Below are 72,089 nucleotides of genomic sequence, written 5' to 3' on the forward strand. Positions count from 1 at the left end.
CATACCTATATTCATTTTTACAACGCCAAAACGGCTTATCCAACGCTCTTACGACGCTTTGCAAAGTTGTTTATGTGTATATAATATATATATCATATAATATTATATTATACTATATAATATATTATTAAATGACATGATACATTATGTTATATTATATATACACTGGCGACACATTTAATTGCACTGTGGCCAGATCCGCAAGCCGGGAGATTTCCCGGCTTGCTAGTGGCCGCCCCTCGGCGTGCCGCGCGTCATAGACGCGCGGTCACGCGTCTTCGGGAGCGTGCGCCCCCTGCACGCACGTCCAGGGGCTCCCCGAGGGAGCCCTGGTGTCCCGCGATCGCGGGACAGCGGCAGGGGGTTCCGGGGGACCCGGCGGACCCGGCAGCGGGAGGGAGAGCGCCCCGATCGGAGGGCGCTCTTCCGCTGCTTCGGCGCGCGCCCGTCACACTCGGGCGCGCGCCAGGCTACTGCTGCGGCACAGAACGGGCAAATGCTCGAATAAACTGTGCCGCAGCAGTATAATACAGTATATACACTATATAATGTATGTGTGTGCTGCATATCTTATTGACTGAATAAAATATTTTGTGTTTTTTAGCATTAAAAATGCCTTCGGGAACGGACCCTTTCATTTAAACAGTGTTCCTATTGGAAAACGTGTTTCGCTTTAAGACGTTTCGCTATCCAACGCCATTTTGAGTAACGCATTGTGTTGGATAAGCGAGGACTGCCTGTACTGTGTAATAAACCCTGAATAAATAAAACTATGCATTTATTCTACATGTTCAGTATCGTTTCATTATGTGTCTTCCACAGTATACTGTACAGTGGTATACAGTGCCTAACATCTATGGGCAAAAATAATTTTATTCCTAGGTGCCCTAGAACAGAAGTTCCCACGCCAATTGCCCGTGAACTTGACCGCGGCCCTAAGTAGTTCCCACGCCAATTGCGCGAATATAATGTAAAATAACCCGTTCTGTGGGTCTGAGCGGGTTGAAATTTACCTGGTCCTCATGCGGGAGGACCCTTGCCATAGTGGCAAAATATCAGCCTTGCACGACCCCCGGAACCGGAGGTACCAAAAGACAGTTTAAAAGCACATTACCAAAGTGGCTTTTTTTCTGCCATGCAAGTCAATGGCAGAAACCTGAACTTTAACATCACCCTGACTCCGTTCTGTTGCCACGAGAGTGTCGCAATTTGCCATGCAATCCTGCCACAACTAGGACTACATGGTCACCGAATCTGAGCCCTCTAGGTCGAACAGAACCAGAGTTGTGGGTTCCAGGTTTCTGCTCATTCTGACTTAGCCGGTTCAAAGCTTTCTCCGCCATTGCGCTCAATGGTAGGACCCTCCTCGCCGGCGTGACCCTTTCTCGCCGCCATTACTGCTCGGACCCTGTTGGGGTCAAGTGAGGGGGTTCCTATAATAATTTTATTTCTAGGTGCCCTAGAACAGAAGTTCCCACGCCAATTGACCTAGTTCCCACGCCAATTGCCGTAGTTCCTACTGTACGCCAATTGCGCAACCAGGCAGTTAAAAAACAGGGCAGCAAGACTCTACATTTGTTACACTGGCAAAGGAGCAAATGGAAACAATGTGAGGCAATTCAACATGTTCTTTTATTGATGGAGTCAGTACAAAAACATTTATTTACAATGTTGAAACATTTAAAGTGCACAGCAATTCTAACCATCAACACACAATAATACATTCTGCAGCCTTTATTAAATTCTTCTGCCACAAAACATTTTTGGTGCATGGGGCACAGGGAGTTAAAGTGACTTGCTTTTTATGTACTGTATTTGGGGGTTGTCTTTGGGGGTTTATTCATCAAATTATTATGATGAACTGCCTTTTGAAATTACAGTGCTGTTAACTATTTCAGCCACACACCTCCAGAGTTTTTAATCCCTCACTAGCCAAGCGTCAATCGGCTGAGTCACCCTAGCCTACCATCCCCCTCTCTCCACTGGGTCGTTGATCTTCTGCATATTGCCATTGTATTCTTAATCCGCCCATAGCCGAGCTACAAACACTCAGCACGCCTGTGTCTAATCACACCATTCCCCTCCCCCAACCCTTAGAGGCCTGTTGTTTGAACGGTAATGCTTTCGAAAATCCTCTCTCCAATTTGAAATGTAAATCTGATGTGCACAGCACTGTGAGAATTGAGAGTACACTGATACAGTATTTCATCAGGGTGTGAAAATATTTGTCAGTCTCTATGGTTTACAGTCACATGTTTTTAATACAATACAGTACATTCTTTAATATCTTTAAAATAAAAATATATAAATCCTGGTAAAATATTTTATAAATAAATAAATAAATAAAATAATTCATTGGTGCACTGTAGGGGTGGCTGTCAATGATTATGGTTCGCAGGAAAGTGAATAAATATTTATTTTATTTTATAAGGAACCAAAAAATACAAATATATTAATAATCAGGAATAATACATACTGTACAGTAATGCAGTCTTTATTAAGTTATTTTGGCAGCTTGAAATTGGATAACCATTTGGAAAACCTTTGTAAAACATGGGGAAACATGAGTAATGCACATTTATAAGAATATTATTTAATACTACAGTATACAGTATACAGTACAGTACTGTCATGTACTGTATAATATACTGTATATACTGTACAGTAAAATTATTTTTTCTTTAGTCTTTATCTTTTCCTCATTCTGTCTGCAGTACAGTAGTTCATTGAGAGAGGAGAGGTTTTGTGTACATCATTGCTGCTGTTTATATACTGTACATTTGACTGTACAAGCAGATTTGACTGGACACAACGCCCTATCCCCCTAGGCCACCGTTTTTCCTGGAACGACAAGAAAACCAAAAATTAGTGCAGTTACTGTACTGTATTATGGCAGAACTACTGTAGGTGGCTGGTGCAGCTTTCTCTGGAAAGAAAAAAAATGGGGCAGTTAGTAGGCAGTTACTGTAGTACTGTCAAACTAATGTACTGTATACTGTACTGGAACTACTGTATACTCTGACTACTGTTAAATTCTATGTACTGTAACCTGATGGCTGGTGCTGCTCTCTCTGTAAAGAAAAAAACAACTACTGTATACTCTAACTATCTGGAAAGAAAAAATCTGTGCCATACTTACCTGTAACATACTGTACTTACAATACACAGTGCACAGTACTACTTTCCTGATGCTTGCCCATTACGCGCGGTGACAATGGGCAACACAGTGGCAAAATGGTCTATATATTTATTGCAGCGTTCCACGGTGAGTACATCCTTCCAAAAACTCAGTATGCCTTTCAACAACTCGTCCTTTTTGGAGGGTTTCACCACTTTCCGGATATGGTCCTTCAGCTGATGCCAGATCATTTCGATCGGATTGAAGTCTGGCGACGTGTCATTGGAAAGAAAGGACAATTGGTTTAAGAGCTAAAAACAGTGGGGAACAAAAATGGGACACGGTCTACTGCACTTACTCCGCTGGCGTCTTCACCCAGTTGATGCCGCGCTCAAGGATATGCGCCGTTGACGCAGTGTGCTTGGGATCGTTGTCCTGGTAGAAGCGGTGACCATTGGGGAAGTCGCGTGTGATGTATTGCACTATCTCGGGCACAATGTTGTCTTGGAAGAAAGCTTTATTCATGATTCCTATAGCAAGAAAAGAAAAGTGCTCAAAAAACTGTACAATAGTACAGTACAGTGCATACGGTAAGGCAACACTAGTCAAGTACAGTGCATTAGGCGACATTATATTTGATAAATTTTACCTTCAAAGATGACAATGCATCCCGGTCTACGCCTAGAGATGGCACCCCACACATGCAGCTTCACAGGGTGTTTTGGCCGCGGCTTCAAAGATAAGCAGCCTTTTTTGTGGAACGCAAATCGTGCAAATCTCTCCAGCGACACAGTAGACTCATCAGTGAAGATGCAATCCTGGAAAGTCTCCCCGCTGTCGATCCATGCCTGGGCCTGGAGCACTCTTTTGATTTTGTTTGTGTCCCGTATCATGGGGTACACTCTGTAATGACAAGGAATAAAAAAAATTTGCGGCACAGTGCAGTACAGTTTGCGAAACAACACTTTTACCTCCTGTACTGTCCAGTACTAACCTCACACGTCCATATTTCCATCCAATGCTGCGTCTCATCTTCTTTATGCTGCTCTCGGATACAGTCAGATTGTGCTTTTTAACCCTTAATGCACTCCTCTCATCATTCTCCTCACTTATTTTGTCCACCAGAACAGTTGTCTCCCTACAATGTAAAGAAATTATATTGTTTTATTAATATGCAGCAATATAAAATGTATATAAATGCACAACAGTATATTTATTTTGTATATTTATATTTATTGTACAACAGTATATATATTTTGTCTATTTATATTTAATGTATATTACAACATTACAAATATAAATATACAGTACATCCTATTCAGTATATACCGTTGTAAGATTAATTGAAATATACAAAAAATGTATACTGCTGTACTATAAATATAAATAGACAAAATATATATACTGTTGTACAATAAATATAAATATACAAAATAAATATACTGTTGTAATATAAATATAAATATACAGTACATCCTATTCAGTATAAACCGTTGTAAGATTAATTGAAATATACAAAAATGTATACTGCTGTACTATAAATAGAAATAGACAATATATATATACAGTTGTACAATAAATATAAATATACAAAATAAATATACTGTTGTAATATAAATATAAATATACAGTACATCCTATTCAGTATATACCGTTGCAAGATTAATTGAAATATACAAAAAATGTATACTGCTGTACTATAAATATAAATAGACAAACTACTGTACAGTATGTTGTAATATAAATCAACAGAAATAACAACAGTATTACAGTAGATACAGAACTGTACTGTAGATGTATAGTACAGTTTTCTATATTTTTTTTTGTGAAGTTTTATAAATATACTTACGCGTTAGTTACCCTTGGTGCCTTTTTCCGGTCTCTGTTTTTTCCTTGTGCATGATAGCTCACGGTGGTTAATGGCACAACGAGGTCAGAAGTAGCTAACCAGCGTTGGATAGCAGCAATTTGATGTCCGCTCCTGTACATCTCCTTAATTCGCATGCTGAGATCCTTTGAAATCTTTTTAACAGGCATTGCTGCGAGTAGAAAGAAATACAAACACAAGAATGTATATTCGATGTTTAGTCGATGTGTATTCTTTGTGCAGTCAATACACAAAATGGATGGTGTATTTATACGGTAATGACTCACACGCCCACTTTCAACACCTGTACCTGGCCGCCATGCATAAAAGGTCACACACTTTGCATACACTACCGACACACTTTATTGAAGTGTGGTCGGTACCGCAAGCCGGGAAATCTCCCGGCTTGCTAGTGGCCGCCCCTCGGCGTGCCGCGCGTCATAGACGCGCGGTCACGCGTCATCGGGAGCGTGCGCCCGCTGCACGCGTGTCCAGGGGCTCCCCGAGGGAGCCCTGGTGTCCCGCGATCGCGGGACAGCGGCAGGGGGTTCCGGGGGACCCGGCGGACCCGGCAGCGGTAGGGAGAGCGCCCCGATCGGAGGGCGCTCTTCCGCTGCTTCGGCGTGCGCCCGTCACACTCGGGCGCGCGCCAGGCTACTGCTGCGGCACAGAACGGGCAAATGCTCGAATAAACTGTGCCGCAGCAGTAGGCCACCACTCCAGGATCTTTATCTGAACTTGCCCTTGTCCAGATACTGAACTGCATTGTGCCACCTGCTTCCAGACATCCTACCATCGCCCGTCGCCACAAGCACGTCCGCTCCCAAAAGACCTACACCCGCTCGCATCGAAACAGTGCCCGACATCACCCTGCACGATCTGACAGCGGCGCTTAGGGAGAAGTATAGGGTGATGAGTGCTGGTGTACCCCACAAGTATGCCTCGATCATTTTTAAGCACCATGTTCCCTACACGTTGTACTGCGAGTGGGTGTTCAAAGTGAACTACGATGGGAATCGCGTAAAAAAGGCCCTTCCTGCCAATTTAAGGAAAAACATTGTGGAAGAATTGCGGCGCTTTTATACAGTTACAGATCCTGTAATGAAAGGCGTAAGAGACTGCATTAATGGCGTTTTGCGCCATGCAAGGAATCGGCCATCAATGGACAATGTGGAGGACTGTCAGTGAGACCATACTGTTGTGCTGATCTGTATTGTACTGTACATTTTTTGCCCTACAGTACCTGCTGTACTTAAACAAAGGAGATGTTGTTGTGTGTTTTTTTTCACAGGACATGCACAACTCCAGTCCCTGAGGGCCGCAAACAGGCACGGTTTTCAATGTTGCCCTGAAATCCTGCCCTGTTTGCTGCCCTCTAGGACTGAACTGGTGCAGGTCTGACTGACAGTGTTGCGCACCATCCCACTGTACTGTATACAGTACTGGGTTTCTTTAATAAAGGAGATGTTACTTAAAATGCTTCAACATTGTACTGTATTAGTAAATAAATGTTTTTATACTGACCCCACCAATAAAAGACCATGTTGAATTGCCTCACATTGTTTCCATTTGCTCCTTTGCCAGTGTAACAAATGTAGAGGCTTGCTGCACTGTTTTTTTACTGCCTGGTCGCGCAATTGGCGTAGGAACTACGTCAATTAGCGTGGGAACTAGGTCAATTGGAGTGGGAACTTCTGTTCTAGGGCACCTAGAAATAAAATTCATTTTGCCCCTAGATGTTAGGAACCCCCTCACTTGACCCCAACAGGGTACAAACAGTAATGGCGGCGAGAAAGGGTCACGCCGGCGAGGAGGGTCCTACCATTGAGCGCAATGGCGGAGAAAGCTTTGAACCGGCTAAGTCAGAATGAGCAGAAACCTGGAACCCACAACTCCGGTTCTGTTCGACCTAGAGGGCTCAGATTCGGTGACCATGTAGTTCTAATTGCGGCAAGATTGCATGGCAAATTGCGACCCTCTCGTGGCAACAGAATGGAGTCAGGGTGATGTTAAAGTTTAGGTTTCTGCCATTGACTTGCATGGCTGAAAAAAAGCCACTTTGGTAATGTGCTTTTAAACTGTCTTTTGGTACCTCCGGTTCCGTGGGTCGTGCAAGGCTGATATTTTGCCACTATGGCAAGGGTCCTCCCGCATGAGGACCAGGTAAATTTCAACCCGCTCAGACCCACAGAACGGGTTATGTTACATCAGGGCTGCACAACACGCGGCCCGTCTGGCCTTTCTGGGCGGCCCTCGATGAGATTTAAAAAAAAAAAAAAAAAAAAAAACTTTGAAAAAAAATGGCGGCGATTCCCCACGGTCCCGGCGCGCATGCGCAGGGCCCGCATGCGCAGGGCCCGCTCCCGCTCCTTGCTCCCTCCACCCCACCCCCCGATCGCAACGTGGGACGGAGGGGGAAGTCACAGCCAGCTGAGCTCTTCTGCGGCCGCTCCCCCCCCCCTGATCTGAACGTGGATATGTGCAGGGGGGTGAGGTAAGGTGAGGTGCATTGAGGTGAGGTGCAGGGGGGTGATGTGAGGTGCAGGGGGTGAGATGCAGGGGTGATTGGAGGTGCAGGGGGGTGATTGGAGGTGCAGGGGGGTGATTGGAGGTGCAGGGGTGATTGGAGGTGCAGGGGGGTGAGGTGCAGGGGATGTGATGTGCAGGAGGGGGGGTGATGTGCAGGAGGGGTGATGTGAGGTGCAGGGGGTGAGGTGCAGGGGTGATTGGATGTGCAGGGGTGATTGGAGGTGCAGGGGTGATTGGAGGTGCAGGGGTGATTGGAGGTGATTGGAGGTGATTGGAGGTGCAGGGGGGTGATTGGAGGTGCAGGGGATGTGATGTGCAGGAGGGGGGGGTGATGTGCAGGAGGGGTGCTGTGAGGTGCAGAGGTGCAGGGGTGATTGGAGGTGCAGGGGTGATTGGAGGTGCAGGGGTGATTGGAGGTGCAGGGGTGATTGGAGGTGCAGGTGGTGATTGGAGGTGCAGGGGGGTGATTGGGGGTGATTGGAGGTGCAGGGGGTGATTGGAGGTGCAGGGGTGATATGAGGTGCAGGGGTGATATGAGGTGCAGGGGTGATTGGAGGTGCAGGGGTGATTGGAGGTGCAGGGGGTGATTGGAGGTGCAGGGGGTGATTGGAGGTGCAGGGGATGTGATGTGCTGGAGGGGGGGTGATGTGCAGGAGGGGTGATGTGAGGTGCAGGGAGTGAGGTGCAGGGGTGATTGGAGGTGCAGGGGTGATTGGAGGTGCAGGGGTGATTGGAGGTGCAGGGGGTGATTGGAGGCGCAGGGGGGTGATTGGGGGTGCGGGGGTGATTGGAGGTGAAGGGGTGATTGGAGGTGCAGGGGGGTGATTGGAGGTGCAGGGGGGTGATTGGAGGTGCAGGGGGGTTATTGGAGGTGCAGGGGTGATTGGAGGTGCAGGGGTGATTGGAGGTGCAGGGGGTGATTGGAGGTGCAGGGGGGTGATTGGAGGTGCGGGGGTGATTGGAGGTGCAGGGGTGATTGGAGGTGCAGGGGTGATTGGAGGTGCAGGGGTGATTGGAGGTACAGTGGTGATTGGAGGTGCAGGGGTGATTGGAGGTGCAGGGGTGATTGGAGGTACAGGGGTGATTTGAGTTGCAGGGGGTGATTGGAGGTGCAGGGGGTGATTGGGGGTGATTGGAGGTGCAGGGGGGTGATTGGAGGTGCAGGGGATGTGATGTGCAGGAGGGGGGGGGGTGATGTGCAGGAGGGGTGATGTGAGGTGCAGGGAGTGAGGTGCAGGGTGATTGGAGGTGCAGGGGTGATTGGAGGTGCAGGGGGTGATTGGAGGTGCAGGGGGTGATTGGAGGTGCAGGGGTGATTGGGGGTGATTGGAGGTGCAGGGGGTGATTGGAGGTGCAGGGGATGTGATGTGCAGGAGGGGGGAGGTGATGTGCAGGAGGGGTGATGTGAGGTGCAGGGGGTAAGGTGCAGGGTGATTGGAGGTGCAGGGGGTGATTGGAGGTGCAGGGGGGTGAGGTGCAGGGGATGTGATGTGCAGGAGGGGGGGTGATGTGCAGGAGGGGTGATGTGAGGTGCAGGGGGTGAGGTGCAGAGGTGATTGGAGGTGCAGGGGTGATTGGAGGTGCAGGGGGGGTGATTGGGGGTGATTGGAGGTGCAGGGGGGTGATTGGAGGTGCAGGGGGGGTGATTGGAGGTGCAGGGGATGTGATGTGCAGGAGGGGGAGGTGATGTTCAGGAGGGGTGATGTGAGGTGCAGGGGGTGAGGTGCAGGGGGGGGAGAGTGGTGTGAGGTGCAGGGGGGAGAGTGGTGTGAGGTGCAGGGGGGGGAGAGTGGTGTGAGGTGCAGGGTGGGGAGAGTGGTGTGAGGTGCAGGGGGGAGAGTGGTGTGAGGTGCAGGGGGGAGAGTGGTGTGAGGTGCAGGGGGGAGAGTGGTGTGAGGTGCAGGGGGGGAGAAGGATGTGAGGTGCAGAGGGGTGGGATGTGTGTGGTGTGCAGGGGGATATTGTGTGTTTGATGTGGAGAGGGAGTATTATGTGTGTGGGTGAGGGGGAGATGGGGGTATGAGAGATAGATGGGGAGTATCGCAAAGGTTGATAGTGAGGGGTTCTGGGGGAGATATGAGGATGATGATGAGGGATGATGGAGGAGATATATGAGGATGATGATGATGATGATGATGATGAGAGGTGCTGGAGGAGAGATGATGATGATGATGATGATGATGATGATGATGATGATGATGATGATGATGATGATGATGATGATGATGATGATGATGATGATGATGATGATGATGATTTTACCCGTGCGGCCCAATTTTTTTTTCCTTGGAGCAGTTCGGCCCTTCTCGCTTTATGAGTTGTGCAGGCCTGCTGTAAACCGTAGTGACTGACAAATATTTTCACACCCTGATGAAATACTGTATCAGTGTACTCTCAATTCTCACAGTGCTGTGCACATCAGATTTACATTTCAAATTCGAGAGGGGATTTTCGAAAGCATTACCGTTCAAACAACAGGCCTCTAAGGGTTGGGGGAGGGGGATGGTGTGATTAGACGCAGGCGTGCTGAGTGTTTGTACTGTAGCTCGGCTATGGGCAGATTAAGAAAACAATGGCAATATGCTTGGCTAGGGGGGGATTAAAAACTCTGGAGGTGTGTGGCTGAAATAGTTAACAGCACTGTAATTTCAAAAAGCAGTTCATCATAATAATTTGATGAATAAACCCCCAAAGACAACCCCCAAATACAGTACATAAAAAGCAAGTCACTGTAACTCCCTGTGCCCCATGCACCAAAAATGTTTTGTGGCAGAAGAATTTAATAAAGGCTGCAGTATGTATTATTGTGTGTTGATGGTTAGAATTGCTGTGCACTTTAAATGTTACAACATTGTACAGTATTTGTAAATAAATGTTTTTGTACTGACTCCACCAATAAAAGAACATGTTGAATTGCCTCACATTGTTTCCATTTGCTCCTTTGCCAGTGTAACAAATGTAGAGGCTTGCTGCACTGTTTTTTAACTGCCTGGTCGCGCAATTGGCGTAGGAACTACGGCAATTAGCGTGGGAACTAGGTCAATTGGAGTGGGAACTTCTGTTCTAGGGCACCTAGAAATAAAATTCATTTTGCCCCTAGATGTTAGGAACCCCCTCACTTGACCCCAACAGGGTACAAACAGTAATGGCGGCGAGAAAGGGTCACGCCGGCGAGGAGGGTCCTACCATTGAGCGCAATGGCAGAGAAAGCTTTGAACCGGCTAAGTCAGAATGAGCAGAAACCTGGAACCCACAACTCCGGTTCTGTTCGACCTAGAGGGCTCAGATTCGGTGACCATGTAGTCCTAGTTGCGGCAGGATTGCATGGCAAATTGCGACCCTCTCGTGGCAACAGAACGGAGTCAGGGTGATGTTAAAGTTCAGGTTTCTGCCATTGACTTGCATGGCTGAAAAAAAGCCACTTTGGTAATGTGCTTTTAAACTGTCTTTTGGTACCTCCGGTTCCGTGGGTCGTGCAAGGCTGATATTTTGCCACTATGGCAAGGGTCCTCCCGCATGAGGACCAGGTAAATTTCAACCCGCTCAAACCCACAGAACGGGTTATTTTAAATTATATTCGCGCAATTGGCATGGGAGCTACTTAGGGCCGCCGTCAAGTTCACGGGCAATTGGCGTGGGAACTTCTGTTCTAGGGCACCTAGGAATAAAATTATTTTTGCCCATAGATGTTAGGCACTGTATACCACTGTACAGTATACTGTGGAAGACACATAATGAAACGATACTGAATATGTAGAATAAATGCATAGTTTTATTTATTCGGGTTTATTACACAGTATACTGTACGGCCGGAAAACATCAGCATACAGTACAATATTATCCATCGAAATCCCCCCATTAGCCGTTTTCTTTTCTGAGGAAAAAAAAAGAAAAGTTTTAATGTACAGTAATGGTCAGCCCCCTAAAGAAGTACCCAGCCAGCCCCACCAAAATAATACGGCAACAAGACAGTACTCACCATTGAATTTCCCATTCAGCTTGCGCCGGCGCCGGTCCACTTCCAGTCCAGCTTTCTTCATCATCCACGTCGATAGTTGGCAGCGGGACTAGTCCACCTGAAGTCAGCAGGTGAGGATGGAAATCGCTTAGGTACATGCAAGCTTCATCAAAACTGCACGCCAAATCCAGCTCAGCCTCAGGCTCAGGCTCAGGGTTGTCACTGACAGTGGGACTGTCATTGGAAGCCGGTGCTTGTGCTGGGGCTGGTGCATTTCTTGGCAGCGACTGTCACTTCTTAGTTGGTTTTAACATGACCCTTTGCCTTTTGCCGCCTCCATGATCATAGATACGGGAAAAACCCGGTGATACACACCAATACCCTCCAACAAATTGGGGCTCAATACGGTGAAAACAGGGGTCACTACATAACCTTTTCCTTACTGCACGCTTCCATGTATGAGGAGTTGGCGAAAATTTGTAAAAGTCATAGTTTTCGATAAAATACTGATAAATTTGAGCAACTGTTGCCATCTTATCCTCTGTTGCATTAATCGCGACCCATATCAAATACGCGTAACTTCTGTCAGGTTTTTGGAAAGCAGGCTGCACTTGAACACTCATGGCGGGTGGGTCTCTGGAGAATAGTGTAACACAAACTGAAACTGGTCTTTGTCTTTCTTTAACATGAAAAGCCTAAATTGATACATTTTGGCAACTCTTCCTTCAGTCTCAAGGCCAAGGCCAAGTTACAATGGCACACTGTGGTACAGTATCTTTTTTAAACGAAACACCTGCAAGCCGACACATTACTGATTCGGCGCATTACAATTCATGAATTTCTGCCATCTGGCGGACACGCGAAGCATTGCAGCCTATTTAAATCCGGACCATTATCAATAAACCCATCAACCGCGCGTCAGCCGGGCATGACCCTGGCTGGGACGGCAAAAGGAGCACGGCATGCTCCAGGTGAACTGCGTGGCATTCCAGGAACAAGCCAGGTAAAAGCCGGTGATTTGTAAGAATAAAAGCTGCAGCAACAGTATCTGTATAGTTCTGACAATGTATTCACAATGATACACAATGAGTCCCTGCTCCAAAGATCCTATAATCGAATGTTGGTACCTGAGGCACAGGGAGACAAAAGCCCATATTTACCATGCCATAGTCTTCTGCCATAAGACACCTTCTGGCACTGGAAGACATCTCACAGTCTATTCAAGGGCTGAAAACTTCAATCAGAAGGATGCTTACTAAATATTGCAAGTGAAATCCAAGGATTCCTGCGGTGCACAGCCAAGTAGAGTAGCGGACCAGCAAGGTGTAGGTTAAAACAATATTTTATTATTACAACATGTTACAGGGGACACACACTCTGACGCGTTTCGGACTGGTATAGTCCTTAGTCATAGAGCTCTATGACTAAGGACTATACCAGTCCGAAACGCGTCAGAGTGTGTGTCCCCTGTACCATGTTGTACTAATAAAATATTGTTTTAACCTACACCTTGCTGGTCCGCTACTCTACTTGGCTGTGCACCGCAGGAATCCTTGGATTTCACTTGCAATATGAACATTGAGCGTGCTGCACGCTGCAAAGGAACCAGCCTGCTGTGAGTATATCTCTCCCTCATTTGGAGATGTGATGACCTGGAACAGTGCAGCAGCAAAAGGGTTGGGCATGGCAGAGTCCTGCACAACAATGGTATGTTAACCCTTTATAACCCTTTATTTATCATGACACATGGACTGTTGCCATTACATTGAGTGTCTTTGCTGCAATCAAATAGCACTGGGTCAAAATACTCTTTCTTTGGGCTGATATAGTTCCCTGCTATCATGATGTGTGTATCTATTTGAAAGTTCAGACCTGGATTGAGCACTGTTTTTGGGACTTACACCCCAAACTACAGACTATGCTTACTAAATATGGCCCAAACGGTCTTTCCCATATTCACAAGCACAGTTTACATAATATCAAATGTAAGAAACAATTTCTTACAACTTGTACACATTGGTACACTTTTTTTTTTTTTGCAAACATCATGTAACTCCTCCTTAAGTCCTTCTCCCCAAATAATATGATGGTGTACGCATGACAAATTTACCTTCCTAGAAAGTAGTTTCATTGATTGAGACAGGATGAAAATGTCCCAATTTAAAAAAAAAAAAAAAAAATTGGTTAATATTGGAATTCTACTTAGTAAAAATGTGTGAAGTTTGACTCTTTGTTACTTTTTCAAAACTGTGGGTTGTAATAATGTAACTGCTGCAGTGGAGATCAGGGAAACTTTCATTGACAGATTTGAGTTTCTGTGAGATGGTGCCCCAATCTACACTATTGCATTTTTAGTGAATAACACCCCTATGGCTTTTAGGTGCAAATGTTTTTGAAAGCTCTATTTATATTTAATAAAATAATGTGTGAATAATTCATATAAAATCATGCTTCTCCATTTAGTCTACAATAAAAGACATAACTTTCAAGTTTTATACATTTCATGCCAACATATTTATGTATTTATGTATTTACTTTGATGGGCATTTCAAAAATGTACAGCCAGGATACTTCAATAAATAACAGTCATTAAAATAACTATAAGAGAAGTAGGATACATTGCTTTTAGCTTCATACATATTGTAGCACACAAAGTTGTATATGTGGTGATGCTGGACCATATTTAGTTATACATGTACTCCAGTTATTATTATTACCAATCATTCACAACATATAATTTAACAACCATGTGAAAGTAGTTTTTCAAGGTAGAACCTAGCAAGAAGACTACTATGCTATCTTAGCTAAATACGGTAATTTGTTTGTCAAGACTTAACATATACAGTAGCAAGGTGTTAACTGATGTTTACAGAGACAGGAATGTTCTGGCCCCTTACTTAAGCATCACATTAGAGTTTAAGTTGTATTCTTAAAAGTGGATATCGAGTAACTTGGGACATAGTACTTACTGTATATAGGCTAATAGAAAATTAATAATGTAGTGCCAAAATTCAAATGTAACTACATAGCATTACTTGAAATATTGTACACATCTGATGGATGGATCTGAGTGGTCTTGCATCCATAAACATCAGTTAACATATTAAGTTGTCATATTACACAACTATGTGCTGTTTTTCTCTTGGAAACGTACTGCTTTAAAACAGTTCTAGATTTATTCACTTATAGCTGAAAGCTCTGTTGGCTGGAGACTGATCTTCCTGCACTCTGTCAGTTGGACAATTTCTCATGTCAGTTAGTGATGAGTAATTACTGATACATTAATCTTTCATCACTCCTTTACAGGACTGACTGTTTCAGTAAAACGTCTGTTTCAGTAAAAGAAGTAATATAAAATAAAATTAAATGAGTTCTATGAACAGAAAATACAGTATGAATAACCTTATTTGACTACATAACACAATTATCTGTACATCAACAAGATTATTATTTTCCATCAGTAGGCTTGGCCATGTCCCCAAAACCTGCTGCCCCCAAGTAAAACAACAAAGTACCATATAACACTAACATGGAGGAATAAGGCCATGGATATTTTTACAATTTAATTTTAACAGTTAATATCAAAATATCCAATAAATGCCACACTGGCCAGTCACTTACTGTACCACCCTGTGCAGCAGTGGTTTGTGACCCCCCCTGCTGTCTGAAAAAAAACGAAACCTATAGAATGTCAACATACAGGGCCTCATGCAGTAAGCGTTGATAAGGGAAATATGGCCATGTTATAGCCAAAATTGGGTTTGAGATTCAGTAAGCGCCGATAAGTGCTTCATATCGCCAGGTTTCGGAGCCGATAATTTGGTTATGGCCAGTCGCCTGCCGATAAGCCTGTTTTCGACACTGATCGCCACTTTTTTAAATCGGCTGGATTCAACAAAAAAAAACAGCTTATCGGGGCTGATCGGCACTACGAAATTGAGATGTTATGGCCGATTTCTCCCGCCAACTAAAGTTGGCAGTTTGGACGGGAGAACGATCGCTAAGGCTGCCGGAACGGCACTTAGAAAAAAAACATCTTCTGTACATCAATGGAAGTCAATGGAGCGGGGACGTATAACAGTATAGTACTGTTTACGTTTCATTGCTCACAATACAAGGGGGATTTGCATTACAGTGTGGGGGCATTCCCTGCATTGTGTCACAGCTGATGTGTCTTATTTGCATAACATTCGACTTTTACATGTTTGCAGCATTTGTGGGTCACATTACTCATCATGTGATGATGTGGCAAGGGAAAATACTATACTACACTCTTAAAGGAGAACCTCACATCATATCACACATTTTACTCAACTCAGCGACAATTATTTACATGATGTCACACATGTCACACATGTCACTCATACACAGTATATTCATCTTCCTTTACATTACACAATGCTTGTAATGTGACACGCATCTTTAAACGTTCATGTACATCTGTCTTCTCATGTTTACATATACTTTTGGGTCCTCCCTATTTTCATGACGTCACTTATTGGACGCTCAATCACATTGCATGTTTACATTGTAACCGTTGCATTACAAGCACTTCAACCTAACTTATACACACATGTACAGTAATTCAGCATTGGGACACCTTGTAAACTCATTCTATACCAACTATCCTCCTTACACAAATGCATGCATATGCACACGACTATTCATTGTTGCCGACATGTCACAATAACATGGATAATTACACATGTTACACAGAACTTTTCCCACGTCAATCTCAGCCTTTTTGTCTCATTACATGACTGACTCTTGCGTTCACAAGTGTTACATGCATTGCACATGCAACTATTTATTTGCAAGCAATCTTTGTACAAAGCTTCACGTCACATCATTGCCAAATATCATCATTCCCTGCAGAATACACACAACAAATACTTAGAACAACAAGTGCACACAGCTTGCCACAGAAGTACTTTATTATGTTAATGTAACACCTTGCATTTTACTATGTCACCTGACATCATCACATACCTATTTAAAGGACGCACATTACCTGCTCATTCACAGCTACTCATTTCAAAATGTTGCGAATGTTTAGGAGACGGAGGAACATTCTTTTCTATGACATGCTTGATGATGAAGACAATCATATAGGGCAAGGGAGGGACACACCGAGGGACAGTGACAGTGACGCGGATACGACAGGGACAGGGAGAGGGACAGGCCGAGGGACAGGTAGAGGGACAGGAGATCAGAGGAGAAGACAGAGGAGACAACTTGTGCCTCGTCCGCGTCTGTACAGGGAGAGAACCCTGTTAGATGGGATGAGTGAGGAGGAGATTGTAAGTCGCTATCGTTTGAGTTCAGCAGCAATCTTAGCTCTTTATGAGGAGATAAGGGGGGATTTAGATTTTTTCACAGCCAGAGGTCGTGCAGTCCCTGGGCTTGTTAAAATGCTGTGCTCATTACATTATCTTGCTTCCGCGTCATACCAGACAACTGTGGGCATAGTGGGCGGGGTCTCGCAATCTACATTCTCGCGGGCCTTGACCCAGTTTCTCTATGCACTCAATAGACGCGCTAGGAATTATATTCATTTTCCTACAGAGGCGACAGAGTGGCTGGAAGTCAGGACTGGCTTTTATAATATAGCAGGGATACCATGTGTGCTGGGTGCAATCGATTGCACACATGTTGCTTTGATTGCACCTAGTCAGAGTGAGCATGTGTACCGCAATCGGAAGCACTACCATTCACTCAATGTACAGGTGGTATGTGATGCCACGATGAGGATAATGCATGTGGTACCCAAGTTCCCTGGTTCCAGTCACGATTCCTCTATCCTGAGGAACTCTTCAGTCTTCCATGCGTTCGAAGAGGGACATTTTGAACCTGGTTGGCTGCTGGGTGAGTACATATTTACATGTTCTAACACAAAACACATGTTGATTTAGGAATGTTGGCATTGTACAATTTGATCACTAATGTCAGCTTATGTGTGCTCCATTCATTATAGGTGACTCAGGATACGGAATTAGGCCGTGGCTCTTGACTCCGGTGCTAAACCCTCAAACTGAAGCAGAGGACAGGTACAATGCAGCCCATATATCTACAAGATCTGTTATAGAGAGGACATTTGGCCTACTCAAGACCAGGTTTAGGTGTCTGGACAGAACTGGTGGGGCTCTTCTATACAAGCCTCAAAAAGTGTCTGATATTATCCTTGCCTGTTGCATTTTGCACAATGTTGCACTCAGGCACAATGTACAGTCAGACCTAGCTGAGGCTTTGGTAGACGAGCATCCCACCCATGTAGCTGCTGAAAATGAACAAACAGCCAGTGGTGGCCAGACACGACAGAATCTCATCAATTCATTTTTTTCTTGTAAGTACAAACTCATATGTTCCTAGTACTACTTTTATAGTTTAATTATGTTATATTAACAATAATGTTTCTTTATATAACCTTCTGTTAGGACACAGATGAATATGGGTTGCACACCTTTCTTTTCTCTGCTGTGTGCACAAAGGGATGTGGCACCGGTATGTTATTGTTGCAAAGGTTATATAATCCCTCTTCAATTGTACTTTAGTTGTGTGTATGTGAATACAACTTGGGTAACAAAGCAATAATATTTTAGCATTGTGTTATTCCTTATGCTAAGACAAAACACATATTATGCCCATAATCATTCATGCTTCTAGTATGCTTACATACAATGTTATTGGTGCAGTGTAACATGTACATCCAGATGATGTGTACACCAGGCTGATTTACATTTTGAATGTCATGAAATATACATGGTGTTGTACATTTAACACCAAATACACACTTTGCTGTGTTGTTTACGGTACTGAAGATGGCATGTCAATGTTTGCAATTTATATATTGTTCCTTTGCATTATAGGTATATCTCCAGTATGACTGATCATGGTATGTATATTTGCTGACATCTCTCATAAGATGTGGCTACCTCAATCTTCCTATAATTATTGGAACTAAAAACCCAACATATTGGTTTAAACACAAATGTTACATATATGTACTTTCTGTATCATGTATATGCATTTAGCTACTCTTGAGCTTTCATGTGCATTGTATTACAAAATGATTACTCACATTTCATCACATTTTATGTATGTTTCCTTATAATTTCCATTAATGTAATATAGAGGTGGTTGGAGAAAAGGGGATAACTGTACTTATTTGTTTACTTACGGGAGCACATTCATCACTAGCATAGACACACTTTTTAAGACAACTGTTTGTGTCTCTATCAATTGGTGTAGGATCCATGTATAACACCGACAAATGATAACACCAGCTTTATTATGGTAGCTTATATCATCATATTGACTATACTATGTATTTCTAAACGATTAATAAACACAGTAAACTATAGTTAGTTAGGTTAATGAAATATACACAGAAACGTACTTCATAACATGATGGTGATGTCATATTCAGAACATCATGCATTGGAGGGGACCATAACATCTGGCCAGTAACATTATTTGCTACAGTCCCAAACCATTTTATCTACATACCCATGTAACAAGAGATTTTAAATTTAAATGGCTACTTGGTTGTAAGTGTCCTTTACATTGGGAGAAGGAGTGGCTCAGTGAGTAAAGACACACACTGGCACTGATAGTTTGAAGCAGGGGAGTCTGGTTCAATTCCCGGTGTGGGCTCCTTGTGACCTTGGCCAAGTCACTTTATCTCCCTGTGCCTCATGCGGCAAAAAAACATTTGTACGTTCCACGGGCCAGGGACCTCAGGCTGAAACATGTGTCTGTAAATCGCTGCGTACAACTAGCAGCCCTATACATGAACATGCTCATATTATTATTATTATTGTTACATAGTTTCGACAGTCATACGTTCCATTACATATTAGAATACACAAATGTGTTAGCAGAGTGGGAATGGTTGTTATATATAAAACACACCATGTCATAAAATGTTAGTAGTCATTAAAGAACACTCAATAAAAATTCATGAGGCACTCTTTTGCAACATCATTATGTTAATTAAGTGCTTATGCAATATAGGCATAAGGGTATCACATTTTTAATTGTTTGTTAATAAGCGCTGCAAGCAATATAAAATTAGTTCCATATGTAGTATAGTAGTCGGTGGCTCCTCCTCACAATCATCTCATATAAAGGTAGACTCTTCTGAAATCATACATTGATCCGATTGTATCTTCCCCGACATCTCTGAAATACAGCAAACACATGATGGTCAAAGATGGCACCTTACTAGATATGCATCCGTGACAACGCGTTACGCAGCTCTATATGATTGTGTAGATACACACGTCAGTCACTTATATGTTAGAAGTAAAACTGTTCATCAGTATGTAATGTTTCTTTAAATTTGTAGCAGGCATAACTATGTATAAGAAGTGAACGTTGCCTGTATACTGAAAGATGTGCGCGCACATCTTTGTGTGCGCACGCACTTCACGCTTGGCTCCACTAACTGTTAGCGCATGCGCAAAACAAAGCGTACGTTGTGCGTTCAATACATGTTGAAAATACCAGTAAACATAACATCTTTATTTCAAATACAATGAAGACGAAACTACATTCGTTCTAAACGAGTACATCTGTATTCTTTTTAAACAGACGTGTTTGAACAGAAAGCACGGCCGATAACACAATGCGCAAATGCAATACGTGTGACGTCATGTTAAGCCAGCGTGAAACGCACGCTAACACTCCTCCCACTCAATTAACATTCGGCTAACGCCCAGGGTACGCCTACAAACACTGAGCCGCACGCATCACACACTGCAGTTACCGTTACTATAACAAAACATGACAGCCAATAGGCTTTGAGGCGCGCACGTCGCTTGGGGGCGGGACTTACATCACTAATCCTTTTTAAGGACGCCTTGGCCCATGACAAGGGTCCCACGTCATACGTGGTGGACCCGGTTTTCAATGTTGTAGATGTTGCATGATAACAAAACAGGTATGTGTTAGAGTAATGGTAAAATGTTGCTAATATGTTTAAAGGGATAGGAAAGTACGTATATTTATTCCGTCAGCAATGTGTACTACTCTTTCAGGTCCTACTATATTGTATTAGGAAACAATTTGTTTGTGATCGCTACATGTTATGCAGTCTGCAATGTTACGCTGTATCCACGCATTGAAAGTGAAAATGGTGGTTACAAAAAAAAAAAAAATTTAAACGCAGAGTCAACGCATAACGATTGTTATATTTACCATTCTTCTAGAATTAACTCTTCGCCTGGCTGCAACTGGTCGCTCCAGAAATGCAAGCCATTTTCATCCACGCTTAACCCAACCGCTGAATCCAGTATGGCACATATCTCCTCCAGGATGCGCTCATAGGAATCGCCACTGCTTTCTTCAAATAATTGGTCGGGAGGTAGGTTCATTTCTTCCGGTTCCCATTCCAATGCATTTTCAGCTGAAAGGCTTGGTACATAATCATAGTACTTTTGTTCTTGTACAATGTGGGTTTCAGGAATGGAGGCTGCAGATATTGCAGCACGTATCGATTCAAACGGATCAGTAGTAGCGGATACATTGCTATTGCCATTAGGAATAAATATGCCTTTCACGACAATATAAGTGCCGTCTTTCAGGATAAATTGTTTTTCCGGGGCAATCTTCCAGAAACCATAGGTGTGTTGTAGCTTATCCTGGTCACGTTCAAAAAAGTCATTACTTGATAAAGTGAATCTTATTGAGGAATTAAAATTCCGTGCATGCTTACGGTCTTGGTAATAAGGATATTTTGCTCGAATGAAATCATCGATTTGGCGTGTGCTTGCTTTCTGTCCGCGACTGTTCAAGATGGCTTCACAGATCATGTACTTATACCCTAAAAGGGGATTAATATTGTTAACGAATTCATCAGCCATGTCTGAGTAGCACAAAAGCTGTGTGCAGGTCTGTGTTATTTGCTCATCAAAATGAATGTGCTGAATGGCTAACAAACTCCTGTTTTTCCTTGTCAAGGTCAACAAAAGTAACTACTTTGACTCCTTATTTCAAACGCCAATTGGATTTGTTTGTCTAATTGGGTTAACAGTTGTGGTTCGTGATATGGGACTGTGGGAGAAACATTTCTCCTTCTTTTATCTCGTTTGTGAAAAACATCCCTAGACTGTGAATGCGTTCACATAGTGTTTTTTTGAAAACTAACAAAGACCAGTGTGTGAAAATATTTCTTAGCCAGGCATATCAGTAAAAACACACCTGCAAAAAGAAATGTTTTTTCCCCGCTTACATTTCTGTGTGTATGTGAAAGTCTGGTTAACTCCCTGTCTGCATGAGTTTAAATACGTGTGTATATATATATATATATATATATATATATATATATAAATATATCTCTTATAAAAATATATATATATTTATATATAATATTTTTTTTTTTTTTATATTGCAGGAGTACACACAACATTGATGGCATTAAGTATACCTTGTATGAAACCTATTTAAATGGTGAGAAACATGATTGAATTAAGTAATAAACATTTGTTTAAGCACAATACTGTTAGAGTCTCATACTTAGGATATTTCTCAAACATTAGGCCTGTATTATTAAAATAGTGTTTTCACAAGGAAGCATGAAGTGTATTAGTTTGTGTATACCAGTTTATATAGTACTATATATATATATATATATATATATATATATATATATATATATATATATATATATATACACTCACACACTCACACTCACACTCACTCAGTGTGTGTGTGTGTGTGTGTGTGTGTGTATATATATATTATTATACATTCTGAGATGTTATAGAAACGAACACACAACTGATTAAAGGACAAAATTACAATGGCCAAGCAAGGCAAAGGTAAGTAATAATTTACACATAATCCTGCTGTACACGTACAAGAAAGATGTTTGCAGTTACTTAGGTGTTTTAATAATTGCATGTGACTAATATGCATATGCAATTCTTACATCAATTAACACACCCAAATGCAATGTTTTGCTGCAAAGTCAATGGCAGCTTCTCTAAACTTAGCAACTGGCTCCTGGTGGACCATTACTGAACAGACGATTACAACATAAATATTTATAACACAATTAATTATGAGTGTTAACATTTCCAAAACTTCACGTGTACAAGAACATAGTTGAAAGTTTGGAAACAACACAGTCTTCAGCATACATACAATAGTAATTAGATAATCTGAAGTCAACAAAACAAGGCCAAACACATATTTTCTGAATTATAACATTTATTTTTTTTGTTCCTTTTGCGAGCGAGTAACAGGCCTGCTTGTTGTCTCTTGAATTTTCCTTTTTCTTTTGCCACCAACTTTAGGCACAACAGAGCCACTTTGAGTGGCCTCTGGCACTTCACGGGCAGGGCTTGTGGCCAGTGACTGTTCACCTACGGGGCTTGTGGCCAGTGACTCACCTACAGGGCTTGTGGCCAGTGACTCACCTACAGGGCTTGTGGGCAGTGATTCACCTACAGGGCTTTTGGGCAGCGATTCACCTACAGGGCTTTTGGGCAGCGATTCACCTACAGGGCTTTTGGGCAGCGACTCACCTACAGGGCTTTTGGGCAGCGATTCACCTACAGGGCTTTTGGGCAGCGACTCACCTACAGGGCTTTTGGGTAGTGACTGTTCACGGACAGGGCTTGTGCCCAGTGACACATGTGAGCAAGTTGGTAGACACTGCACAAGTGATGGTTGGTCTGTTTCATGTGTGTCTTGTTTTGTTTTTGTCGCCTCCTTTGTAGGTGTCTGCTGCTGAATTTGTACAGATGGCAGCGGTAGGATGTCATCAGGAACCTGCACAGCAATGTCTGCTACTTGACCGGTAACATTTGGGCCTGGTGAATGAATATCAGATGAATGTGGTGAAAACTGACCTGCATGAACAGATCCTGGCTGGGAGGTGTTGAATTGTGGTACATTAGTCATTCTCCAGTAATTAGCTTGTGTTTGCTGAACAACTAATGCTTCGAATGAGGTGTTGATTTTTTGCAACTGTTTAGGCACTTCAATGAAGACTCTGTGGAGATGTGCCAATTGTGATACTGTTTCTTCCTGCAGTCCAATCATCCTTTCCAGCACTGTCATCATGTCTGAATGGCGACGATTTTCTGCGTCCACTATTTTTCCCTCTGAAGCTACAATTGCATCGTATGTGGAAGTTGATGGACGATTTGGCGGTACAACAGTTTCTATTGGCACCTCTTCATGGTCACATGATTGTATTTCAGTCTCTTCTGTGGCGTCATCCTCATCATACTCATCATCCTCATCACCATGATGTTCTAAAAAGAAATGTACACATTATTAAATGGCATGTTAATGTATGCTGTGTTACTATGTAATTGTACTGTGTCCTAAGTAACACCTAACATGTTAGCATACGTTTTATAACCTCATTAAAAACTACCTTGACTTACGAATAATGTTTGGACTCAGTATGAAATATGAATGAATGAAAAGTTGCTCTAAACTCAGAAGTCCTACATGATAATTAACATCACTAACACAATACATGTTGCCTTACACTTAATTTTCACTGACACTAAGTAATCCTATTTAAAGAAGATGTGCAAAACAAATAATGCACATGACAACATAACATATAGAAGAGCACATATTATATGGCCAGCAAATGATACACTCACCTTCTAGTAGTGTTGAGCTGGCTGACCCAGGTGAAGACACTTGTTCCATCTCAGGTGACACATGTCCTCCAGGGGCAACTATATATAACAATAACATAAGTTTTACATTTACATGTGTAAATATTGAACAAACACTTATTGTATGTTCTGTATTTATGATTAACTAACAACATCAGTTCCTTAACCGAAAATGTGTGTGAAAGTGAACATAAATAGTTGTAATAACACTGTACATGCCTGTGTACTTAGAATTTTTGAGTTCCCTAACATACAACATACTATGTTTCTGCAGTAATGCGTGAGGATAAATAGATTAAATGAGTACATAAAAATCATATGTTGTGTAGTGATATCAGTATCATAATGTACATAACTATCATGAGATGACCATTCACAATGGTTATCATGAAGGTGGTCATATTGCAAAAAGTGTTGTTTTTGGTAGAGGATATGTGTGGTACATTAATCGAAGATGTGGCACACCTGAATGTGGCTGTGACTCAACAAGACAACACATGCAGTGTGTGATAATGTGTCTTTCATAGTAGTTCAACTATAGATATGAGTGAACTAATGTGTGACGTACGCTTTGATAAGTAATGAGTTGTTGGGGCATTTAGTAGCTAGAGTTAAGCTTTCAAATGAGTGTGATTAACTTCAGTTGTGCTATTCAGGTTGTAAGAAAGGTATTCCCTTCCCCAAAAAGCCTAATCAGCCACACCTTTCAATGACTTGAAACAGGCGCAAATGGTGTGAACTAAGTTGACCGTGAAATGAGGCTGTAATTAGTGTGTGTGCTGAACCCCACCCCCTCTGTTGAAGTGTATGCTGTGATGAGATATTAATTGCAGCTGCTTTAACACAATGGTAGATGAGCTAAGTAGTCATCTGCAGTGTTTAAGTTATGAAAACAATGACATAACATATGATACGTGTGCCTCATTATGCTGTCTGTATATGACATAAAGCAAAAATGGACCTTTTCATAAGCAACTATAGATGTGTTAGTGCCAGTGATGTTTGTAGGCCGTTACATGCAATTTCTTTGATGCATGCTTAAAATAGGCAGTAATGTCATGTTTGTCGGAGTAAAATCAATAAAATACACAATAATATGATACATATTTCTGTTCTGTACCTGTAGCTACTAATAATTTCTCATGAACATGTGTTACACATGTGTACTACCCTGTTGTTCCCCATCTTCGCCCACCATCAATTGCTTCCACTGCAGCTATGCATTTTGGGAATTCACATGTAAATGAGCACGCAATGGCACGTGCTATATTAGTTACTGCTTTTAGTAGGACTACTACATATATGTCTATTTTGAGATATATATATACAGAATCAGACATATACATATATAGATGCAGGTATGCTTATATTGTGAAGACAGTATAAAAAGCAGTGTAAATATGCAAAATAACTGTAAGCAACGACACGCCTAGTACAGTAATATTTATCACCTGCTGGAAATTGTGACGGATAAATTCCAATGTCACGGTCACCAGCCAAGCCTTCCACGACGACGGTAAGTAATTTTGGCCGAAGCAGCTCCTCCAATGGAGTCAATATGAGACGTTGTGGTGTGGGCCCACCTCCAGTGCCAGTAGCATGCACGCGTTGGTCTTGTATTTTCTTTTTCAATTTGGACCTAATATCATCAAATCTTTTCCGACAATGATACTTGTCCCTGACACTATTCCCACAGGCATTGACACCAATGACTATTGTGTCCCACATTTCTTTTTTGCTTGCTGCACTTGTCCGCCCTTGAAAAACATATAAAAGATATGAGGTAAATTAATAATAATATAAGCACCAGTTTCCTACACTGCTAGCTGTTCCAAGAGATAGCAAACATGCTGTTTTATGTGTAATATGTGCAGCACATGAGCATTCACTACTAAACCTATACATGTAAGCAAGGTTGCATTCATATTGTATGCAGTTCTGGCAAATTGACCGCCTGTGTTTATTTGTCCTTGTAAGGCATGATAAAAAGCTGTGTTTCCACACTAATGAACATAGAAAGATATTGTGTACCCATATTTGCATATGAACAAAACTCAGATGACCTAGGATCACATGTATTTGAATAATAAATGTAAAGTTACACTTACCTACTAAATGTCCATAGAGACTGTCATAGTGCTCCAGAATGCCAGTGACAAGAGCCCTATTTTCCTGGTCATTGAAGCGAGGATTACGTGGCTTCTCCACACGTTTTTTCCGAGCAGGTTTAGGGTCAGAGCTTGGCTGGTGCTGACTGGACTCTCCTTCTTCCAATGGAAGAGCCTCCAAAAGCTGGCCACCAGCAAGCACGCCACCACCAGACACCCCATCAGCAACTGCGCCACCAGCAGCACTCCCAGCACCAGCACTCCCACTCCTAGCACCAGCACTCACACTCCTAGCACCAGCACTCACACTCCTAGCACCAGCACTCACACTCCTAGCACCAGCACTCCCAGCACCAGCACTCCCACTCACAGCAACAGCACTCCCACTCCCAGCACCAGCACTCCCACTCACAGCAACAGCACTCCCACTCCCAACAACAGCACTCCCACTCCCAACAACAGCACTCCCACTCCCAGCAACACCACTCGCAGCACCAGCACTCCCACTCCCAACAACAGCACTCCCACTCCCAGCAACACCACTCGGTGCACCAGCAACATCACTCCCCTGAACAGAACGTTCACTCCGACGCGTACTCGCACGAGTAGCACTCCCACTCCCACCAGCATCACTCTTCCCACGCTTTGCGGGCATACTTCCAGCACTCACAAAAAACAGACAAGAAATGTACAGGCAATCACACGACCCACTTCCACATATAAAACAAGACAAAGATGTAAACAAAACAACAAAGGACAAAGCTCACCCAATACACAACAAGTCTCTCAGTCAATATGCAAATCTTCAATCGTCCAGCTCTGTGCGTCTCTCTCTCTCTCTCACTCCCAACAACACAGAGAATGATTAGCAGTACACGTTGCCTTTAAATATGGCGCGCAATCAAAAACATGCTTGTTTCGCCTGATTCAGCAAGATTTGTGATTGTGCAACCTAACAGCACCCCGCCACGCACGCCGATACACCTGTGTGTGATCGGCTCATCATCGTGAGAGTGGGCGGATTTGTTTTCTGGTTGATTTTGAATGTATTCGGCACTTACTGCATACGGAGAGGGAAAAACGCCAATAACATGACTAATCGATAAGCTTGCCGATTTCACATAATCGTCGCTTACTGCATGAGGCCCACAGTACCAAAGACCAATATGGAAAAACACAAAAAGGTCCAACCCACAAGAAACAGGAATGGTACTGTACAACCTTAGAACTCGTTGCATTCAGTCTGGTGGGTAACGTATCTGCCCAGCAGTGATTATGATGATCCATAGCTACAGCCCAGGGCCTATGCCTGTTAATAAACCATGAAACCACCTTCTTTAAATATTTATCAATAAAAAAATTAGAATTAGGTTTAGACTAACCTTAAAACTTGCCTCACAAATCAAGCATCCCAATAGCCTGCACTCATGGCTATTCTCTCACACTCAGTCACTCCTACTGTACCACCCATTGTGACCATGCACTGCCATGTACAGCACTTAGTCCCTCACCTGCTGTCTCTGTAAGTTCCCCATCAAACCTCTTAGATTGTAAGCTCTTCGGGGCAGGGATTTCCTTTCCTATTGTCTGATTTTGCAGCACTTATTGTATTATTATAATTCACTGTACTGTATTCTTTGTGAAGCACTGAGTACACTTTTGGCGCTATATAAATTAAGACATACAATACAATACACTATTGCTAAAAGTTTTGTATTTTTGACGACTTTATTGTTGACAGTTTCCCACATCACTATTACAAATGAAATCTTTCATACAATATGAAATCTAAAGACTTATTTTGTAATGTATGTTCTAATTTTAATGTATGTATATCTTTATATACAGTAGTGCCCACAGCTGTATTTAGTGCTTTAAAATAGACAATACGATACAGGGAATTATAATACAATTAGTGCAACAAACACAATCACACAATAGGAAAGGAAATCCCTGCCCTGTAGAGCTTACAATCTAAATTGCACGATGGGAGGTTTATAGAGGTAGCAGGTGAGGGAATAAGTGCAGTAGATGGCAGTGTTTGGCCACCATGGTTGCTAGGAGCGACTGAGTATGGGACAGTAGCTATGAGTCTAGGCTATTCAAATGCTTCATTTAAGAAGTGAGTTTTAAGGTTTGTCTTAACGGTGGGGAAATAAGGTGCTGGCGTATATTGAGTGTGAGGGAGTTCCACAGGTAAGGGGAAGTGAGGAGAAAATGTTTAAGATGAGAATGAGTAGTAGGCGTAAAAGGGGTAGAAAGGAGACAGTTATGGGTAGAAGGCAGGCGGAGGGCAGGGGCATAGTGAGAGATCAAAGCTGATCTGTACAGTAAGGAGGAGCAGATGAGTGGAGAGCCTTGAAGGGAAGAAGAAGAACTTGATGGGAAGTCAGGAAAGGAATTTAAGGAGGAGATGAGCAGAGACTGTTTTGGAAAAAGTGACATTATTCTAGTAGCATTTTGGATAGATTGCAAAAGAGAAAGTTGAGAGGCAGGGATACCTGTTTGCAGTATTTTATCATAATCCAGGCGGGAGAGGATATGGGCATCCATTAGAGTTTTAGCTGTAGCTTGACAGAGGAAAGGACAGATCTTAGCAATATTGCAGAGAAAGTATGCAACACATTTTAGTCATGCCATGAATGTGAATGGAAAAGGAGTCACATGTCACTCCTAGATGACGTGCTTTGGCAGCGGGACACATGGTTGAACCATTTAAAGTGATGAAAAAATAGGATATTTCTCGTACTTTCCCCACAAAATTCGTTTGCAGTGTAAAATCCACAAATGGATTTGATCATTTTTAATCTGTGCGGATTCATCAAGAAATGCTATTGGATACAATGCATTGACAGATCTGTCGAATTCAATAAACGGCTACTTAAGAATCTGCCAATAGATGGCTGAATCCTTCGATTGGTTTCTACAAATCTGTCAATGGATTGTGGAATCTGCAAAGTGTAGTGATAGTAATAATAAAAAATTCGTAAAACACGAATCACCCTTTTTGTGATTGATCCGCTGAAATCCGTGGACCACATGAACTGGCTGATCCGTGAAGAATGGTGTGATATTAACTAGACAAAAGAAAGCCAAACCTGAAACTTATAAAGAGATACTGCTGCGGCCAAGTTTATTCGAGCATTTGCCCGTTCTTGGCCGCAGCAGTAGCCTGGCGCGCGCCCGAGGGTGACGGGCGCGCGCCGAAGCAGCGGAAGAGCGCCCTCCGATCGGGGCGCTCTCCCTACCGCTGCCGGGTCCGCCGGGTCCCCCGGAACCCCCTGCCGCCGTCCCGCAATCGCGGGACACAAGGGCTCCCTCGGGGAGCCCTGGACGCGCGTGCAGGGGGCGCAGGCTCCCGAAGACGCGTGACCGCGCGTCTATGACGCGTGACCGCGCGTCTATGACGCGCGGCACGCCGAGGGGCGGCCACTAGCAAGCCGGGAAATCTCCCGGCTTGCGGTACCGGCCACACTTTAATAAAGTGTGTCGGTAGTGTATAGTATGAGATCTCTTCACATATTTTGAAATACAAATATATCTTGCACACTATTTTTACATGTATATCTAAAACCAGAGAGACGCCATATTGTCTCTTTATAATTATCTGGTACATATGAAGTTAAAAAGGGAAAATGGTTTTATTAAAAGAAATATATTATGCCAAAATGTATGACCATTAAGAGATAAAATTCTGGGATGAAGTTCAAGGATATCAGAAGAAAGAGATAATTGGAAAAACAGAATATTGCCAGGTATCAAGAAAGGTTAAACAGGTTAAGAAATAATGAGGATGAGACACAGTAGGAATGTATGACACAATTTGATGAGGAACACCTGGAAAAGTAACACTTTTGGGAAAAACAAGTACTTATTTGGCTTTATCGGAAATCCGATAATAGGGTATAAAGATGTGGATTTGTGGGAGGAGACTTCAGAATTATTAAGAGTTGTCAGAATTATCAGACTCGTGTTAGGATTTACAACGGCCTATAATTGAATAATTCTCCATCCATAACCTGTGCTAAGGATGCCTGTATAATTTGACGCTGTGATGCTGTGCTCTGAACTTGTCTCTGAATAAATCTGGGAGAGAATTCGCTCTGTGTTCTTATTGACTAAGGTTGCTACACCTTAGATACCAGAACCTCTACAAAGAAGGATCTTCAATCCGCTGTACAGTAGATCCAAATGTACCCATCTCTTCTATCCACAACCATACAGCCAGGAGGCATTCAGAGACTTGGGGATAGTGCAACAAAAATATATGCAGCGCAAGCTAGGATAACACCTTAATCAATCAAATGTGAATTGAACACATACTTTAAAATTGAGTGAAAAAAGTGAAAAATCAAGTAAAAAAAATCACCTTACAGGAGAGCTACAGCTGGTTCAGATGATGTTTCCCAACATCACATAGAATAGATAATACAGGACTTATCCAGCGCAAGGGACTCTCAGTGGTATATGAAAACAAGAGAACAAAGCATACAATAGTGCAGACGTGCTAAAAGCAAAGATTCCAAATAAATCAGACTTCCAAATGCCTACTCACATAGGGTAGGTCTAAGGCCTCTGCCAGGCTCCCTACTGGCGTGCTGAGGTGAGCTGAGGCGCGCTGAGGCGCGCTGAGGCACGCTGAGGCGCGCTGAGGCGCGCTGAGGCGCAGGGAAAGCGGTTGCTTTCCCTGGCCTTGCGGTTGCTTACCGCACGTGCTGTCAGCGGGCCATCAGGGGGCGGGCCGGGGGCGGGCACGTCACTGGCCAGGGCCTAGCCAGTGACGTCACGGAGCTGGTTCGCCTTCATTGGGCGAACCGCTCACGTGACCGGCCTGTCGCGCCGGCAAGCGGGGGAGTTTTAAATTCCCTAAGACCTGCGCTTGCGGAAGCGCAGGTGAGCCCCTACTAAAGCCGCTCTAATTGCGGCTGTATGGGCTCAGTGCTGTGCGGGAGCGCGCGTCAGCACGCTTCCGCCAGAAAGCGCTAAACATGGCCGAGGCCTTATCAAGCATGTCTCAGATAAATCTGAGCAAAAGCTAGAGGTGGTGGTAGAATTAGGCTGGACTTCCCAATGATATGAAAGAGAAGAAAGAGATGTGCATGGTGCAGATCAATTTTATAGTTAAAATAACAGGAGCAGTGAGCTCCAAACAACTCACATGCTCCCAGAGAAAGTAAAGCAGTTTGACCACTCTGATCAGTCCCTCAGGCAGAAAGATGTTAAATCTGTTTTGGAGAATATATTTATTGAAAGAAAATATCCAGTATCAGAGATTCATGAAGCCAGAAGCAAAGCAAGAGACTTAGATAGAAATACCATTTTGAATTCAAGCAAAATCATCACTGAACCACATTTAAACTTTATTCCATTTATCACACAATACAATAGTGAACATGCAAAAATTAATAAGATAATGAATAAACATTGGCATGTTCTAAAAAATGATTCAATTTTAAAAGATTATCTACAAGATAAAGCTCAGATTATGTACACCAAAGCGCATTATTTGGAAGATAAAGTCGCTCCTAGCTTCCTACTGTACCTGCTATTAACACCAATGCAAAGTGGCTGAGTGGCAAACTAAAAGGCTTTTTAAAATGCGCTTGGTTCAAAGCGTGCAAATTTGGCCATGATAAAAAAGACTGTTTTCAATCAAAGTTAACAAAAGAGTCTTTCAAAATCAAAACATGTATTACAGTAACTATAAAAGCACTTTGGTTCTGAATCTATTAATATGTCCCTGTGGACTACAATATTTTTCTATTTGTTCATTTGAGTGCCAGTCAAATGATTCTGTGGTGTGTGTGTGTGTATATATATACAGTGGTTGACAAATCACCAAAAAATCTACTCGCCACACAAAAAAATCTACTCGCCACCTAGTACCAAACGTGTGCTGCTTGGGCCAATATTTACTCGCCCGGGGGTTAAATCCACTCGCCCGGGGCGAGCAAATGTATAGGTTTGTCGAACACTGTTAATATATATATACCACTAATTTGTTTACTTACGGGTTTTAGGATATGCTAACACTTCTCTGCTTTCTTTTAGATATTATATGCATTATCCTCATCCGTTTACCATGTTTTACTGTTTTATATGTTGTTAGTATACCCTGTTTGGGCTGTCAGTACTTTTTTCACCTTAGCTTAATTGATATTCGCCGCCCCTACTGCCATGATTTAATCTAGGGGGACCATTTATATGAGACTGTGCACACTTGGAAATAGGTACACCCCTGAGGAAGCTAACACCTGGATCGAGTGAAACGCATAAGGGGGTCCTTTACCTGCCTGCTGTTGAGTGATTGCTGTTTGTTGCGGGTCCCCTGCTGCTGCTGCTGAGCCACTGAGATCTCTCTGTTTTGTGCTTCTGCCTGGGCATGTCTTGTGTGTAGAACACGGAAGTGCCATGGAGCCGGATAGACAGAAAAAACCGCTTGACATCTTCCTGCCTGAAGGACTGATCGGGACTGATCGGAGCACCACAACTACAGGACCCAGTGTGGTCTAACTGCTTTACTTTCTCTGGGAGCATGCGAGTGGTTGTTTGGAGCTCACTGCTCATGTTATTTAAACTATAAAATTGATCTACACCATGCACATCGCTTTCTTCTCTTTTATATCATTGGGAAGTCCAGCCAAATCCTACCACCACATCCAGCCTTTGATCAGATTTATCTGAGACTTGCTTGATTTGACCTACCCTATGTGAATAAGCATTTGAAAGTCGGATTTATTTGGAAATCTTTGTTTTTAGCACATCTGCATTATTGTATGCTTTATTCTCTTGCTTTCATATACCACTGAGAGTCCATTGCGCTGGATAAGCCCTGTATTATCTATTCATAGATTTTGAAATGGATTACAAGTGGGAGGGTAGGCATACTAACATTCAGATAAAGACAGTGTCATTGGCTAATTAGCCTCTCAAAATATCACAGACTTTAGATATAATTACATTTCAATGTAGCATAATATATTGTTTTGTGACACATTTTATTTAACTTGGTTAGATCTTATTTATTTTCTAAATTATCTAGTCACCTGGACTATTGAATTGCAGTAGCTTACTTTTTTATCAAGATTTTCTGCTGTGTAGCTCATATTTTGAGACAGAAAATAACTTTTAGATAGACATCTTAAGCCGCAGATTACTGTGAATGATATCAACACGGCCATTAAAGAACACATTTCTTGTGGGAATAAAGCAATTTGCAAAGATGTAACAATCAATATATAGTACTGAATTGCATGTTGTAAGATGAGTTTCACTCTACACTTAAAGATCGAGTTTAATCAACAAGAGCAATGCTGTATCAAGACAAAGATCTGAAATGTAGATTCCATGCGTGCATGGATTTATTTGTGCTGTATGATCCAGAAAGTGACACGTCAACACAAGTACCAATATTTACTAAGCAGTGTTATTCCATAAAACACCTTCAGCTGCCAGAAGACTCATTACAAACCATTAAAGGGAATTGGCTATAAGTTGTTTTCTGGTACCAAAAGGTGTCTTGTGGGATACCACCACTTAGTAAATATTGACCAAAATGTTTAAACACAGAACTGTGTTTGTATAGAAACATAGAATTTGATGCAGATAAGAACCACGTGACCCACCTAGTCCAAAACATCAGACCCCTTATTATACTTGGCTTCTTTTATATTTAAGGTTGTCTTATGATTATATCAAGCATTTTTTTATTCCCTTACTGTATTAGCCTCTACCACATCGGTTGGGAACCTATTCCATGAATCCACCACCCTTTCCATGAAAAGTATTCCCTTACTGCTAAATGTCCTTTTACGTCTTTTTCATAATTACTCCAGCATAATATACCTCAGTAATTCTGGTTCACCCCATAAAAAATAAACATTTATTTTGAAGATAATTACTTATAGTACATAAAAATAGTACAAAATGGCGGTAGACAGTCCAAAATGGTTAGCATATTGTCATTAATGATGGCATATCTGTTCTGAGTGCATCTTAATATCATGATAAAAACTTTGATTAAAAAAATCTTTCCTCCATTTTGGTTTTAACCCATCTCTTTCTCTTCATGATGGAATCCTATGTCCTCCACATCCTGGTGGAATCAATCATCCTGTACCTCTCGCCTGTCTCCTCCTCTCCTGGTCTCTCAGCCTAGTCTTAACACATGTCTCTTGACTAAACTGCTGTATATTTATCCAGACAAAACTACCCAGTCAGCCATCATAACTTTTAGTATTATGTCCTAAAATTATATTTACATCCAGTATGTTGTTCCAATGATGTCACAATATCTTCTAGTGAACATATAAGGAACACAAGCTTCTTGTCAGAAATGATTACCTCAACATATCAGTTGTCAATGGCAACTGTCGGTCTAATGCTAGGACCTACAGTTGTCAATAATCACTCAGTATCAACCTAAACAGGGAAGTTCATGCAACATAAAAACATAGTATAACCTTTATGTCTATTCTGGTTGTTAGAATAGGTTAACCACACCTCTTTTACTTAAAATACTTCACATGTAACTGAATCTAGGAAGATGTGACATTATACGTTATAGAAAAAAACCTTCCGAGCTCATTCCAATTTTTCAAATAAATTAAATATATCTCCTTATGTTTGTAAGACATATTTTCAACAATTGGCCTGTAATCACCATTCATATGCTTACATTTTAGAAGAAAAGACAATTTCTTACACTTACATTTCCCCTGAGGCTGCAACCATCCAGATTCAGGGCATGACCTCTTCTTATTGCAACATTTCTCTTATTCTGAAATATGCTTCACTCCTATACTTACTGTTGAAACAATTTATGAATGTGAACATTTCTATCATAATCCCTGTTTCCTCTGTCTACAGCAAACTGTACATATCAAGTTTCTTCTGTCCTTCCTGATAAGTTTTATGGTGTAGAGCACACACCATTTTAGTAGCTCTTCTTTGAACAATCTTCAATTTATTTAGGCCCTTGTGGATCTATTGTCTCCAGAACTGAACATAGGGGGTAGAGCCTCAGAGGTTCGTCGCTTTTGCAGTATTAACGTGATTTTCCCAAAATTGTGAATAGACGTTATTTTTCGTCATATTAACAGGTATATTCTAAGCTAATGAAATGCAAAAATAATGTCTGTTTCTCATAGTAGCAGTGCTATTATCAGGGATTTTCCTATCTCAGAGAAGTGTTCTCTATACATAGCACATGCGCATTAGTAAAACGTCATCAGTGCACGCCATTTTGTGATGCGCTGTGTATTAGTGTGACCTATCAGGATGCCCATGAGCATGTTTTAAATTCAAATAAATACATATAACAAAAAATTCAGCCATTTCAAAACTGCTAAATAGTAGAGATTGCTGAGCAGGCGTCTACCTCTGGCACTGTTCTTGCTGCTGTTTCTGGGAGGATCCACAGTCATACATTTACAAACGAGCAGCTGGAAATATTAATTAATCGAGTGGGATAACAATTACAAATTATTAGGGGCTCTTTGCTCCAGAATCAGCACTGCTGAGAAGCAGAATATTTGCGGGACATATTGGAGCACCTCAATGCCCTGGGGAATGCTGTCTGCCCAATTGACATGCTGAAGACGCACAGGGTGGACAGCATTTCTCATACAGTATGTAGAATCATTTTTTATTCAGTCTCCCAACTCAAGATAATGCTGAAGGTGTTAAGGGGAAGATCTGGACCCTTGGAAAGGAATTGCTGTTAATTCTTCATGAGTCACTTCCCAGACTCTGGGAGAGAGAGATCTTTTATATTTTTATATGCCCTCCCCTGCAGAGTCATCAGTCCTTGCCCCTTAGAGCATCATGGAAATTGTTATTTTTCCTAGGCATATTAGAAGAGTGAAATCACATACTTTCTATACCCTAGGCGATTTTACACTATTAAAAAGTTTTATGACCATATTTACAAAGGGGTGGTCTTCCATATGGCCTATTAATTGTCTTCCATCACTGAAGAAGCACTGATTAGTAAATATTGCCCTACATTTTTAATTTATAGTGAATGACTTGTACAGTATGTGAGACACTTTTTACAATTCAGTTTTGAGAAAATGTAACAGTTGTTTTATAAATAATCTCTTATTGAAGTAGACAAAGCCAAAACAGGGTTTTCATAAACCCATGTACAATATGCATCGTTTTACATGTTACCCTTGAATCAGCAATCCTCCCTTACTAATCTCCACTTTTTTTTCAGGATTGAACTGGTGTGTCTTCCGGGGCTCAACTGTTGTATTTTCAGCTCCAGAGACCACCCGGTCCTTGAGATACTGTACTTACCGGTGAAGTTAGCAGCATTACTCCCTGTTTTAAAGGGATTGACATGGTTAACAATTTCAAAGGATGACATAATTGTTCAGAATATGGAAACATTTTAGAACAATCAAATTCATAGAAAGACATTATAAGGAACAGTAGGTAAGCATGTTGCTTAGAAAGAGAAGTGTTAGAACAACAAGAAGTTTTTATCTGAAGTTTAAGGGTAGTAGATTCGTGGGAAATGTGAGAAAATACTACATTATTGAAAAGGGAGTGGCTTCAATAGATAGCTTCCCAACAGAGGTTGTAAAGGGTAATACAGTAAAGGAATTCACAAGGCTAGGGATAGACATGACAATCCTAAATATGAAATAAAACTAAGGATCCAATATGTTCAGCGGTTTTGCAACAGATAGAAAAATGGAACAGTGGTTCTTTTCAGTCATCAAATTCTATGCTTCTATGTTCTCGATCTTATGGAAAACCTAGCTGCTTCTGCAACAGCTCCAAAAATGTCACATACTGTACTACTAAACAGAACTTCTAAATAGAACTAACTAACATGTTTAGTTCCCAATATATGGAGAAGAGAAAATAGAGTCCCACTTCAAAAAGGCAGAATAAGGGAGGAAGCAGATAGATATTTTTGTCTTAATGTCTTATAAACACAGTCTACTGGTACAAAGGTTTAGAATCCTATCTGAAGGAGGGATGTGCAAACATACACACAAGGAGACAGGGTTGGGGAAATTAAAACATAGCTTTACTCAGCCTGTCCCTTTAACAAGGCAAAGCATAGAAATAGAAACAAAAGAAACAAACACTTATCCCTGTGCAAGGGCTAACTCACTTCCCAGTTCCTCTCTACAAGACCTGAAGGAAAAGCCCTTTACCAGCCTATCACCCCAAAGTCTCAAAAGGTACCTCAAAGAAGGTGGCCCTTCAGGTCAGTCTCTGGTTCAAGCTGGGTGTTTGTTGAGGGCCAGCCTTTTGGTCAGTTCCTGGGTTTGCTGCACCCTGAAAAAAAGGTCTGTTCCCCTCATCTTCCAATCAGCTCACAGTAATCCTGAGTGCTCAAGAATCTCGTTGGGTCTGTATCAGCAGGAGTTTTAAACCTGCCTGATTACCAGGTGGGAGCTGGTTAATTGTCTAGCTGCAATTAACCATCTCCCTGCTGGTTTCTCAGAATACTGAGGCTTTGTATTGCAGCCTCATTGAGACAGGGGTGCTTCCCTGTTTCACTATCAAATTTAGAATGTAATAGATCATGACATAAAAGGGGACTGGCATTAAGGGTCTCAAGTTGAGAATACCATAGATAGCTGACAGAGAAAGTGCTTGCCTTTAATCCCAGACACCCGACTACTTTCCTTTCCTGATCAGTTTTTGACATTTTAATGAAAAAATATAGAGTCCTTCTTAAGAAAAATATCCCTCTTTACCAGGACACCAATTTACTTGCCCTTTAAGTGCCACAAAAGGCAAAAATAAAATCAGCCTGAAATAATATTTCTTCATATACAGTACTGATGCAAACTTTACCTGTAATACCAAATAAACTCACTAACAATTATTTCAATATGGGTTTCCTACCATCCTGTGAAGTAGTATTTCTCTTCCACCCTACAAATCCGCCTCTAAATTCTAAACCATTCCATCCCAATAATAAAAATACGGTGGATTGGTTAGTCTTTACTCTATATAGAAGCCCCTCCATCAAATATGTTTCCCATTTCTTAATTATTAATGACACTGAATGCACACTGCAACCTTTTATAACCTGGCAAAAATACAGCCATTTATTCAAAGCCCAAGTGTAAGAAGCCTACATGCTCATGGTGGCCAGGATCCTTAAATTACTTTGCTAATTCTTTAAATGAGAAACTACATCTGCTAAACATTCAATGGGGAATTTGTGCCAGAAATTACCTGATCGGCCACTGTGGAATGCATAGAATAAGCCCCTTTGTATTTATGGAATATTAAATGCTTTAAACTCAAAATTTCAGCATTAGTATTTTAGTATAAATTCCTCTACAATGCTTATAACAGTCTGTTATAAAAACAGCAAAACATTCTGCCAATTGGTTTTGTTGTTCTTTCAATGTAAACAACATAAAAAGTGACTGAAATTCTTGCAATGTTGCTTATCTGAAAATGTTTAATTTCCTCCCTATTTCCTTCAACAATTGTTTTTCTTCCAACAATTTCAATCAATGTTATAACCATGAAGCTACATTTATTGGTCATTACACAGCAGGGCACTACAGCTGAACAAACGCAGCAAGTGTCCTATGGATCTTTATTTGCTGGACTAATTTCTAGACAACCAGCTTCCTCCTGCCTTTGGAAAATGTCTCTCCCCCTCTCTGGGGAAAACAATCTCAATGAGTGCAGGTAATTTCCTGCCTTTTAACTCCCTGTTGATACAGGAATCCAGCCTGCTTTATTAGTTGCAAGAGCAGGAAGCTCCTACAGAGGAATTTTACCTCCTGCACGCTGGGACCTACACCACGCTGGAACCTATACTAGCTACACTACTTCAGCAGATAGAGATAGTGAGATAGTGACTCTATCACAATATATATATATATATATATATATATATATATATATATATATATATATATATATATATATATATTTATTTATATATATTGTGACAGAGTCACTGACTCAGTAGGCTGGAATGGTGAATGGAGAGACGCTGCAGCCAGTACACAGAGCGTTAATCTCCTCAGAGAAAGAAAGAACAGCTGAAGATTGATTAAACAGGGGCTGAACTCATCAGTGAAACAAGTGCTTTAAAAAGCAGGAAGTTGCTCACACAAGGTGAGCTTGTTTTTCCCCAGGAGGCCAGGAGAGACTCCTCCTGGCTAGGAAGCCCTAGCTGTTGCTCTGGTCCCCCAGTCCTGCGAGGAGCTTGGCTGCTGGGACCAGCTGGGACCCCAACCCAGGATAAAGATGAAGATTGCTGCGAGCTGGACACAGCCTGCTCCCCGGAACCGTGTTCCTGTTTGCTGTTGGAGCTGCATTACAGATAAGACTTTATTATTATACTTATTGGTTATACTTTGTGTAGCATATGTTTTGGGCATAACCAGATTAGCTGGCTGCCCTGTTAGTAAGGGCTCAAGAAGTGAGTTAGTTTTCCTAACGGGAATAGGCTTTATTTTCAAGAAAGTAGTTTCTTAAAGGAACAGTGCACCCGTACTTTATTTTGGTTGTGGCTAATAAACCACTACAGTTTAAAGTTTCCCATCGTGTCTAGCATCTTACTGACCCCGCCGCGAGGCCGTCCTGCCACAGGTGGTGTCAGAAGGGGGTCAGTAGATGAAGATGTGTTGAGATACTGAACTCAAGTGGGAAAAAAAAAAGTGCGTTATTTTTTGCTGAAGCATTGAATTTACAGCTAGCAAGTGCTGAGTGTAAAGTTTGCGACCCGTCGGGTATGAAAGGATTGCTGTGTAAAGCTAATGCCTTTTGCTGAAGCGAGTGAATTTGCAGCTAGCAAGTGCTGTGTGGAAAATTTGCCCTGTCTGGTATAAAAGAAAATGAAAAGGGATTTTGGCAGAGATGTTGCGCTAAGAAGGACCCAGAAGGTTCAAAGTTTGTAAAGCACGTACAACTTACATGTGTTGTGCAAAGTCTGCCTCGTTGGGTGTGAAAAAAAACCGGGGTTTTAAAATGGCCGCCGTCAAGTGTCAGTTTTGCAATGTACATAACAATACAAAACAGTGTCCCTTCAGGCCATATGATGATTATGATGACGACGCATTTGTGGCCCTGAGAAGAGAGACGTACCCGCAGATGAAAGCTGCAAAAATGACCAGTGTCCAGAGTGCAGGACCCCATAACCTTGGAACGGTAGCAAAGGAAAAAGAGGAGCAAAGGGAAGCTGAATCCTTGATTCAGGAAAAAGAGGACTTAATTTCTGCACTCCAAACTGCCCATCGTGATTATGATGTCTTGCAGGAACAATTGAATAGGGAGCGAGAAGCTAACGCCGATTTACAGAGGTGTATACTCCCAGCTATACAAGAGTATGAGGCTTTAAAGAAAACAGAGCGTCTCTTATGGAGTAAGTTGGAGAACCTGACGACAAGTTTGGATAAGGCCAACACCGCAATTGGTACCATGGAATCAGAGAGAACAAGTCCTGACTGGAGACTATGCTATATGATGTCCCAGAGAGATGTGCAAAACTTCATCAAGACTTAGAAGTTTCTCACCAAGAAGCTTGCACGCTCAAAACAGAGCTGAAGCTCTCACGCCAGGAGGGCCACTGTATAACTACAGAGCTGGGTACTTTGAAGAAAGCCAGTGAGACGGTCCTAAGGGATATAGAGACTGTGAAAATGGAGAATATATACCTGAAGGAAGAGGTTTTAAACCTGACTGATCAGGTCAGTGATGGGACTGAGAAGCTTCACCAAGCACAGAAAGTGAAGACGCAATTGGCACAAAAAAAATTACAAGTACAAGCTGCACTGCAGAATGCAGAGAAAATGCTGGAAAAAGAATGCCTCGCCCTGGAGCAGCTGAAGGTCACGTTGAGCGCCACAAGAGCATCGCTGGAGGCAGAGCTTAGAAACCAGGTGACTCGGTGTGAGAGGGAACATGAGAAGGTCCAAAGACTGAAGCAAGAGCTGGAGAAGCAGAGAAGCAGCGCCATCCCAATGAGTCAGTATACCAAGGAGAAAGAGGCCTGGAAAACAGAAGCAGCAGCGATCCTAGCAACAAGAACTGCAGAGCTCAAAAAGATGAAGGAGGTGCTGATGCAAACCCAGAGTAAGCACCGGGAAGAGGTGAAGGCCCTGAGAGGGGACTGACAGCATCATATTGAAGAGTTGCAGATGCAGATGGCTGAGCGTGAGATGCAGCGCACCATGAGGGAGGAGGTGTCCTTCAGGTGGCCTGCCTGATATTGCACCATGAAACCGAGATGGCTGGTATCCACAAGCAGCTGGACTACACGACCAATGAGGGGGCCCGGCTACAGCTGGAGCTGGACAAGGTCCATGAGGAGCACCAGCAGCTGCAGGTCTAGAATAAAGAAACAGAGACAGATTTAAGCGTTGCTCTGAGTCTGCTAGGAGACGTAGAATCGCGACTCAATTCTAACGAAGATGAACTAGCAACCGCACTGAGTGAAAGAAGAAGAGCAGAAGGACTGCTTCAAGACGTGAGGAAGGACCTGGAGTTTGAGTGTGCTTGCCGCAAGTTGGCGGAGAAACAAAAGTGTGACCTAGGCAAGGAGCTCGAGACTCTGAAGACTGGGCGGGACGCTACGTTGGACTCTACTGCTGCCCAGCAGGAGGTTTCTCAGATGAAGCTGGAGGAAAAGCTTACAACCCCAAGACAGACGTTTGGGTCACTGAAGAAGTCCAAGAAAAAGGTGCCGGTAGAGATAAAGCAAGGGAGACGCACCAGAAAGCATGACCGTGATACCGTTGCAGTACTACAGTATACTTTCCACAAGGCACGGAAAGCAAAGGCCAAGTGGCAATGCAGTAGCACAGTAAGAATCCAATCATACTACAGTGCCCAGGGGACCCAAAGTGGATTCTTTGCCTTGAAGGTAGCCACTGTGAAGAGACAGTCGCGAATGAGATGGAAGTGTGCCCGTGATCATAAGAGGTGAAAGACCGCACAGATTGTCCAGCGACTCTCTCAACAGAGTAAGTTAAAGAGTCAAGACAGAAAGGCCCAAGCCTATGAGTCTGCTGATGGTAAAAGAGAGGTGCCATGGGGTGCACTTCGGGTTAATAAGAATCCCGACCAAGTTGAAGTACTAAAGATAAATATTGTGGAACCCAACACTGAAGGTACGCTGATGAAGAAAGGTCCAAAAGCCATCACCGCTAAAACAGAGTTGCTCTCTTCACAAGAGAAGGCCAAACAGTCACTGGCGAATGTATGCAATGAGCTGACCGAGGTCAAGGCTCTTTTACAGGGTAAAGAAAACTCTGAGCACAAGAGAATGATGCATCTTCACGATTTGCAGATCAAGGTCATAATGTGGCGTAGAGTCCTGGCAGAGAGAGCTAATAGACAGCAGGATGCTCAGGAACCTTTGCAAGAAGAGATACAACAAAAGCAGAGCATCAACCTTAAACTTGCACAACACAAGGAGATAGTGAGGTACCAGTCTTCAGGCGCAGATGGCCTGGTAATTACCCCAAAAAGAAAATGCCTAAATTGGAAGGCAAGAAAAAAAAAGTGGGGTGGGAAGGGCTGACGTCGGACATTTTCGACAAAGATGCTGGTGCACGGGAATGGTGCACGGGCCGCTCCATAGGACAATGTTTCGCTGGGGGGAGGGATATGTGACCGAGTCACTGACTCAGTAGGCTGGAATGGTGAATGGAGAGACGCTGCAGCCAGTACACAGAGCGTTAATCTCCTCAGAGAAAGAAAGCACAGCTGAAGACTGATTAAACAGGGGCTGAACTCATCAGTGAAACAAGTGCTTTAAAAAGCAGGAAGTTGCTCACACAAGGTGAGCTTGTTTTTCACCAGGAGGCTGGAGAGACTCCTCCCGGCTAGGAAGCCCTAGCTGTTGCTCTGGTCCCCCAGTCCTGCGAGGAGCTTGGCTGCTGGGACCAGCTGGGACCCCAACCCAGGATAAAAATAAAGATTGCTGCGAGCTGGACACAGCCTGCTCCCCGGAACCGTGTTCCTGTTTGCTGTTGGAGCTGCATTACAGATAAGACTTTATTATTATACTTATTGGTTATACTTTGTGTAGCATATGTTTTGGGCATAACCAGATTCGCTGGCTGCCCTGTTAGTAAGGGCTCAAGAAGTGAGTTAGTTTTCCTAACGGGAATAGGCTTTATTTTCAAGAAAGTAGTTTCTTAAAGGGACAGTGCACCCGTACTTTATTTTGGTTGTGGCTAATAAACAACTACAGTTTAAAGTTTCCCATCGTGTATAGCGTCTTACTGACCCCGCCACGAGGCGTCCTGCCACAATATATATATATATATATATATATATACAGGGCACGACAAACTGGGCCAAAACCCACTCGCCCCCCTCAAAAATTAACTCTCTCCTTCCCCACGACATTTACCTGTGGCGGGGTCCGGTTGATGGCCTTCTGCTGTCTTGTCACCTTTAAAATCATATTTTTCTCCTGCCGCACTATTCAAAATGGCTGCGTGGCGTCATATGATGTGACGCGGTGCTGCATAATGTAGGGTACCGCTGCCATGGGAATGCGGCGTCATATGATTCCGCACGGCTATTTTGAATACTGCGGCTGGAGAAAAACATGATTTAAAAAATCAAGACTGAGAAGAATGGGGGACCAAGGGGTACACAGCCGCAGGTAAGCAGTCGACAGCGGCCACAATGCAGTCGCCCTGGGGAGTCCTCAGGTGGACCGCATTTGTCGAGCCACACATATATATATAGTATGTTACCATCCAGCAGGGCAGCAGAACAGCAAAGAGCGGCAGCACTCAGAGGTAACTCAGCAAAATAATGTATTGAAACAGACACAAAAATCCGACATTTCGATCCCCAGAGGGATCTTCTTCCTGGGGGTACACTCTTTGCTGTTCTGCTGGCCTGCTGGATGGTAACGTAATATGAGCTTGAGACAAAAGGTGGCACTGAGTGCTCATTTGCATGTCATTTCCCAGAATCCCTTGCTGCAGTGGAAGCGCTGTATGCTGGGTGACAATGGGGAAAGACAGGGTTGCAGACCTGTCTAAGACATGCAAATGAACATACAGTAATATTTACAGTTGCTTTATGCTTTACTGTGGAGGGTTTTTGTCACTTTTTTTTACCCACCATAACCTTAATGACAGTGGTGATTACCTAGTCTAGTCTCAAACCTGCAAGCCATTAAGACCAGCCTCACACTGATGATACCCATCAAGGTTGAAACATGTATGTGAGTAGATCTAATGGCTTTGCATCTCATCCCAGCCTCTGTTTAAAAGCTGTGTTTAAAACAGCATGCAGTGGCTTGAGGATTGGCTTGTGTAAAATGAGCTTGAGACAAAAGGTGGCACTGAGTGCTCATTTGCATGTCATTTCCCAGAATCCCTTGCTGCAGTGGAAGTGCTGTATGCTGGGTGACAATGGGGAAAGACAGGGTTGCAGACCTGTCTAAGACATGCAAATGAACATACAGTAATATTTACAGTTGCTTTATGCTTTACTGTGGAGGGTTTTTGTCACTTTTTTTTACCCACCATAACCTTAATGACAGTGGTGATTATATATATATATATATATATATATATATATATATATATATATATATATATATATATATATATATATATATATATATATATATATTTCCAATAAAGAATATCATTTGTGAGCACATTCACATGTCTTAGACAAGTCTGCAATCCCGCCTTTCAACCATTATCACCTCGCATACAGTGCTCCCACTGCAGCAAGGGGTTCTGGGAATTGACATGCAAATGAGCACACAATGTGTCACCTTTTGCCTGGAAAATCCATTTCCATCCACATGGAGCCCATTTAAGCAAATGCATCACCATTCACACAGCTTTTAAGCACAGTATGGGACAAGCAAAGCAAGTCAAACGACTCACAGACATGTTTCAACCTTGATGGGTATCATCAGTGGGAGGTTGGTTTATACTTGCTTTGCAAATCAAGGTTGAAACATGTCTGTGAGTTGTTTGACTTGCTTTGCTAGTCCCATTTGCGATTTATGACTTAAGGCGTTAAATAGTCCCTGAATGTTAGTGATGTAAGAGTGTGTGTGTGTGTGTGTGTGTGTGTGTGTGTGTGTGTGTGTGTGTGTGTGTGTGTGTGTGTGTGTGTGTGTGTGTGTGTGTATGTGTGTGTAAATATAAATTGGTAAAGAGTCCACAGTGTATACAACGCTTTACCAAAGGTGTGTGGAGTGGGAGTGTATATCAATTGAGTGGGTAGGTGTGCTTAACAAACTTAATGCCATTGGCCTCCTCCCAACTGGAACACTACTAGAAACCATGGATGTAGAGTCACTTTACACTAACATCCCCCACAAAGACGGGATTTCAACCTGCAGATACTTTCTGGGAGTTCAGGAGCCACCCACAGAAGCAGTGACTAAATGCATCAAATTTATTCTGACCCATAACTACTTCACATTTGGAAATGACACATACCTCCAGACAACCGGGACCACTATGGGCACTCGGATGGCGCCACAGTATGCCAATCTGTTCTGCGCAAAACTGGAAAGTGACTTTCTTTCCACCTGTCACTTGAAACCCCTTACATACCTTTGCTACATCGATGACATCCTCCTGATTTGGACCTCTGGTGAACAGGACCTCCTACAGTTCCATGAGAACTTCAATTCGTTCCACCCAACCATCATCCTCAAACTCACCCTTTCCCCAAAAGTATTCTTCCTGGACACCACCATTACTATAAAGAACAACCAACTACAGACTTCTGTATAACGCAAACCTACAGACAGAGACAGCTATTTGAGGGACAACAGCTTCCACCTGACAAACACTAAGCATCCAACCATCTACAGTCAACCCATATGATACAATCAGATATGCTCAGACACAGCAGACACAGATCGGCGGATTACAACCTTGAGATCGGATTTCATAAACCGTGGATATAACCACAGAATTGTAGACCAGAAAATCTACAAAGCCACCAGAATACCAAGAAGTGATCTCCTTGAATACAGACAGAAAGAGACAAGCAACAGGACACCTTTGGTGGTCACATATAACACACACCTCAAAGCCCTATATGCAAGATCGCCAGGGAACTACAACCCATTCTCCAGGAAGATACAGTACAAGACTGCAACAGGTCTTCCCTGAAACACCCTTATTATCATACAGACAACCTCATAATCTCAAGAAAATGATGGTGAGGAGTAAAGAATTCAACAGTATAACTGAATGCGGGACAAGACCATGCCAGGACGCAAGATGCAAAACCTGTGCAATGCTCCACACAGCGGGCACAATACAAATACCACACAGGAATCTAGAGTACAAAATCAGAGGAAGGTTCACCTGTTTCTCCAGCAATGTCGTGCACCTCATCATGTGCATGAAATGCCCAGGGGGCTGCTACTACATAGGTGAGACGGGACAGGGGCTAAACAAGAGAATGAACCTGCATCGCCACAGCATCACACGCGGAACAAGAGACAGTCCTTTTGGCGAACATTTATCTGACTCTGGCCACAAGATGAATGATCTGCAGGTGGCCATACTCAAAGGTAATCTTAGAACACCGAAAGAGAGACGGTTGCATGAATACAAATTTATGCAACTGTTCGGGACACTTAGCCTAAACCGAGAACAAAGTTTTATGAGTCACTACTGACATGAGAGAACCTCTTCCCATGAGTGCTAAAGGCCTGTCTATACATACTGTGCTATATGTATGCACACACAGCTGTCCCTTACACATTGAAATACTCTATGTAATTCCAACCCTATATATCAATAGGTTCCACATAGTATCTACACACACTTTTAGTAATGCTACAGCCTCTTACATTTCCTCACCTACCCACTCAATTGATATACACACCCACTCCACACACACCTTTTGTAAAGTGCTGTATACACAGTGGGCTCTTTACCAATTTATATTTACATACATACACACACACACACTCTTACATCACTAACATTCAGGGACTACAGTTGCGGCCGCCTTTATCCTAATGCGGCCGTAGCCGCGTCGCTCTGATAACCGCGGCCAGATGCAGTATGTTTGGTTTTTTTCCGGAACAGTTTGCGATATGTTAGCGATATGTTAGCGCTCGGATTTTTAGCGCTGCCCGCAATACTGCAATACCGTCTAAAAACTCAGATGGGCGATCGCGAGCTGTTGTCTTAAAAGTCTAATAGCAATTCAATCTACAGTACAGCCGTACATTTTCTGCAAGTCTGTGTGTGCGCGCGCAGTAATTGTAAATTGGAATATTTATACAGTATTTCAAAAATATAACGTTGCGTCTTCTTCGACTATAAAATTATCACATTTCTATATGTATTATTTAGTAATCAATATTTTTACTTCTTTTCATACTGTTTTTATATTATGCGCATGCGTGTACTGTACAGTATGTCTCATTTGAACATTGTTGAAACGCATAGGCGTGTTACAGTATCACATTTCGGCTCATTAAACATTATGATGACGTTTTGAAAATATTTCTTTGAACTCATAATCCGTTATACAGCGCTCTCCCCCTTGCCCCCGCACACACACAAGGCTCAAGTATTTCAACTTCATATCTACACCTCCTGTAATGGATGGCTTTCTGGCTTAAATCTTCCCGAGCGTTGCCTTACATTCCTGCGCATGGGACCTTGTTGATTATTAATGCGCATGCATGTATAAAATCCCATTCAATTAGAAGTTCAAGTCTGAAAAAAAAAATATTGTTTTTTTTTTTCGTTTCTAAACATGGGCTTGCATAGCAATTCTGAATATTATGAGAATCAATCAGTACTGTTGCTTTTTAATTTTACACTAGTCATGCACGTTCTTTATGAGGTGGGTGGCATAGTACTGTGATTTTTATTTGGGGGTGTGGGGATCAAAACATTATGCAGAACTGTTGAAAATATGTATTTGAACTACAGGTAATCCTTCATACAGCTTTCCCACCCCCCATCCCCCCCACACACACAGGGCTGAAGGATTTCAACTTCTTATCGACACCTCTCACAAACCATTCATTTTCAAATGGTTGGCTTTGTGGCTTTAATCTTCCCGAGTCTGCTCTCACAGTTCTGCGCCTGCGTGTAATTCTCTTTGGGACCTGGGACCTTGTTGATTATTAATGCGCATGTGTGTATAACTTCCCATTCAATGAGAAGGCTCAAGGATTTCAACTTCTTATTGACACCTCTCACAAACCATGAGAATGACTCATCCATCCACCCCCCTAACCTTTTGAGGCTTTGTTTACGGTAACGCATGCGCACATGTGATAATCCCTTCCAAATATAATATGTTCATCTGATTAGCCCTTCTGGGCCCTTCAACCACTCCCCCCCACCACCATTTCACACACAAGTCTTACAACGTGAATACAAATGTTCATCCACACCTTACCGAATTTAATATGTTAATCTGAATAGTCCTTCTGGGCCCTTCAACAACCCGCCAGGGGAGGGGGGTGTTTCAATGATTATGATTATCGTGAATGTAAAGAAATATTTATTTCATTTTTTAAGAACAAGTGTAGGATAGGATGCCAGATTCCTGACGAAGCTAGTTCTCTAGCGAAATGCGTTGAATCAAGGCAGATACCAAGACACGTGGAGGAGAGACGCTGAGTAGTTCGTTGCTTCTTCCAGCCACTATGAGGAGCACCTGTGGCAGAGGGTCTCCATTCCAAACCTAATCGCGACTCCTGGAGAGGAAGGGGCGGTGAGATCATCATATGCCTGTACCTCTGATTCCTTATTGCCTGATAATCTTTTATACTTTGTAAGTGAGCACTTGTGAAGTGTCTTTTAATTAATTAAATTGTTGCACAGTTTGCGCTATGGTGTGTTCTTGTCCTCTGCTGTAGTGCTCCCTATCCATCCCATCCTGGTCCCCAGACGCCCCTCTACGTGGGACTACTGTTCGTGTACACTTTATGTGTGAAATGCCTTTACTCACTGTCTGCATGTGAGTATAATCTCTGCAGAATTTCATAGGATTATCATTCTTTTGCTTTACAGTACTGTACTAATTTTGTGATCTCTCTTCTTTTACATGTGCATGGTGTCCCGCTCCCTTGTCACCTCTACCCACAGTTGAAAATTGAGGGCCGGTGGATAATCCTGGAAGAATGAAAAATACAAATAATCATGAATAATGCAAATTTATAATAATAAAAACAGAAATACAAATTTTTAGTCTTTCTCTTCTTCGTCATGACCACATTGCATTCTGTAGTTCATTGAAAGAGGGGGGAGATTGGTTAAATCATGACTGTAGATACACCATACACACAGTTCACACAATTTACAAATGCTAAACCCCCTCCCCCCGCCCGTCCTTTTTTGGTGCAGATCTCTCTGAAAAGGAAAGAAAAAAATGAGTGCAATTAAGTGCATATAATGGCATTGTGTACAGTACAACTACTCCATATTGGACTATGCAGTTACTACTGTCAAACTGCTGTATACTGGAAATCATTATACATTATAATTACTGTATAACAACTGTAAAATAATTTGTAACAAGATTGGTAGTGCAGCTCTCTCTGAAAAGAAATAATGAGTGCAGTTAAGTGCATATAATGGCATTGTGTACAGTATAACTACTCCATATTGGACTATGCAGTTACTACTGTAAAATACATTGGAACAAGATTGGTAGTGCAGCTCTCTCTGAAAAGAAATAATGAGTGCAGTAAAGTGCATGCTGTATACTGTAAAACAATCTGCGCCATACTTACCTGTATAATACTGTACTTGGTGTGCCTGTACTTACCATAATACAGTACAGTACTGTACCATACTACCTTCCTGATGCATGCCCATTACGCTCTATGACAATGGGCAACACAGTCGCAATATGGTTGATATATACTGCACCGACACACTTTATTCGAGCAAATACCCAGTATGTACCTGCCAGATACCTGGAATGCGCCGCTCCTCACCTCTGACAAGCCCCGTTGCGTTTGCCTTCCCAGCCTGGGTTCATGCCTGGCTGATGGGCGGCTGATCTGTTAAATGATAATGATTAGGATTTAATAGGCTGCAATGCTTCGCGTGTCTACCAGATGGCATAAATTCATGAATTGTAATGCAGTATATATATATATACTGTGCAGTATTGCAGCCAGCGGGAATAAAATGCTTCAATCCCTGCTTGGAAAATACCTCAATGCACTCGGGCAGAAAACAGTCACAAACCTCAATACACCCGGGTATACCCGAATTCGTGGGACTAGCCGAGCTCGAATAAAGTGTGTCGCCAGTGTATATTACATTGTTCCACGGTGAGTACATCGTTCCAGAAACTCAGTATGCCATTCGCCAACTCATCCTTTTTTGAGAGTTTCACCACTTTTTGGATATGATCCTTCAGCTGATGCCAGACCATTTCGATAGGATTGAAGTCTTGCGATCTGTCATTGGAGGGGGAAAAAAAGGAGAATTAGTTAAAGAGATACAAAGTAAACCGTGTGAAAAAATAAGACACGAGTACCGTATTTACTCCGCTAGCGTCTTCATCCAGTTGATACCGCATGCAAGAATATGCGCAGTTGACGCGGTGTGCTTGGGATCGTTGTCCTGGTAGAAACACTGACCATCTGGGAATTCACGTGTGATGTTTAAATAATGCACACTACAGTAGTACAGTACAGAGGATAAGGCTACAGCATGTGACTTTGTGCATCTGGGAATTCACGTGTGATGTATTCCACAATCTCAGGTACTATTTGCTCTTGGATAAAAACTTTATTCATGATTCCTGTAACAAGAAAAGAAAAGTGCTCAAAATAATGCACACTACACTAGTACAGTACAGTGCATAAGGCTACAGCATGTGACTTTGTGCATTATTTTACCATCAAAGATGACGTCGCATCCTGGTCCATGCCTAGAGATGGCACCCCACACATGCATCTTCACTGGGTGTTTTGGACGTGGCTTCATAGATATGCGTCCTTTTTTGTGGAATGCAAAGTTGGCAAATCTCTCCAGCGATACAGTAGACTCGTCAGTAAAGATGCAATCCTGAAAAGTTTCGCCACTATAGATCCATGCCTGTGTCTGGACCACACTCTTTATCTTGTTGACGTCCCTTATCATAGAGTACGCTCTGTAATGACAAGGAATAATTTTTATAGGTACAGTAAAGTTTCTTAAACCACACTTTTACCTCCTGTACTGTCCAGTACTAACCTCACACGTCCATATTTCCATCCAATTCTGCGTCTCATCTTCTTGATGCTGGTCTCTGAAACGGTTAGATTGTGATTTTTATGCAGAGTTTCTTTGACCCTTAAGGCACTCTTCTCATCATTCTCTTCACTTATTTGGTCAACCAGAAGAGTTGTCTCCCTACAGTATAAAGGAAAAACAACAATACGTTACAGTAGGCCACAAGTAAAGTACATAATTTATGCTCAGGCCTACAGTATGGCTAAATATATATAATACTGTATACTGTAGTTATATAAATATACAGCGATATAATATATTTTTTTAAATATACTGGTACTATACAGTAGGTGTGTGTGTCATACTGTTTACAGTGTACTGAAATGGGGGGTTGTGCGTTCGTGATTCATAATGAGTAATAATGAAGTGAGTTATAAATAAGGAAAGAGGTGCAACTCACTTTGAAATAGAATTGATTATAAGAATGCAAGAATGCAATTATGATAATTGAGGAAGGAGGTGCATCACAAAAACAAATTGTACAGTATACAGTATCTAATAATTGCTAGAAAAATGGTTCTGCTAAAAACAATAAGCCATCTAAACAATAAGAGTGCTATTGCAGTGCTGCACGGTAAAGAAAACATATTCAAAATACTTTACAGAACGTGTACTTACGCGGTAGTTACCGTTGCTGTCCTGGTGACTTTTTTGGTCTTTTTGGGCATGATAGCTCACGGTGGCTGCTGTACAACGAGGCCAGAAGTACTTAACCAGTGTTGAATATCTGAAATTCGTTGTCCTCTCGTGTACATCTCCTTTATTCTCATGCTGAGATCCTTACAAATCTTTTTAACAGCCATCGCTGCGTGTAGAAAGAAATACAAGCACAAGAATGTATATTCGATGTTTAGTCGATGTGTATTCAATGTGCAGTGAATCAACAAAATGGATGGTGTTTTTATACGTTAATGAGTCACATTAGAGTACACCCACTTTTAGCACCTGCACCTCGTCGCCATGCATAAAAGGTGACACACATTGCATAGCCTACCACTCGATGATCTGTATCTGAACTCGCCCTTGCATTTTGCCATCTGCTCCCATGGATCAACCCCGATTCTACGGACGCACGAATCCGCTTGCTTCTGCCGTGCCGAAAAAGCGAAAGGCGGGAGCCGTTTCCAAGCCAAGGCCAAAGCGACAGGCTAAGGCTAATAAAGAAAACCCCCATATGACCCGAAAGGCTAAGGCTTTTAAGAAGCCTTATTATGTCAAGAAGACATTGGCTGATATATCCTTAAAGCAAAACAAATGGAAGCCAATCCATCGAACCGCCAGGACACATTCTCGTGCACTCCACGACGACGCTGCCGTTTATCTCCCGGGAACCTCCATGACACCATCTCCTGCACTCCACGCTGGCGCTGCTCTCCTGGGAACCCACATTTCACCTTCTCCTGCACTCCTCAATGACGCTGCCTTGTCTCTCCCGGGAACCTCCAGGACACCTTCTCCTGCACTCGATGACGCTGCCGCTTCTCTCCATTGAAGCCCCAGGACACCTTCTCGTGCACTCCTCGACGATGCTGCCGCTTCACTCCAGAGAACCCCATCAGATATCTCATCCGCTCCAGCACCCATCAACTCAGTTGTCCAGAGCACCCCATGCACAAGATCCAGCTCGTTAGACCGCATGCTGAATGGGTTGTGTCAATATCCCTGAGAACTTTTGTATGCTGGTAAAGATAGATCTTCTTTTAAAGACCATGCTAAATATGGATCAACGGATGGAGAAGATGGATCAACGGATGAAGAAGATGGATAAGCGCATGGAGAAGATAGAGACAGACGTAGCGGGGATACATAATTGGCTTGGAGTTCCTGCCCCTGTATGTCGGCTGCAGGAGCAGGAGGGTGGCATGGATGGGATGGATGGGACCTTCAACCCCTCCATCAGAAGAATATTTGTTCATGTATGCCGTTGACGAGGATGACATGACAACCCCGTCAAGACCATGCGAGGAGACAAGGCGACTAAGCCAGGAGGAGGAAAGCATCCTCGCAGACCACCTACCCTTGCCCGCCGCAACAAGCACACCCGCTCCCAGAAGCACACCTGCTCCCAGAATCCTACCCACATACGCGTGGATTGAGATGGTACCCAAAATCATCTTGCGTGAGCTGTCAAAGTAACTCAGGGAGAAGTATATGTTTGCAAGTGGTGGTGTAGCCCAGAAACTTGCCCTGTACATTTTCAAGCACCACGTGACCTACGAGATGTACTGCGGATGGGCCCACAATGTAAATTACAAAGGGAATCCCGTCAAAAGGGCTCTTCATGAAAATTTAAGAAAGACTAATTGTATTAAATGTCTTTATTTATATAGCGCCATTAATGTACATAGCGCTTCACAGTAGTAATACACGTGGTAATCAAATAAATAACAGATAATATAAATAACAAATCATGGGAATAAATGTTTTAGACATAAAAGTAACATTAAGGAAGAGGAGTCCCTGCCCCGAGGAGCTTACAGTCTAATTGGTAAGTAGGGAGAACGTACAGAGACAGTAGAAGGGAGTTCTGGTAAGTGTATCTGCAGGGGGCCAAGCTTTATGTATCATGTGTTCAGAATATCCACAGTGCTATTCATATGCTTCTTTAAGCAAGTGTGTCTTAAGTTGGGTCTTAAAGGTGGATAGAGAGGGGAAGGGCACTATTGTGGAGGAATTGCAGCGCTAATTATTTCATTACAGATCATTTGATGAAAATCGTGAGAGACTCCATCAATGGCATTTTGCGGCATACAAGGCATCGTCCCTGGAAGGGCTCACTGCTGGGGATCGAATTCGTTGCATGATTCATTTTTGACTTGTTGATTGTTTTAAATTGTACTCCTAATTAAATGTTTTTACTTGCACCATACACCTGTAAATGTTTTGACTTGCTGTACTTCATTAAAAAAATGTTGTTTGTTTTAAATTGCATTCATAAATAAATGTTCTTACTTGCACCATACACATGTAAATGTTTTGACTTACTTGCTGTACTTCAATAAAAAAAATGTTGTTTGTTTTAAATTGTATTAATAAATAAATGTTTTTACTTACACCATACACCTGTAAATGTTTTGACTTGCTGTACTTCAATAAAAAAAATGTTGTTTGTTTTAAATTGCATTCATTTATAAATGTTTTTACCTACAGTTCTCCATAAATGTTTTTTGACTTACTCCACCAATAAAAAAAATGTTGATTGTTTTAAATTGCATTCATTTATAAATGTTTTTACCTACAGTACTCCATAAATGTTTTTTGACTTACTCCACCAATAAAAAAAATGTTGATTGTTTTAAATTATTTAATTGTGTCTCATTTTATAACAAAATACAGTGTTTCTACTGTAGAACATACTTTTCTGTACAGTTCCATGAGGCATCCTGTACAGTACTGTACTGTATAATGTAGGCATGCGCATCACATCAAAACAGTATTAAAACAATACATACTGTACTGTACGGGTATAGAATACACACTGTAATACATGTAGAATACATGCATACTTTTTATTTTTGGGGTTTATTATACAGTTCAGTATGTGAAAAAGTATTGTATACTGTATGAAAAAAAAACAGCACACTGTTTCAGGTTTTCTATAAGAATTCAGCAATTTATCGAAATCCCTCCATTTGCCGTTTTCCGCCTGATGACAAAGTTTCTTTTCTGAGAACAAATAAAAGTATTACTGTAATGGTTGGTTCAAATTAGTCAGTCCCCCAGTCCTCTCAGTCAGTCCCAACAATAATTTTCTCGGGGGGACGTCTCTTGTTCACATACACGCATGCGCCTAGATGTGATGACACGCATATGAGTTTCAACAAGATTCCAATGCTCATGCGCCTAGCTGTCCACAAATTGTTCAGTATCTATTGTAGAAGCTGCTCAGCCAATGATATTGCTGGACTTCATTTTCGCGAATTGTGACTTAAATAATAGAACTAAATAACCGCCTGATGACAAAGTTTCTTTTCTGAAGAAAAATAAAAGTATTACTGTAATGGTTGGTTCAAATCAGTCAGTCTCCAGAGTCCCCTCGGTCAGTCCCAACAATAATTTTCTTGGGGGGGCGTCTCTTGTTCACATACACGCATGCGCCTAGATGTAATGACACGCATATGCGTTTCAACAAGATTCCAATGCGCATGCACCTAGCAGTCCACCAATTTTGTCAGTATCTATTGTAGAAGCTGCTCAGCCAATAATATTGCTGGACTACATTTTCGCGAATTGTTACTTAAATAATAGAACTAAATAACCATAAGCAAAGCGATTGATTACAGGAGAATCGCTTGACTGCATTGATATTGATATATTAAAAAAAGAATAAAATATGGCAGCTGTACTCACCATAGACTTTGTCAATCGAGCCACTGCCAGTCCCGTATTCTTGATTATACACGTAGTTGACAGGTGACAGCGGGCCTGCTACACCTGTAGTTGACAGCTGATGAAGCTGGAAATCGTTTTTATACATGCAAGCTTGCTGATATCTGTACGTTAAATCCTGCTTGGGCTGCAGGTATCCAGGCGGGGACAGACAGCAAGCGTTGCCGGTCACCAGCTTTTCACTGACGTTCAGACCGTTATTGGAAGCCGGTGCTGGCGCTGGTGCTGGTGCATTGCTTGCCTGGGACTGATGATTCTTAGTTGGTTTTACCATGACCTTTCGCCTTGTGAAGTCTTCATGATCAAAGATACTGGAAAATTCAGGCGCAACACACCAATACCCTCCTCTAACACCGGGTAGCGGGATCAATACGAAAAAAACACAGATCGATACATAACTTTTCCTTATTGCACGCTTCCACACACTAGCATCTGGTGAAAATTTGTAAAAGTCATAATTTTCGATAAAATATTGATTAATTTTACCAACTGTGGCCATCTTATCATCTGCTGCACTAATTGCTGACCATATTAAATAAGCGTACGTTATGTTGGGTTTTTTGAACACGGACTGTAGTGGTGTACTCATCTCTGGACCTCTCTGGACAATAGAACAACAGACACTTTGCATTAAGTTTTTAATATGAAACGCCTAAATAGATAACGCCAAAATAGATACAGTATTGTAACTTTTTCAGTACCAAGGTCAATTCACAATGGATCACTGTGGTATTTTTTAAACACCTGCAAGTCGACACATTACTGAAGTGCATGTACGTTAGAATTCATTACAATTCATGAATATCTGCCACCTGGCGGATACGCGAAGAATTGCAACCAATAAAATCCGAACCATTATCATTAAACAGATCAAGCGCGGGTGAGCGCAGGTGATGGCCTGCATGAATGTGGCATAAACGCGGTCAAGCGCGTGGCATTCAGAAAAAGTTACCAGAAAATAACCAAGAAGTATTAAAATAAAAGCGGCCGCGGCTGTATTTAACACCTCAAGTCAGAAATCGCATACTGCACAGGAAGGGAGGGGGGGGGAGTTAGATTTCAGTCACAGATAACATTCCTAAAGTATATGCGCTGTTTTAAAGTTTAACCTTGCTTTATTCAATGTACCATCACCAGAAGAAGAGATCAGTATATCTCGAAGCTCGCACAAATAAAAGCATATCGATAGCCACAGAACGAAATTGTCTATTCATTTTTGATATATATGTAACGGTTTTTCTGGACCTTCCTGACCCACCCAATCTCACATTGGCCCCTGTGGTCTATCCAGTCCCCATTACATGGTCGTGTCTGGTGGTGCACCTGTTGGCAACAGGACTCCTGAGTCTCCTGCATGATGGTGTATGGGGAATGTCAACCCAGACAGGCAGCTGAGGTAGTGTGCGTGAGTCCTACCTACATACAGTGCAGCACCTCCACCTCATCAGGATCTCTGCGTCCGCAAGGAGATGTTTCTGATGAGGAACTCCTCTGTGGTGCCTTCCTCTGTGGAGTAACTTCACACTCACACATGGGAATTCTTGTTAACAAGGGCATCTTTATTGATGATGGTATAGGCAGACTGCCCCTCGCAGCAAACAGCTTAGCTGCTCATCTTCTTCTGTACTCTCCTTTCAGAAGATCTATCTGTCCTCCCAATGGAGTTGGATCACCTCTCCCCTCGAGGGAGATCACCACCTGTGCCAGGTCCCTGGACACAGTGTAGGCCCTGCCAGCCTTACTGCTGCAGATCAGACTATTTGCTGTAGAATCACTCTTAATTAGCACACTTAACCTTGAACATAACAGCCATCATAACAGACTCTAACTTTGGGCAGTGCTGTGTCTTATATACCAAGGAAATGACTCCACCTCCTGTGTCACTAACAATGAACACAAGGTCTGTTACCACTCTCCTCATGTACATATGACACCTCACCAGGGTGTGAGGGCAAACCTCCATGATTGATGCTGGCAATCCTGTATACTTACCAGGTTTACTGCCAGCATGAGAGAGAACTGTATATCATTTTTAATACATGGCTACATTCTCCCCCTGGTGAATCCCAACGACCCGTCTGGGACCTAAATTTGTCAGACCTTCTCCCAGGAAGCACTGCAAAACATAACAACATAATTTCACAAATTTACATTATACAGTTCTCATGATAAATTATCAACTACTATGCCTGCTGTCCAGCAGAGGGCATTGTTTCTAAAGCGGACCCCATTATCTTCTACCTAGTGCCTAAGGTCTGGCTTCTTTACCTCCCGGCCAGCATTGTCCTCAACTGTTATGCTGTACTCCCGGGGTAACCCATTCTCCGGATGGTACTCCACCTTATGCATGTGCACATTGCGCCCAATGCTCCATACCCTCATTAATTGAGAAATTCTCTCTTCTGCTCTGTGTCCTGTGCATTCTCCACCCTTGGACCGGATATACTCCTATATGGTCTCCCTCAACCACCCATGCCTTTGGTCCTCTATCTCCTGCATTAGAGGTTCAGGACATAAGGGTACTCCAACCCGTGGGATTTTTTGTATCGGGTCACTATAGCCCTTTCAGCCCTACTTGTCCGAATCAACCTGGCGTTGCCTGCGTTACCTGGCCGCACCCATGATAAGGGTTCAGCGGGCTCTACGGGGTCCCGTAACCTGTCTGATCCTTTGGGATCCACTACCCCCGAACTGATATCATACCACCTCAGTCTCAGTTCCTCCAGATGAGCCTCCTCTGTGAATTCCCCTGGTGCCCACCAGTAATCCACCACCCCTTCTTGTCTTAGGATAAACCTGGTGCGATCTAGCCATGCCTCATACCCTTCAAAATTGGGTGCCCACCACCTGGTTTCCCTAACTGCTTCTGGTACTGCTACGGTGCCCTCACCTTCCTCTAACTCTCCCCCTGAGGATATCCCTGAGGTACCGGTTGATCTTGAGTTGGACCCCAACCTTTTGGGCCTACTGGTGACCTTGACACTAATGGAGCTAGGGCAATCGCTCGAACAGGATATGTCGCATATATCTTCCCCCACCCGACCTGTCATCCGACGTGAAACATTCCCCATAGTCCAAGCTCTCCCCAGTCCGTTCTTCCGATGTGGCTTGGGACTCCCGGACAACCCTTTGCTCGAATGGGACCCGTAGTTAAAAGTGACAGGGGCAGGGGCTTTAACTATGGCCGGGGGTTGGGCATAGGGAAGTGCTATCGGCATTTGCGGGGCTACGACCCGCATCTCTCCGCTACCTTGCCCGGTGCCATCGGACTGGCCTTCCGGTTCTCCCGTCTCGCTGCTCCCAGGCTTCCGCAGGGCCTGCCAGATTTTCCTGGACCCAGGCGACCTGGTACAGCTACTTGGTCGCGAGGACGCGGCCATCTTCCATCTGGCTCCGCTGTGCCCACCGGAAGTGATGTCATGGATCTCGCGGGACTCACCGCCGCCATCTTGCGTTGGGTTCCCCACCGGAACCTCTTCCTCCAGAATGACATCCGCCGCCGGAAGTGATGGTTCTACTCTCCGCTCTGCTCAGACCTGTGCTAGGCCTTCTCTTGCTGTTTCCACCACCAGCACCTGGGGAGGGCAAGGATGTCGCTTACCGCTCCGTCGCTCGGGATGGTTCCTTCTCCGCCGTCGGCTCCGCCAGTCACCATGGCCGTGGGACTCCACCTCTTGGGTTGCATCTGCATCAGCGACATGAGACTCCGCTCCGCCGCGACACAGGTAAGTGCCGGTTCTTTCGCAGCACTACTGTAGTGGTCCGCCGGTAGGCGCGTCACCACCAGTGTCGGGGTCGCTTGCTCCTCGTCCGAGGAGTCAAACTCCGATGCAGGGAGTGGCACTCCCGTCGGAGACCACTGATGAGGTTCTCGGCATCCACCTCGTTTACAGTCCCCTTTCTTCTCCGGCTCTGTCTTTATCATGAGGAGCGATCCCCATGCTCCGGAATCCACGGTTTCTCTCCAGGCCGCGCCCGGGGTTTCAGCCGTTAACATGGCTGTGTCCACCCTCGCCTCCACGGTCTGTCCGCCCACAAAGGGTTGCACCGCCCATAAATAATGGATGCTGCATTGCGGGCATCTGGACGTGGTATTGACAGGACCACCCGGCAGCCGACACTGCATGCACAAACATTTGACAGTCTCTTTCCCCCCAGCTCTAAGCACCAGGAGGCCTCCTGGAGCCGAATAGGGATGGGCAGAAATGTTCAAATCTTATTCACTTTTGCAGGCCATATTACTCACAGGAGACACTTTTTGCAGTGGTCTTCCCAGTAGCTCAGTTCCTCGCAACTGAAGAGCAGGGGCTGGTTGGTTAACTCCTCCCTCTGCCAGCTCCATCCTCATTTGACAAAGCTGGAAACCACTCCCCCTGGTTGAGATTAGGGGAGGGTCCCATAAATTCACAGGTTGTCCCAGCACTGGGGCTGAGCTTGTTTCTGTCCATCAGGGCGCGGCCGCAGCTTTCGCACCATACCTCCCATCAGGGTGGGGTCTTCCTTTTGGCGCCACTCCCGGCCAACTTTCTGCAACTTTAGCAATTTCAGCATTTTCTGCTCTCGGCCCACGCGGTCTCTCAGGGAAGCGGGAGCCGCCATCTTGGTTTACCTTGCCAATCACTTTAGCAACTGAGGTAGCTTTTTGTATTGCGCTCGCCGGCTGGCAAGCAGATTTTTCATTTCCACCACACACCACCACAATGTCCTCATTACTGTCCTCCAGGGTATCACCCCGCGGTCCTAGGCAGGACCAAAACGGCGCGGCCACTGCTTTCGCACCACTCCACAGCAGGCTAGCCAAAGTCACTTCAGTAGCTTGCTCGTCTGTTGCACGCACACCACGTGCGCTCTCTCCATCTGCCTCCGTCCGCCATCTTGGATCTTTCCGCGCCGCACGGATCCTCCATTCTTGGGGTCGCCATTCTTTCACTGTGTTTACTGTTACAGTACATGGAGCTCCTCTCTGCGGGGCAGCTGCCATATCGATACAATAAAGATTGCCTGATGCACCAACTTGTGTACCTAATGTAGGTCTGACTCGTGTTGCACTACCTCAGGTTAGGCTCACTCTCTCTGTGTATGCTGTGTCTCTCCTCTCTCCAGTCTGTGCTGACCGTGGTAAGTGGTCTGGAATGGGCTAGAGTACTCTGGCTTCTCCATGCAGTACTGGGGCGTCTACCTACTGTTGGCCAGCCTAGCGCAGACAATCTCCAGGATTCCTGACCTCTGTTAACAGGCTATCCCTTTAGGCATCCTACCAACTAGCTGCCTCAAGGTGACTAGAACAGCTATAGCCCTGTCTCCAGACCCCCAACTCCTTTCAGGCTCCCAGGTCGTCCCTGCGGTCTGACAACTCCATCAGCCCCCCTGACTACCCCTAGGTTCTGTCCCAACACAGCACTGACTGGCAGCATACACTCTCCTGTTTCCTAGTTTGGCTAGCTAAAGCCTGTCCTGTTGACTGTTATCTCAGCAGCGCCTCCAAATGTAATGTTTTTTCTAGACCTTCCTGACCCACCCAATCTCACATTGGCCCCTGTGGTCTATCCAGTCCCCATTACATGGTCGTGTCTGGTGGTGCACCTGTTGGCAACAGGACTCCTGAGTCTCCCGCATGATGGGGTATGGGGAATGTCAACCCAGACAGGCAGCTGAGGTAGTGTGCATGAGTCCTACCTACATACAGTGCAGCGCCTCCACCTCATCAGGATCTCTGCGTCCGCAAGGAGATGTTTCTGATGAGGAACTCCTCTGTGGTGCCTTCCTCTGTGGAGTAACTTCACACTCACACATGGGGGTTCTTGTGAACAAGGGCATCTTTATTGATGATGGTATAGGCAGACTGCCCCTCGCAGCAAACAGCTTAGCTGCTCATCTTCTTCTGTACTCTCCTTTTAGAAGATCTATCTGTCCTCCCAATGGAGTTGGATCACCTCTCCCCTCGGGGAGATCACCACCTGTGCCAGGTCCCTGGACACAGTGTAGGCCCTGCCAGCCTTACTGCTGCAGATCAGACTATTTGCTGTAGAATCACTCTTAATGAGCACACTTGACTTTTTAACATAACAGCCATCATAACAGACTCTAACTTTGGACAGTGCTGTATCTTATATACCAAGGAAATGGCTCCACGTCGTGTTTCACTAACAATGAACACAAGGTATGTTACCACTCCCCTCATGTACATATGACACCTCACCAGGGTGTGAGGGCAAACCTCCATGATTGATGCTGGCAATCCTGTATACTTACCAGGTTTACTGCCAGCATGAGAGAGAACTGTATACCATTTTTAACACATGGCTACATATATATACAGTATGTAGCCAAGTCCCCCATGGCTCCCCGGGTCCTCCCCCCCTTACCTCCAATGCCACGAGGGATGTTGCGAGAGGTGTGGGTTTCGACGGGCTCACCAGCGGCTCCCTCTGCAGGGCGTCGCCATCTTGCGCAAGGTTCGCGCATGCGCAGTAAGTGCCAGGAGTCGTGGCGGCCCTTGCACATCTCGCCCATACGAGAGAGAGAGAGATTTTTTTTAAGATAGATACAGTACAGTATGTCGAATCAAATATTGCAACATCCAAGTTGCCCATACCCACAGTTAAAACAAATCCTCAAAATGATGCAAACGATCCACAACTGACTTAACCACTGTGTTGAAATGGACCGCCCATTCTCGACAGTTTTTATGAGGGAAGCCAATGGTTCATATTGGGAGCAGAGATGATGCCTATATATACTTGTCGACTAATATATTGACTATTAGATTTACTTATCACCTTAGTGTGATTATAGCTTTCAACTTAATTTTTTCTTTAGATGTTACCTTTCTACTGTTTTCGATGCTTCTGGAGATTACACAGGGGGTGGGGGACAGAGTGAGTTTCTGTCATTACCTGTACTACAATAACAAAGAATAGATATCTGTGGTGCCTAGCATATAATTACAAGAAAAAAGGATATATATAACCAGAACTGGTAGATGTGCAGATCCCAGGATATCTCCAATAGGTGAAGTTCATGCTTAAAAAAAACCAAATGAAATGCATAGCATAATACTGTACAGTAAACATGACAGACATAACATATAACAAACAGCTGAGATATCAAACAGGTGAACAAATTACATGAACATTTAATTAAAGGACATTAAAAAATTTGCATACAATGGGGCCTGCGCTATACGCGTTCATAAAAACAAATCGCCAGGCCATTTATAAAGCCTATTTTTTTAGCGTTGCTATCACGGTTTTCAGAAAGTCTCAATTACCTGTGATGGCAAAATTCCCAAAAAGGCGAGTAGCCTGGGACATAAAGATCACCTCTCTGAAAAGGCCTTACCCGGAAATTTCTTTCAGCTGCAGAGAAAGCTGCTGAGAGAGAGCCACCTCTCATGGCGCAAATCTTGCCCGAAATGAATGTTTTTTAATAAAAAATGTAATACTAGTGTAGATGAGCAGGGGGTGTCCAGAGCCTAAACCATGTTGATGACACATGCATCCTGAGATTCAGGCCTTGTTATGGGGTGCCGGTATCTCCTATGCATTTTATTCCCACAGTCACATGACACATGACATTTACAGTAAATGCATTGGAGATAACGAAACCCCATAATGGGCCTGTATCTCGGGAAACAGGGGGTCACTGGACCTCAAATCAACGTGGTTCTGCTCTGGAGACCCCCTGCTCATCTTCACTAGTATTAAAATATATATTAAAACAGCTGCTACCCACAATAAACATTAAAAACACAACAATATTAATGTACCTCCTCTATCACCACATGACCAATACCAGAGGCTGCGGGTGTTTGGGGGCCCTTAGGTGGTCCCTGCGGGTGTCCGGGAATTTCTCAGGCTAGTCCCTGTGGGTGTCTGTGGGCACACAGGTGGTCCTCATAGGTTGAACAAATAGAAAAAACAAATAAGTGCGCACTAAAATATATACTTAATACAAAGTGTTAATTGTGATGTCAATTTAAATAAAAAAAACACACCCCACCATGTGGAAAAGGTAAATAAATATATACCAATGTAGATGAGCGTCTGCTGCTGTGTAAAGGGTAGCCCAAGACCCTAGAATCTAGTAACAAAAAAAACAAACAAAGCGCACAACACTCATCGTGAAAAATGTAATAAACTATGTTTATATAAAAGGTGTTTCAAGGTTATGCGTACATCAAGGTAGATTAATCAAGCATAGAGCCACAGAGTGGCAGTTACCAGCATCTGCAACCAGGAACCACCAGAGCTTCACTCTCCTTTCCACCTACAGGTAGGTGAAATGCCAGATAATTGATGACTCTGCCACAGTCTCAATGTCCTGTTAATAGCGTCAATGCGCTTAGTGGATCCTGGGGAGTGGTTGTCCTTTGCTCGCAAGTAGTACACAGGTTCCTCTTCAGACCTCACTGTGTTTTCCGATCAGTCAGGCAGCGTGACGGCGTGCTCCCACAGGCCCTTCTGTGACGTCAGAGCGCCCGCTCTGCTTTGAGTAACAGCGTCTGCCAGTAATGATTCAGACCTCACTTGGCAACCACAGAGGCAGGCAACAGCGCGGCACATGCGCAGTAGAGGAAATCAACTCGGTGTTCAGCAAACCGTTTGACAACAATAAAATACACCTTGGAACATGAATAATAAAAATATATAGGTTGAATAGTATCTCTCGGGACCACACCGTCACGCTGCCTGACTGATCGGGAAACACAGTGAGGTCTGCAGAGGAACCTGTGTACTACTTACGAGCAAAGGACAACCACTCCCCAGGATCCACTAAGCGCATTGACGCTATTAACAGGACATTGAGACTGTGGCAGAGTCATCAATTATCTGGCATTTCACCTACCTGTAGGTGGAAAGGAGAGTGAAGCTCTGGTGGTTCCTGGTTGCAGACGCTGGTAACTGCCACTCTGTGGCTCTATGCTTGATTAATCTACCTTGATGTACGCATAACCTTGAAACACCTTTTATATAAACATAGTTTATTACATTTTTCACGATGAGTGTTGTGCGCTTTGTTTGTTTTTTTTTGGTCCTCATAGGTGTCTGGGGGTTCTCAGGATGTTGCTGTGAATGTCTGTGGTCCCCGCTGGTGTCCAGGGGTCCTCAGGTGGTCCCTGCAGATGTCTGGGGGCCCTCAGGTGGTCCCTGTGGGTGGTTCCTGCTGGCACCCGCTGGCCTGCGGTACCAATCCTGTGGCAAATTGTTTTTTGCTAAACATTGAAACACCCCCCTCACTCACCCAACACATACAGTACAGTAATAGTCAAAAGAACCATTATTAAAATATGGATAATAGCTCATGTGTCCATTATAAAATAAAACATTAGCCAGCCAGCATAAATAAAGTAAATAAAAAATGTTCTACTTACCCCTGCCATCATGAAGGGTGTCCTCATCAGCATGCTGCTGGTCCATGTCCTCTGTAGCCAGCAAGAGTACAGAAACAAATACAATATACTGGCCCCTAGCCCCTTAATCACCTTAGCGATTATTAATTGCTATACTAATTAAGGTGGCCTAACCACCCACCCCAGGACCACTATTCCCACTCTGTATCCATTGATTGGCATAGTGGTACATCATACCCATATAATATGGGCATGATAAGCCACTATAGCAGTCAATGGTCACCCTAATAGAAAAGCATGAAGGTGAAAAATACACAATAATAAAAGATATACACAAGCACCTAAACACACCAATTAAATAAAAGCACTAGCCAACCAATTAATTAAATAAAAGCACTAGCGAACAAATTAAATAAATAAAAGGACTATCCAACCAATTCAATACATAAATAAAAGCACTAGCCAACCAATCTATTTAATAAATAAAAGAACTAACCAAGAAAACAATTAATTTTAAACACGAGCCAACAAAACAATTAATGAATTTAAACCAGTAGCCAACAATTGAATCCAAACAATAAAAACAAATTGTCATATTTTCTATCAACTCAAAACAAGCAGTTGCCAAAAAATGCATTGGCTGTCACTGTATTTATCTGTACCCTAAAGGGGCACAGAATAATACATATCAGTCAATGGGCAATCACAAACATAAAAATAAATAAATACAATGAAAAAACCTGAAAAAAAAGACATCCATTCAATATTTTACTTACCTTTAGAAGTCTTCACCCGCCAAATCCTGTTGTATCTGCAATCTCTCGTACCGCAACATCATAACCAGAAATCCAACACCATCCACCTTGAAGACCAGCATCAGGTAAAAAAAAAATCTTCTTTCTTTTATCTTGTATCACTGTCTTCTTTCTTCATCTGTCATTATTTTTTATCTTTTCTTTAATCTCCTATCTTCATCTGTCAATCCAAAACCCAATGGTAAATCCAGAACAGAATGGTCTCTCGTCGGCTTCTTGAGGTAAAATGAGATGTACAGGCCTTTTATAGTGCCTGTGACATCAAATTTTATGGTCAGATGGTAAAGCTCCAATCCGACTGGATGCTGTATCGTGTGCCCGTCTCTTTTTTTAAAAGGATGTGATGTCATCTCCAAGGGAGGTACATCACATCCTTAAAACCACATGGCTGTATAACATGGTATTACAGCCAACGGGATTGAAGACAATCCTATTGGTTGCTATACCATGTGATAGGTTAAATTAGTTCAAAAGGCTGTGACATCATCCCTTAAAGTGACATTACATCCTTTTGGACTAATGCCCCCAGACACCCACAGGGACCACCTGCGGGGACCACCCGCGAGCCCCCATACACCCATGGGGACCACCCGAGGGCCCACAGACAACCACACGGACCACCTGAGGACCCCCAGAAACCCACAGGGACCACCTGAGGGCCCCCGGACAGCCATGGGGACAACCCTAGAGCCCCCAGACACCCATGGGGACCACCTGAGGGCCCACAGACACCCACAGGGACCACCTGTGGGCCAGCAGACACCCATGGGGACCACCTCCGTAACCTCAAAGACCCATGAGGACAACCTGAGGGCCAACAGACACCAGCAGGGACCACTTGATGAACCCCGCGGCCTCTGGTATCAATCATGAGGGGGTAGAGGAGGTGGGTATTAGTGTTTTTATGTGGGTAGCGGGGGTGGGTGAAGGGGGTATTTTACCTTTTGTGGGTAGCTGGAGGGGTTAATCCCTTCATTGCCTTAGCGGTTAGCCACTATGGTAATGAAGTTGACTGTAAATGCATTTTTATTGCATGGGATTCATGCAGGGGGTCTCCGGTGCTGATATTTATTGATATCAGCTCCGGAGACCCCCGGCATCAATCCGATGTAGAAAAATAGCATTTTTTTCTAAGTCCTGTATCGCCTCCCCTCCGCACCTTCTCACCAGCCTCACGCCAACTTTTCTTGGCGTGAGGATTTTGGGAGAAACTTGCTATTTCTCGCTAACTCGCAATTAGCCTCCATAGGCCTCGATAAACTAATCGCCGCTACTAGAATTGCACGAGTTTCAGAACCTGCCGATAAGTGACTTATCGCCTCTCACCCTGCGATTTTTTTATGACGGCTGAAATTTTTGGTGATTCATGCCTTTATCGCACTCTTATTGAGGCTTACTGAATAGCAGTAGGCATTTTGGCTGATAAGTGCTCGATAAGTGGCTTATCGATGCTTTTAGCATAGGTCCCAATATGTCAGTTCATGTTTTTTCTTTTTTGAGTGCTAGTTCCTAATCAATTATTGTGGGGATTCACTAAGCGCAAATGCAGGCTAGAGCACCCTGATCCTTTGCCGGATTAGTGTGCAACAACCTGCATCAGCGTTTAGTGAATTCTGGCATATGTGTTCAGTTACAAGCGAATTATATTTGCAGTTGAGACAAATAGTGTAGATTATAGATTAGTTCCTCATTTACCTAGTGGCAAAGACTTATTTTATCATGCAGTGAATTTATGGCAAATGAAAAGAGATCTGTTCACTTGATGTAGAGTCCCCACCGTGTTTTACGGAGTTAACCTGCTGAGCCTAATTGTTTATGTAACTTTATTTTTAAAGCTCTACAATTCTCCAAATCCAAAACAAAATAAAATTTGAATATATTAAGTTGCATATTAATCTCTTTTGTAAACTACAGAAGCAAAATGTAATGGGAAAAGTAAATTCTTAAAGTATTTTTTTTAGTATTACCGATGTTGACCCAAAGGATATACATAGGAATAACATTTTTACACTGAAAAATTAATACATCTCTGACCTAGTTTCTCCTTCTGTTTTTACTTTATGCATTTTTTATGTTTTGCTATTTATGAGCAACAGACTGGGTTATTTTAGTTTTCAGTTTTAGTGTCAAGATCTTACTCATGAAATAATTATTGTGCAGTAACTTGCCACTAACTTACAACATGAGTGCTACTGTAGAAGGGATGAAGCGGCAGATCTACAGAACTCCGTTAAAATAAATAATGTGACGTTTCCTAAATAGCTAATGGACATCATTTTACCTTATTTTTATGATGTCATAAAAGCTAATGACATGCAAAACCAATATCCGTTTGCAAAAGTAGCATCATTACATCATCTATAGTAGTGTGGATGTTGGTAGCTCAGAGATGTGCTAACCAATACAGTACATTGCACATGCGCATTGAGAACAATTTAACTTGCATTTCAAGTAACATGCATTCCAGCCTGCTAACGCATGTGCGTTACTTAAACATAACGACCCGCTGAAGTCAAGAAAAAATAAAAATAACGCTAAAACTAGAAAAGTATGTATGCCATTTTAGCCTGACCTTACAAGTGTCAAGATGGCACATAAGGCTTCCACGTCTGCTGCTGTAGTTGCTGAAGTTACTATAAGGAGAATAAGGAGCGTACAGTTTATAGATGAGGAGTTAGAGATACTCAGCAATGGGGTGGTTGATGCAGATATAGCCTGTCTGTATCTTCAGTTTTCCCAAACTAAAGTCTGGACATCATTAATTTTGTTTTGGAGTTGTAATCAATATACATCCCGTTTAGTTATAGACAACTGTAGACAGCTCTTCGTGTTGCTATTCACACCTGAATTAAACAGGGTTATGCTATACAGATTTCAGATTTGTTTGTTTGTAATTCAGCGCCTGTCCGCTAGATGGAAAAGTTAATGTGTTAAATTAGTTAGTCTATGTAGATTGCTGAAAGTCTCAAGCAGGTGCCAGACTGATCCAGCAATATACTGCAAAGCATTACAATTCCTCATTGTTTTATGGCCTTGAACATTCAATACAAAATCTGGTTGTTTTAATATTATGTTGCAAAATGTTCAATCTGTTCTATTTACTGTATGCTTTGTTTTCACTCACTCCAGACTGTTTCGTTAGCTGAGACAGAGTGCAATGTAAATGGCTTCTGAAAAGCCTCATTGTAGCTTAATTGATCTCATATTTTCAGCAATTGATGATGCAGCAGATAAGAAAGCCCCTCTATCAGAAATATGGGCCTCATTCAGAAAGCCTCGATAAGGCCCTTATCGAGCACTTATCGACCAAAATGGCTACTGGTATTCAGATAGCCTCGATAAGTGCTCGATAACGGCCTGTATCGATGCAAAATATTTATCTCCGTCCGAAATTCGCTGACTGAGCAGCGATCAGGCCCTTATCGACCATTTTCGGAGGGTTGATAAACTCCCGCTATTCAGAGACCCGCGAGTCGGGTGTCGCGGCCCATCGCAGCCCATCGCAGGCTTAAAAAACGATTTTCTCCCCAAATCCACTTCCCCACAAAATTGTTGGGCAATTGGTGGGGAAATGCCTCGATGAGCTGCGATGGGTCGGGACTTAGAAGAAATCAGGCCACTTTCCTGCCTCGGATTGATGCCGGGGGTCTCCGGAGCTGATAGCCATTAATAGCAGCTCCGGACCCCCCCGGCATGCATCCGAGGCAGGAAACATGAATGTACAGCAACTTCATTACCTTAGCGGCTAACCGCTAAGGCAATGAAGGGGTTAAACACCCGTGCCAGGCTTACTGTAATAAACATACAGTACAATACAATACAGTGGCTATCGGGGGTGGGTGAAGGGGGAATATGGCCCTTAGTGGCTGTTTAGGCATTGCGGGGGGGTTGCGGGGGGATTTAACCCCTTCATTACCTTAGCGGTTAATACCGCTAAGGTAATAAAGGGGTTAACCCAACCGCTACCCCCCCGCAAGGTCTAAACACCCATCCTTAGGGCTAATACCCCCTTCAATCACCCGTGAGGCCTAAGCACCCACCCCAGACTGACTATACCCACCCTATACCCATTGAGTAGTATAGTGGTACATCATACCCATATAATAATAATATGGGCATGATAAGCCTCTATAGCACTCAATGGGCACCCCAATAAAAATACAGTAATACACAAGACACACAGTAATAAAACCTAACTATACTCCCAAAAAATACACTTCACTAAATAAAATCAGTAGCCAGCTAATCCAATCAATAGAAGCAATTACAACATCAACAATGAATTAATTAAACCATTACCCAATCAAACCAATTAATCCATAAAGCAACTCAAAATGAATAGTAACACTAACCAATGTAAACAATGAATTAATCCTACTTTAATTAATGCAACCATTAAAAGACAAATAAATACATTCAAACTATCTCTGAAGTATCCATAAAACACATTAGCTAACATAATATAACTTTAAGTACAAGCGAACACCAATCGCAAACCTTTTAATACATTAACCATAAACAAACAATCACATCCACATCAATAACAAGCGAGAAATGCCCCCCAAATATTGGCATAATAATGTATTAATCTGTACCCGAAAGAGGTACAGATTAATATATTATCAGTCAATGTGCCTCCCCCAAAAAATCAAAAAACACACCCAAAAAATAGACCTGTAAAAAGAAACATTTACAAACATAGAATATCTTACTTACCATTAGAAGCGGTGGCCCCTCCGACTCCCGGGGTAACAGGAAGCTCACGTACCTTGAAGGCCTCCAACAGCATCCGATGCCATCATCCATCAGGATCCGGCTCAGGTACCCCAAACTTCTTTTTTCTTTCTTTAATCACCGTCTTCTATCTTCATCTGTAACCATTTCTTGTTGTTCTTTATCTTCTTTCTTCATCTGTCAATCCATAAAACCCCATGTTAAATCCCAGCCGATGCTGTCTCGTCGGCTTCTTGGGCTCAAATGAGGCGTCACGGCCTTAAATATGGCTTGTGACGTCACATTTACCCTCACAATGGTTAACAGCCACCTGATTGGCTGTTAAAACCATGTGCAGACTAATTTTTTTTTTTCTGTGACGTCACTTAAAGGGAATGATGGCAGCCAATCAGAATGGCTGTGCTTCATTTACCTTTAACATGACGTCAGTAAATCCAAGATGGCCGCTGTGTCACAAGGTATTTCAGCCAATCAGATCGTGGGGACCAATTCCACACTCTGATTGGCTGAAAAACCTTGTGACACAGCGGCCATCTTGGATTTACTGACGTCATGTTAAAGGTAAATGAAGCACAGCCATTCTGATTGGCTGCCATCATTCCCTTTAAGTAACTTCACAGAATTTTTTTTTTTAGTATGCACATGGTTTTAACAGCCAATCAGGTGGCTGTTAACCATTGTGAGGGTAAATGTGACGTCACAAGCCATATTTAAGGCCGTGACGCCTTATTTGAGCCCAAGAAGCCGACGAGACAGCATCGGCTGGGATTTAACATGGGGTTTTATGGATTGACAGATGAAGAAAGAAGATAAAGAACAACAAGAAATGGTTACAGATGAAGATAGAAGACGGTGATTAAAGAAAGAAAAAAGAAGTTTGGGGTACCTGAGCCGGATCCTGATGGATGATGGCATCGGATGCTGTTGGAGGCCTTCAAGGTACGTGAGCTTCCTGTTACCCCGGGAGTCGGAGGGGCCACCGCTTCTAATGGTAAGTAAGATATTCTATGTTTGTAAATGTTTCTTTTTACAGGTCTATTTTTTGGGTGTGTTTTTTGATTTTTTGGGGGAGGCACATTGACTGATAATATATTAATCTGTACCTCTTTCGGGTACAGATTAATACATTATTATGCCAATATTTGGGGGGCATTTCTCGCTTGTTATTGATGTGGATGTGATTGTTTGTTTATGGTTAATGTATTAAAAGGTTTGCGATTGGTGTTCGCTTGTACTTAAAGTTATATTATGTTAGCTAATGTGTTTTATGGATACTTCAGAGATAGTTTGAATGTATTTATTTGTCTTTTAATGGTTGCATTAATTAATGTAGGATTAATTCATTGTTTACATTGGCT

At 42.9% G+C, this 72,089-nt stretch overlaps 1 protein-coding gene across 1 annotated transcript; it reads right to left on the minus strand.

Moving 5' to 3' along the window:
• Positions 1-22,683: 22,683 nt before the first annotated feature.
• On the minus strand, positions 22,684-59,210 carry LOC142492476 (uncharacterized). The gene is made up of 4 exons (XM_075595153.1): positions 59,081-59,210; positions 58,439-58,654; positions 24,099-24,176; positions 22,684-23,735 (listed from the first exon to the last, which is right to left on the minus strand). The coding sequence occupies exons 1-4, from the start codon at positions 59,208-59,210 to the stop codon at positions 22,684-22,686; spliced, it is 1,476 nt and encodes a 491-aa protein (XP_075451268.1).
• Positions 59,211-72,089: the final 12,879 nt, after the last annotated feature.

Source organism: Ascaphus truei, chromosome 1, assembly GCF_040206685.1.
Source record: "Ascaphus truei isolate aAscTru1 chromosome 1, aAscTru1.hap1, whole genome shotgun sequence".
NCBI lineage: Eukaryota > Metazoa > Chordata > Amphibia > Anura > Ascaphidae > Ascaphus > Ascaphus truei.

Bases quoted from the DNA above. Each gene is read 5' to 3' on its own strand.
- LOC142492476 (XM_075595153.1), bottom strand. From the start codon at position 59,210: ATGGCCGCGTCCTCGCGACCAAGTAGCTGTACCAGGTCGCCTGGGTCC. The intron at 58,655-59,080 runs GTAGCGGAGAGA...CCAATTTTGAAG, and splicing joins GTCCGATGGCACCGGGCAAG to GGTATGAGGCATGGCTAGAT. The intron at 23,736-24,098 runs GTGAGTGTATCA...ATTTCTTTTTAG, and splicing joins CAGCTCAACACTACTAGAAG to AACATCATGGTGATGAGGAT.